The following is a 72089-nucleotide window of genomic DNA, read 5'->3' as shown; positions in this document are numbered from 1 at the left end:
GCTTAACAGTCTCGCTTTCTGTCTGTTTGTGCAGATTTTCTTTTCCCACAGAGAAGCTATTGAAGAAGTTTTTGTCACAGGTCTGGAAGTGGATTTCCCAGAGTTTAAAACAAATAAAGGTATGTGAGAAGCTTTTTAAAAGAGGTCATGAATTGTGTAATCATGTTTCCTTGATCTTGAATTTCAGAGGTAACTCTACACAAACAGTACACAAACTTGACATGTACAGATTTATGGTTTATTTTGCTGGCACACATTCTTATTCTTTAGGTGAATAATTAATAAGTGAAAGTGAATCAGTGAATCTACTGAAATTTTTTTTTTTTGTTAATCTTTAATCACAATCTGAAGTCTTTCTGTAATGTAAATTTGTGATGTAATTTTGATGGCTTCAGCCAATGTGTATTCTTAACCATGCTACTCTTACTGTTAGTTTGCTATGAGGCAATGATAAACAAAAAGAAAGCTCTGCCTCTTATTCATCACAAGTATATAAACATATTGGAATAAAAGTCTCAGGAACTTTTGGTTTATGCTGACTTTAAAGTCTGAGGCGTGTTCACAGTGTGTGTAAACTATTATGGTAAAAATTCAAAAGCTTATTTTTTTATGAAATAATGTTTATACAAATGCTCTTCAGTTAAGAACAGTGATTGAAGTTTGCTTTGCGGTTTGGTTGATATACATATTTTTTATAAACATATTTTTAAATATATTTTATTTTATCCAGATCTAATATAAATGTGATTTCTTTCACAACTGTTGACTTGTGACCTGTATTTATGTGAAGTTTGTGTGCTTTTGATTTAATTTTGTGTCCAACTGACACTTTGCATTTGAAATGCAAATGTTAAAAGTGAGAACATGGCATGCACCATATGTGTGCACCTATAAAATAGTATACCCATATAATAAGTATGATGTGATATATCACAATAAACTATTAAAAACGTTAATAAAAGTCACTATGCAAACTTTTCAAAGTTAAAAGTTGTTGGAAGAAAGATCAAGGTACTTGGATATGTAATGTCACTCAAAATCATAAACAAATTGGGGAAAAAATAACATGAATTCCAAAATACAGAAAAGTGTTAATTTATGGATATTTTTTGCAGAGTGGCATACAACTCTGCCTTCATCTAGAAAGTGGGCGGGGAGTATTTAAGACATGCACACTAAGGCCCAATCCCAATTCTATTTTTTTACCCCTACCCCTTCCCCTTCTCGTTGGCCCTTGAAACAGAGTGTGAAGGGGAAGGGCTTCAAATTTTACCCCTAAGTAATGGGACAACACTACAACACCATCATATGTCATCATGTTCTCTTGCTTTATATGAGATTGACAATCGCGATTGCTGTAGTTATTCCATTTTTTTTTTTTGGTATTTATCTTCAGGAAATTACTGAAGGCAATGATATCAAATTTTCATAACAATATAATGTGGCAGTAAGAAAATAACTGTAAAGTGTATTTTTATCGTGGCCATAATCATTTGTGTAAACACACGAAAACAACATTAATATTAATGTTATACCAGGTACTGTAAAAAGCTCATTCCCAGCCACTAGACTTTTCTGACAGAGTATTGGAGTGTCATCAAGTGACAGATGTGAAAGTATGTTGTGGGACTGCTGTACAGGAGTTATTATTAGTGATTATAGATAGCGAAAATTAGCGGGGTTTTTTATCGTTTTTTTTTTTTCTCGAAGCATGATCGTAAAACACGAACGCCGTTATGAATGTATTAAAACATATGCTTGTTTGTTGTAAAAATTCATAATAATGAGAAAAAATACTAATTTATGCATCTCCTTACTTCCTTGTGCAGCTGTTGTAGATGGTGTATTCTGGGAAATTTGGTTTCAAGTATGGTCCTGAAAAATCTAAGTTTCAAGGGCTATCTAGCCCTACCCCTTAGTCCTATGCCTTCAAGCTAAAGAGAATTGGGACAGTGGAAGGAGAAGGGCTAAGGAGTAGAATTGGGATTGGGCCCTAAACAGCATGCATTTTTTTGCTGTTCATGATAACTTTGACTATTTAACTATGTTAACCAATAAGTTCAGTCATCGGCTTCTAAAGTTTAGGCTAGTAGTTTTTTTTGGTTAATATTCACAGCCCACATTCTTCCTTTAGACACTTCCAAGCAGAAGAAGATGCCACTTGATCTATGCGGGGTTCTCGTCTCCTTTAGCTACTTAAAAGTAAGTGTCACGTATGCTCTCTCTGTTATTTTATAAACATCAAAACATTTATGTGGCATTCTCATGTAGTTGTGTAATAGAAGTTAAGGCCAAAAGTGATAACCAGGGGAGATATTTGAAAAATACATTGTTTTATTGACCATCAAAAATGCGAAACATGTTGTATTGGGAAAAAACAACAACATGAAGTTAGGTTAAGACTTGCATTAAAAAATAAGTACATTATCTTCATATTGTATTGCACAACACTCAAGGTGTTATTGAGGTGGAATGTAGTTAATATTGGAGGTTTTGTGGTATGGGTAGGTTTAATGGTGGTTTAAAGTGTACGGGATGGGGTAACAATATAGTTATAAATGCAATTACAGATGTGATTACTGGGCATGCAGATAATTTTAAGTTCAATGTTAAAACATGCTTGTACATAAGTGCATTGTACCAAATTATTAATATAAATGTATGTACATAGTAGGCTACTTAAAATCAAATGTGATAATGGTTTTTAACTGACAAGTAGAAGGCAAACAGAAATGACAAATTTATACATTGACTACATTATAGTTGATTATTAATAATTAATTTGCTCTCTCTCTCTCTCTCTCTCTCTCTCCCCCCTCTCTCTCTCTCTCTCTCTCTCTCTCTCTCTCTCTCTCTCACTCTCTCTCTCTCTCTATATATATATATATATATATATATATATATATATATATATATATATATATATATATATATATATATATATATATATAAAACCTATATATTACAACAATATAACAATAATTACAAATAATTACAAATAATTACAAGATTAATATGTTATAATAAAGTTTGAAAATATTGATTTTCTTCTCTTGGACATTACCTCTGGCCAGTACTGTATTGTGACTGTTGCTTTTTTCCAGTAAAACACATTCTAGATTTGTTCTAGAGCCAAAAATGAAGTGACCAGTAAATCTAAGTTGACCCCATTTGACCATTCACATTCCTTTAAGGTGTCGCTAAGCAACAGAGAGGTTGAGAAAGGGTTCTCACTCAGAACCACTGGTGCCCAGATTTCAGCAATACCACAAAACAAAACTGAAGGTAAACTGAAACTGATTTGATTGAAACTATATTGCTTATATGTAAACATATTACTTGTATTTAAACATTCACCTTGACAAAACCAATGACAACTTTTTTGTCACATTTTGTAGATCTCAACTGTCTCGCTGTCACTTTCAATGACACAAAGCCAAAGAGCAACACAGTAAGTCTGGCCAACCCTTTTAAACTGAGAAAACTGCATGCTTTGAATTGTTTTATTTTTTCCATGGAAAGAACCAGTCTACAAATAAAATTCATGTTAATTTATGATGCTTGTTTGTCTGCAACTGAGAAAATATAAATTAAGCTTGTTTGCTTATTTCTTTGTATTTGCATTTATTTTCAGGAGATAAAGATCAGAACATGCAATTTCAAACTCAAGACGCCAGAAAAAACAACTTTCAGTGTGTGTTTGGACAAAGACTTTCGAAGAAAATTTATGGATGTTGAAAGGTGAGCAATCAGTGCTTTTTTTATTTTCATGTTAACATTTAGGTACTGCTTCATTTTTTTTTAGCAACTATAACTCCGGTATCCAACTTAAAATTATTCTAATTTTACCATGACCAAGAAATATTTTCTAATGAAACTTCAAAAAATGTTTTATTTATTTATTTATTTATTTATTTGTTTGTTTGTTTGTTTGTTTATTTGTCATTAATAATATCAATAATAATAATAATAAAAATAATAATTGTGATCTAATTGTAGTTCCCCTTCAATGGGAACTCTGACGTGTATCTTCTGACATGAATGGGAGATCGCTAGACGACCAATCACTCTGAAGAGTAAGAAAATGGCTAATGAATGCCAATGAGTTGGCAGAGCTCAGCTCCACAGGTGCTGGTGATAAATCAGTAGTGGAGTATATAACCAGTGCACGTGGAGCGAATGGTTACACTTTCGCATCAGTGCCTCTCACATGAGGCTGAAGAATTCTGTTCAAAGTAGTAATTCCACCAGTGCGGGCGGTGATGTATATAGCAGTGGTCGAACTGGGTTTCTTTCCCATCCCCTGGCGGTTGAAGGAGCAGTTTATACTTAAAGAGCAGAATCTCCTAAGAACAAACAAGATGTCGTTCTGACCGTACGCTTCTGGATGAGGTGGTTTCCTCTCCTCGGATGATGGGCACGAGTATTGCATCACATGTCTGGTGGTCCAGCATGTTGAGGAGGTGCTCGCGGACAGCTCATGCCCTTACTGCAAGGTAACATATGCCAAGCCAGCCTATTCGGCGACACCGTCGGGGACTTTACCCAGGAGTTCTTGGGGGTGAAAGTGCAGTCGAACATGATGGGAGAGGTCATTCATCAGCGGGCTTGGAAAACTGCTCTCCCCATTACTCCATGCACCTTGGCTGCTCCTCGCTAAGGGCATTCACCTGGGGTCACAAGACCTGTTCCACCTTCACAGCCTGGTCAACCAGCCAAGCAGCAGCATCGAGCCCCCAGCTGTTAAGTTTGGTAACAGGACCACAAAGTGATCCTATACTTCTCGCAGAGAAGACCCCCAAACTTGCCAAATTATCGTTGTGTTATGCTTCCTTCGGGATAAGCTGGAACGTAGGCTGTCACCCTACACACTAAAGGTTTACATTGAAGCCATCTCTGCTCACAATGATGTGGTGAATGGCAGCACACTCGGGAAGCGTAATCTAATCATTTGGTTCCTCAGAAACGAGAGGCCAATAAATCCATCCCGCCCCCTCTCATGCCCTCTTGGGATATCTCTGTAGTCCTAGTGGGTCTGCTGAGAGATCTATTCGAACCACTTGATTCAGTATCCTTAAAAATTTTGTCCATGAAGACAGCGCTGCTGGTGATGTTGACATTGATCAAGAGGGTCTGTGATCTGGAGGCATTTTTGGTCAGCGAATTTGGTAAGAATTCGGGCTGCCTACTCTCAAGTTATACTGAGACCCCGGCCAGGCTATGTGCTACGGCCAGGCTAAGGTTCTTTGTGTGGACTGTATGCAGAATGTAAGATCTTCTGAGCCTCTCTTTATCTAATACGGTGGTCAGCAGAAGGGAAGTGCCATATCAAAACAGAGGTTGGCCCATTGGGGAGTTAATGCCATTGCCCTCGCCTATCAGTGCCAGGGCGAGCCGTGACCCTCGGGGGTGAGAGCACACTCAACAAGAAGTGTCGCCTCCTCTTAGGCGTTAGCATGCGGTGGCTTTTTCACAGATATCTGTAGAGCTGCGGGCTGGCCGATGTTCTGTCAATTTGTCCTACCTTGTCAAATTGTCCTACCTCCCATTCAAAAAGTAGGTAGCACATTTTAATGACGCAATATGCTACCCATCAGATTTTGTTACCAGTGTCAATTTTAATGTGAAGTAATGTGATATGAAGCTGCAATATTGCTCTAACCTACCTAACCTCCATCCCCAACCTCAGAACCATTCAAATACAGTGTTGGTAGCATAATCTGATGGGTAGGATAAAATGTCAGGACAGCCGACACCAACATTCGTGAGATTTTATAATCTTCGTATGGAGCCAGTTTCCTCCCAATTACTGGGTAACCCTGGTCAATCGGGATGAAACTAAGTTTGGTGTCAAAAACGGTTGCTGTGCCTTGCTCCCTATCCCGGAGATATGTGTGCTTATTCTGTTCTGCTAAAGCAAATTCCTCTTTTGGCGAACCCTAGAGAGTTCCTCTGAAGCCGCCAACACCTGACTCAGGGGAGGAGCCGGGTTCCTGGCCCAGTATGATGTCTGGTATGCCTGCTTGGTCTAATTGGTGCCAGCTATGGGCAATCCCTGTTGGCGATCCCAGATGTGTAATTCAGCCACAGAGTGTTCCCCCTTCTCAGGCGGACCCTCGTCTTCCCTACCCACTAACCAGTTTATCATATGTAGTGCTCTCTCCGGATAAGGCTAACCCATATGTCCATATTGCCATCAGGTCTCCCCATTTTGGGTAGCAGGTGGCCTTTGCGGCGTGTTCCCCCTTCGGAGACTGGCATGCTTTCCAAACGTACTGTCGTATTTTAAAAATCCCAAGACCACAATTAGCTAGGTAAAAGCACGTTTACGACCTCGAATCTAAATTCATTCTAAATTATTTCCCTATAATGGTAATTTAAAGGCCTTGGGGCATTGGATTGTGCCCTAGGTGATGCTTGTGTGCTCATGCTATGTTTGACAGACTTATAGGCGTGACAGATGTACAGGCGTGACTGCTAAACGTATTGGCATGACAGACTTATGCCAAGTTCAGACTGCATGATTTTCAAAGTAGTCGTGTCACAGATGTTTTCACACTGAATGAATATCTAGGGTCGTGTTTTGTTGCTGCTTTGTTTACACTGCAAGGTGGATCGGCGACAGGGGGTTTGACACTGCATGACTTTAAAATTGGAAGAACCGCCAACAACCATGCCCAAACTACTCACAACCAAACACACACGATAAATGACATGGAAACAACGCAAGGTCACGTAATATTTCTTTTGATATTAACTACATAATGAGAAAGAAGCCTTTTAGTGGGGTAGAAAATGTACTTATTTTTCTCACCTGGGTTTGAAGGGAATTAGCAATTTAACTTAACTTTTTATTTTTTGACCCGGTTGTGGTATTGCTCAGATGACACGTCAAAAAGACATGGGTGTTCGTGCCAAATTTGCACTAGATTTCCTCAATTTCTTGGGTCCAAATAAACTGAAAATGAACGCTTTTAATTTCTCTCCAACATCTCGCTGGCCTGCAGATACCCATACTAGTAGATGCTGCTCTCTCTTTGGCTGTAGGTAATCGCTGATGTTATTTTCAATTAAAACACATTTCACACGCATGATTTTGAATCACCGTCAGATCCAGATATTTAGCATGCCAAATATCTCATGGGTGTTGGCAACTCATCGGCGATTCTCTCGGATCGCATCTTTTATAGTTCATACTGTGTGATTGTTACACACGTGAACGAGCAGCGATTTACCTGTGATTTCCCTGTCGGCGAGTCAAAATCGGGGCTAAAATCATGCAGTCTGAACTCGGCATTAGCTGCTGTGAAATTTTCCACACACTCTCCCATTCACGTCGGAAGACACACGCAAAGAGGAAACGGAGGCGTCTCCAATGCCACAGCAGCTGGATCTCCAGCTTATAGCTGAATGATCAGCTCTTCAGCGGCTAAAGTGTAATGCTCTGCGTGCACTGGTTATATACTCTACTAATGATTAATCCCCAGCACCTGTGGAGCTCATCTCATTGGCCTATTTTATTACTCTTGGAGTGATTGGTTGTCTAGCAATCTCCCATTCGTGTTGGAAGACACACGTCTCCGTTCCCTCTTCAGGGAACTTGGGTTACGTTAGTAACTTAAATGTTTCTTCTTTAAAAAAACACAACCATTTCAATTATACTTGATTTAAAGAATAATAAATATTTTCTTTATGAAGACTGCCCTTTTCATTTATTTTGTATTCAGACTTTGATTCGTGTTGTTTTACATTTTGTAACACAGCATTGAGGTCACTACATGTCGGGACCCTGGATATTACGTTCAAAAATCCTTAAAGTCAAAGTTCATGACAGAAGACGACGCTGACGCTGATGCTGGACTGAGCAAATACATGAGCAAAGGATTGACTCTGCCCATAAACACATTTGCAGGAATAATCGATTAATGAACAAAGATGGAGGATGAAGAGCTTGCGGTGACTGCAAAGGCCAGTTCTTGCTGTTTGTTTTGTGCATTGTGTTTTAAACAGTGCACTGTACAGTTGTGTCTCCGTGTGACACTTCACCAAGCAGGTTTTACTGCATTATGTACTTTTCATTTGTGAATCACAAGTTGATCACTGATACAGGAAGTATTTAATCTTAAACACAGATAATTTACTAACACTAATGCTGGCATGGTATTAAGTTTCTCATAGACTTAAAGAAACACTCAATTTCAGGGGAAATAAGCTCATTTTACAAGTTACCTGGTGTTAAACAATTGAGTTTTACCTGTTTTTAACCTATTCGACCAAATTCCCAGGCACATTTAGGTTACCATGAATCATTGAATTGGATTAGATCATTAGCATCTCATTTCGAGTTTGCGTTATTTTAAAATTTAAAGCATTACTCTTCTGTAGTTACATCATGCACTAAGACTCAGAAAATAAAAAGTTATTAAAATATTTTCTGTCAATATCAAGGAATTGTACTCTCATTCCATTGTAATAATCAATGAACCATGGCTGCAGCAGGCACAATAATATTATGCAGCACATGAAAATTGTCCACAACTAGGTTACCGGGTAACAGCACTGTGTTTGTGCTTTTAATTTTAGTATGGCGTATCTACAGAAGAGTTCTACTTTAAATAGGAATATTATCAGAACTTATATTTTTTTTTCCGAAATGCTAATGGTCTAATCCGATTTAAGTGTTTATGCTAAGCTAAACTAAAAGTGCTCCTGCAACTCCCAGAGATAATCCAATGTATGTAAATATGTTTCTTTTGTATATATTTGTAAAGTATGTTCTGAAATTTCTCTATTTATGCATAGTACACATGTATATATCATTAATAAATATATATATATATATATATATATATATATATATATATATATATATATATACACAAACAAATCTTAGATGTGATTAATCACAATTAACAGCACAAGTTAAAACTCAACTGTTAAACTTTATGTGACTTGTAAAATTAGCCTATTTGCAAAAAAGTGGAGTGTCCTTTAAGAGTTACTTGAATTTGTTTTTACCTTGTTCTCTGTTTTAACAATCAGCCTGTTCCTTAACAGTCTTTTTTTAGGCTTTTCTACCAATAATTGCTATATTTACAGTATGATATGAAGTATATTACAGTATAATCAAGGAATAATGTGCTATGGTTATATGCACACTATATAATGCCATTGAGAAACTGACATTACCATTAACTGACCCCAATGATTTGCACTTCTTTGTTACATATTTTGTTTAATACCTTTGTTTTGTGTGTTTACATTTATATTTGGAGTGCTCAATGAAAATGACATATTTTTATACCTTAAAAAATGAAACGCATATGAAAAAAATTATATTTTTCATACTGTTTGTGACTGTTGTATGTGTAGAACATCACTAATGTTACACAAATGGTTAACAGCTTTGAACGGCTGTGTTGTGCAGTAAGCTGGTCATGTTTCTTTGAAACAGTTATTATTGGTGCCACTATTTTAATCTAACTTCCTCATATGATTATCTGTACAGTTTTGGGTTTATGGGTCCCTTTTCAGTTCTGACCTCACACCAATAACCAGTCTTCTGTTAAAGAACAAATTGATGTGGCTACATATATTGTAAAACTAGCCAATCTTATTCAGTTGTATTGTTATTTTTAATGCCATTATTCATGCCGAAACTTTGCACAGTTGTTAATTTGACCACTGGTTTTGTAAATATTGTGATTTGATTTTGTAAATATCTATGCTAAATAAATGTATTCGTTGTATTATTATCAACTACAATGTGTTGTTGTTGTTCTACAAATGACCGCACGATGTCGCCAATGAGTCAGAAACTGCAGTTGAACCTCTGCCGGCGCGCAATGATGTCTAGATATCCTTTGCCGTAGCTATTTCATCAGCAACGAGAACCGCTGGATCATCTTCATTATTTTACCCTGCTCTCTTGCTAAGCATATCTCAGCTAAGTCAGGATTTGTGCATATATTCGGGTTTATTTATTCATTCATCCGTGGCGCGTGATGGATGAAAAGCGCAGAGCCTCCTGTCAGTACGGATCCCTGGAATGCACGAAATGGAAAACAGATGTGGACCAAACAGGTATCCCTACACCTGGCTGTCACTGTAGCAAAACCTGTCAAAACGTATTGGTGAAAGGTATAGTACACTACAACACACGTGCGTTCTCTTCTTCATTTAGGGTTTGTGCAGATTTAATGCCACAGGTGGAACTTCTGCTCCTGTGGAGATTGAGTTCAGGTAGATGAGGAGGTTGTAACCTGCAGAGATCTGACAAGAGCTGAGTCTCGGAGTTTAGCCATTAGAAACGTATATGCTTTACATTGAGATATTATTCCAGGATCATGTTTTTTAATTTAAATTAAATGCATACTGTAAATGTTTGGAATTTTCTTTGAAAATAGTGGAGCTAAAAGATGAATTGAATGAGGTACTTTGCTGTATATGTGGTGAAAAAATTGTGAATGTTTTAACAATGCAATTCTTTACTGTACGAATGTCCTCAAGTTAGTTGTATTTGTTTGTTTATTTATTAATTCATTCACACCCTAATTTATTTTATTTATTTTTTTATTCATTTATTTTCTGAAAAACTATGTAGTTAAAAACAGTTAAAGGGCATTTCTGGAAGTACCACATATAATTACATTGTAAATATATATTTTACTAGAGTAAATGTTCTAAAATAAAGTGTAATAAAATACACTATTTAAAGTGTAATTATTTATAGTGTAATTATGTGTGATATGTGATAAATATTTAATAGCAAACACAAATTATAGAAACAAAACATGCATTGGAAAATATTCAAACCACATTCTTCTGAACCACATTAGTCTTATAGCTTTCTCAGCCAGTACAGTACATAGATTTGAATGGTTTTTCTATTCACAAAAAATTGTCAGTGTTTCTGTTGGTAATTTGTCAATAATGTAGCCATTTGCCTCACGACAATGTTTTTTGAACATTGTTAGCAAGCATTTGTGATTCAGATTTCCATTTTCATTTTTGATCAGTTCCAGGGGACACGTATTAATGGATTTGATACACAAGATCACAAGCAATTTCATAGATGCAATTAGAATATGAATCTCACATAAATCATGAGCACTTGGCTCAACTCAACACGTGTAGATGTGGTCAAGTTCACACTGGAAAATCAAATAGGGAAAAAGGTGATTTAATTGAATGTGACGTGGTTATTGATGTCAGATGGGCTGATGTGATTATTTGAGAAACTGCTGACCTGTGGGCATTTTTTGCACACAACCATCTCTGGGGTTTAAAGAAAAATAGAGAGAGAGAAAATATCCAGTGAGTGGCAGTTCTGTATACAGTGAGTAAAAATCCATTGCTGATGCTAGAGGTCTGAGGAAAATGACCCGAGCTGAATGAAAGACTACTCAAACAATGACATGCTCCAATCAAATTATGCAGGAGAGCCTCTCTAAACCTTGAAGGAGATGTTGTTGTCTTAAGACCAGTGGTGGAAAGAGTACTGAAGAACCATACTGAAGAATCATACTTGAGTAAAAGTATCTGTTGTATATATTACAGTATATATAATAAAGTATGAGTAAAAAGTAGACCTTTTCAAAAGTACTCAAGAGTAGTGAGTAGTGAGTATTATGCTGTAAAAAGCTGATGCATTTACATGTCATAGTCCCTATATTAATCTGGGGTCCCACAGCGGAATGAACCACCAACTTATCCAGCATATGTTTTACGCTGCAGATGCTCTTCCATTTGATATTTGATTGATTTTAGGTTGTGTTAGAAAGTGACCAAAATTCAACGTCTTGTCAACATCTTAAACCATCATCATACCGACATCAAATACTGACATTTATTCATCAGGTACTGTATGGCAACCAAAATCCAACGTCTAATAGACGTCATAGGGGTAACGTCCATGCAACGTCAAGCTGTAACATCATTAGACATTGATATTTGGTTGATTTCAGGTTGGACGTTGAACATTGATGTCGACCTGAAGTTGAGTTCTGATGTCAACCCTGTTTTTATTTCCAAACAAAATGCAATGTCCCCATGACGTTGGGGTACAATGTCAATCTGAAGTCATGTTGACGTCTTGTGCCTGCTGGGTGTTTCGGCCATTTCGGTCATCATACAGTAAACATCCGTCATTTTCTCATAAGTTACATGCATCTAAACAGTCTCTGGGTCAATGCGTGTAAAGATTTTGGACATCTTCTTGAACACTTTTAATGCTTCCAAACAGTTTGCTGCAATTATAAAGCACCCATGTCGTGCGGTTGTTCAGTATGATGCAATTTACCTTCTATGTGCGATTTGATTGGACAGGAATCACAGGACTGATTTTTCTACTCCCCATAGACAAGAAAAAATAAAGTAGAGACTGCAGGTTGAAGGAAAGTAGTGGAGTAAAAGTACCAATACTGCATTAAAATGTACTCAAGGGAAAGTAAAAGTACACATTTTTGAAAATTACAATTCCTGAGAAAAACTACTCACTTACAGTAGTTACACCACTGCTTGAGACTTTTCTGAAAACCATTTTTTAAAGTTGTTTGTCTTGTCTTTGTCTCAACCAAATTTCTTAGCCCAAGATTAAGAAGACTTTGGATTTTTTAATTTAAAAATTCTTTACATGTGGAAATATCATTGTCTGATTTATTAACTAACCTGTTTATTGTGTTTGAATGTAAAGGTTCTGTTTCAAATGCAATATATGCTTCTAATGCTTCTAATCTGATTAATTTTGTTAAAGTACAGAAGCTACTAGTGCTCTTCAAATGTGCAAAATGTAATCTAAATGAATATAAATAGTGACAAAGTTTAGGATATTAGAGAAAAAAAATACTTGTTTGCTAATAAAATTTTATATTGGATTTTTATTCAATTTTTTTTTTTATTTTATAATATTTTATATAAGCAGACACTATCACAAGAGTAAAGCCTTTTTACAATTGTGAGTCTTAGTATCTGCAGAAATATTCTGAGGGTCATACAAAAACAACTTGAAGGCATGGATTCGACCTGCATTGTACTGTTCAGGTTGGTGATGGAAGTGCAATGGTGTCAAGAATATTTTCTTGGGACATTTTGGGCCCCTTAGAGCCAATTAAGCATTGTTTAACACCACAGTCTACCTGAGAATTGCTGTTGAGCATGTCCATCCCATTATGACCACACTGCACCCATCTTGTAATGGCTGCTTCCCACAGGATAATGTGCTGTCACAAAGCCCAAATCATCTCAGTCTGGTTTCTTCTCAAATGTTGTCCACGGTCAACAAATCTCAATCCAGTAGAGCACTTTTAGGTGCAAGAGGAGAATATACACAAAAAAAAAGTATTTAAAAAAAAAAAAGAAAGTATTTTTTTTTTTTTTGCTCGTTTATTGGGACAACTTAATTTTTTTATGTTCAATCCACATACATTTGTTAAAGTATTAACTTAACTTAATCAATTTGTGTCGGGACAACATTAATGAATTGTGTGGAACCCTGCATTTTTTACAGTGTACACAAAAAAAACTTATTTGTAATGAGCTGAAACAACACTATTCTTGAGCTTATTTGGGGACAATTTAATTGTTCTATGTTCAACCCACTTAAATTTGTTGAGTTAACTTAATCAGTCAGTTTGTGTTGGGACAACGTGAATGAATTGAATGGAAATTTTTTTTTTAACAGTGTAGACTATTTGCAGCAACTGTGCATTGCTTTTATGTCAACATAAATCCCTGAGCACCCACAAACACAGATATCACTGTAAAATGATGGCTTCCACACAATACCTCCATGTTGTCCCAACACAAATTAAGTTAACTTAATCGTTTTTACAAATTTAAGTGAATTGAACATAGAAATCTCAAGAATTGTGTTGATCCAGATCATTTCAAATACGTAGTTTGAACAAGCAGCAAATATATTTTTTGAGTGTACAGTATTCTGACACAGTTTCTGGAACATGACATGACATCATTGCATCAGTCATATCAAAAATTTCCAATCTTTACTCCAGATGTGCGATACTGAAGAAAAATGCTATATAGCATGCTAAACAACGTTATATTTCATATATGACACAGGAATGGAAAGCATTTTTTTTTTTTTTTTTGGAAATTGAGATTTCTACATCACATTATCAAATCTGAATAAGTAAGTTTTCCATTAATGTGTTGTTTGTTAGGATAGGACAATATTTGACATACAAATCTAGAATTTGAGGGTTCTGTTTAGGTTTTTTTTTTTTTTTTTGAAAGTTTTTTCTTCTCCATGGTAGAGTGAGCATGTACACATAATGGTGAGAGCAAGGCACGCAATATCAACATCAATACACTTCACTCAGCATAAGGAAGCCAGTGCAGCACTACAGAGTGCACAGGACCTGCTCCAAAGACCTTTTTTTATATTTTTTTTCTTTTTTTTAAATAGAAGAACTATAGTGACCTGACCGCCTTGGTGAGTTTTTTTAACCATTATTTACAACACATCGCTTATATATTTACGTGGTGATGTGTCTGGTTTATCACATAACTTTAACAAGCAATGCGGTCATCTTTCTCTGAAGCTGCACCACACTTGTGCACTGTTGACTCAGTAGATCTGCCCACAGCACGCCTCCAGGCACTTGGCTTTTTCCAAAGAGAATAGCAAATCTATCTTTGTCTTATAAGTATTTAAAAAACTAAAGACTTTCCAGAGAAACAATGCATGCAGTACTGCTCTACTCAAGGTATTTTATTTTAAACGTATACTTTTTGGTCATTGTTATAGCCAACATATGCTTCGTATTATTTCAAAGGAGTTTGTGGCCTTTTTATATGTTTCACTGTTGCAAAAAGACTGACATTTTAACAATGTAAATAAATAAAATGAATATTACTATCGCTTTGATTCACTGGTATAGTTTTATCACCCTGAAAACATCACGAACAACCAGAAGAACAAAAACTCTTGAAACAGAGTATACAGTTACTTTTTTGCGGTCTAATGTGGCTAGCTAGCTTAGTCATTTTTCAGCATCCATACTAGAATACTTACAGATATTTAGACACAAAATCGTGCTTGCTTTCAGATATGGGTGTTAACGTCACTTATCTGCCTGATGTGGTCAAAAGACTTCCAGACGTGTTCTCATTGCAGGCAAACAAAGGTAATTTTGTTTTATAGTGCATCCGGAAAGTATTCATCGCGCTTCACTTTTTTCCACATTTTTTATGTTACAGCCTTATTTCAAAATGGATTACATTCATTTATTTCCTCACAATTCTACACACAATACCCCATAATGACAATGTAAAAAATTTTTTTTTGAAATTGTAGCAAATTTATAAAAATATTAAAGCTGAAAAGTATTCACAGCCTTTGCTCAATTCTTTGTTGATGCACCTTGGCAGTAGTTACAGCCTCAAGTCTTTTTTAATATGATGCCACAAGCTTGGCACACCTGTCTTTGGGAATGTTTGCCCTTTCCTCTTTGCAGTACCTCTCAAGCTCTGTCAGGATGGGAAACGACGGTGTACAGCCATTTTCTCCAGAGATGTTCAATAGGATTTAGGTCTAGGCTCTAGCCGAGCCACTCAAGGACATTCACCGAGTTGTTGTGAAGCCACTCCATTGATATTTTGGAGGTGTGCTTTGCATCATTGTCCTGCTGGAAGATGAACCGTCGCCCCAGTCTGAGGTCAAGAGCACTCTGAAGCAGGTTTTATTCAGGATGTCTCTGTACATTACTGCATTCATCTTTCCCTCTTTCTTATAGTCTGAGAGTCCTTCAGATGCCTTTTGGCAAATTCCAATGCTAAAGAGTGGCTTCCGTCTGACCACTCTACCAGACAGGCCTGATTGGTGGATTGCTGCACAGATGGTTGTCCTTCTGTAAGGTTCTCCTCTCTCCACAGAAGAGTTCTGGTGGTTCCAAACATCTTCCACTTACGGATGATGGAGGCCACTGTGCGCAATGGAACTTTCAGAGCAGCAGAAATTTTTCTATATCCTTCCCCCGCTTTGTGCCTCAAGACAATCCTGTCTCGGAGGTCTACAGACAATTCCTTTGTCTTCATGCTTGGTTTGTGCTTTGACACTCTGTCAGCCCTGGGACCTTATATAGACAGGTGTATGTCATTTCAAATCATGTCCAATCAACTGAATTTACCACAGGTGAACTCCAATTAAGATGCTGAAACTTCTCAAGAATGATCAGTGGAAACAGAATGTACCTGACCTCAATTTAGAGCTTCACGGCCAAGGCTGTAAATACTTATGTACATGTGATTTTTCAGTTTTTTATTTTTAATAAATTTGCAGAAATTTCAAAAAAATCTTTTTTCACATTGTCATTATAGGGTATTGTGTGTACATTGTTGAGAAAATAAATGAATTTAATCCATTATGGAATAAGGCTGTAACATAAAAAAGTGAAGCACTATGAATACCTTCCGGATGAACTGTATATTCACAACAGTTTTGCAAAACGTTGCAGTATGCATATTGCAGCATGAACATGTGCAATATTTTTATAAAAAGCTTATTTACATCATACAGTCAAAATTATTAGCCCTCCTGTGAATTTTTTTCCTGTTAAAATTTCTCAGAGTATTTCTTGTAATATTTTTTTCTTCTGGAGAAAGTCTTATTTGTTTTATTTTGTCTAGAATAAAAGCATTTTTAATTTTTTTTTTTTCAAAATAATTTAAGGTTAACATAATTAGCCCCCTAAAGCAATATTTTTTTGTGTTTGTCTACTGAACAAACCATTGTTATACAATGACTTGACTAATTACCCTACCCTGCCTAATTAACCAAGTTAAGAATTTAAATTACACTTCAAGCTGAATACAAGTATCTTGAAAAACGTCTAGTAAAATATGATGTACTGTCATCATGGCAAAGATAACAGAAATCAATTATTAGAAATGAGTTATTAAAACTATTATATTTAGAAATGTGTTGAAAAAAATCTCTGTTAAATAGAAATTGGCGAAAAAATATACAGAGGGGCTAATAATTCTGACTTTAACTGGATATGTGCAGGCAGATACAGTGACTAGAAAAAATATTAAGTCACTTTGGTTTGAAAAAACAAAAAAAACAACAACACCAACAACAGCACAACAACTCTTTAATAAAAATGAAATTACTATTTCCTGAATATTGTCATACTTCCTCATCTCACGCACTGAGTGGCCACTCAGCCGAATAAAACTGACAGAACGTATTAACATCAGCCTAGCATAACGGTTTCCATGCCACTCAAGAGAAAGAGACAGTGTACAATGCCACAGGAGACATCACATCAGCACTGACATAACCAATTGCAGGATCAGGGGAAGAGTTATGCTAGGCCTCCTAAACCCTTGCAAGTAATAATTTGTTGTCTGACAGCCGAGGCGGGTAACCTGGACATGCTGCAATTTTCTGCTGCAGCTAAAGCTTTGATTTATTGGTGCAGGAGGAATACGGAGGAAGTCGCTATAAAGAGGTTTCAAGAACCTCTTAAATAAAAGGAAGAAGTTAGTATAGAAGTAAAAAAATTGTAAAAGTTGTAAACTAAAAATGTCCATTAAATGTGATATCGAAAAAAGGCTTAGTGGCTGTTATACACACAGCAAAAATATAAACAACACTTTATTTTTGCTCTCATTTTTTATTAGTGGAAGATTGCTCTCTGTGTATGACAGTGTATGATCGATGTGTATGACAGCATGTTACAGTACCAATATCCAGCAGCTTTACACAAGCAATTGGTCACACCAGATGACTGACCGGCTTTCTATGTTTTGTTGATTATATATACTTGAACTTGAAATAGGTGTAATGATGGTTCAGTTGATCTTAACAGATAATTTTTCAGAAATTGGGCGGCACGTTAGCTCAATGGTTAGCACTGTCGCCTCATAACAAGAAGGTCGCCAGTTGTCATTTCTGTGTGGAGTTTGCATGTTGTCTTTGTGTTCGTGTGGGTTTCCCCCACAGTCCAAAGACATGCGGTATAGACCATTTTGAGGGATTTAAACAATAGTCCTAATGTATTTCCTGTTTTACATTTTTAATTTCCATTGCTTTCAAAAATATACATATTGATAAACAACATTATGCCAGTGTTTTAACATTGAGATATGATTGAATTGCCTCTTGTTACAGTTGTTAGAATAGTTTGACAACAAGAAATGTTCATGGGCCAGTGACGTGACCACATTGAAATGGTCTATAGGTAAATTTAACAAACTAAATTGGCCTTAGTGTACGGGTGTGTGTAAATGAGTGTGAATGTGAGTTTACCAGTACTGGGTTGCGACTGAAAGGGCATCCGCTGCATAAAACATATGCCAGAATAGTTGGTGGTTCTTTCCGCTGTGGCGACCTCTGAAATAGAGATGTAAGAGTGGGTTTTAACCACAGCGTTTCGAACTGTACTTCAGCGGAGCGACTAAAAAGTTACCAGTATGATGATAAAAAAGCTACATTTATAGTCAAACCGACCTTCTGCAATCTTATACCAAAAACGGAAATAAGGGCAGTATTAATAGCTAAAAATGTGGGAGAGCATTGTTATTATATGATTGTATTGTATTACAATATAGAGCAATTAAGTGTTGATGTTAAATCAAAAGTAATTCACAAATACTTGAAAATGAAATGATTTAATGACAATAATTCTCTATGGTTACAACTGAATTAATTACAAATAACTGTATAAAATGATAAAACCTGAAATGATAAAAACATATGATAATAATTGTACCCAGCTTAAATGTAAAATAAAGTTACCAAAGGTAGAAGGAGAGACAGGGGGAGGGAGAGACAAAGAGAGTAAAGGCTGATTTATACTCCTGCGTCAAGCGCACGCGTATGCTACGGCGCAGCCTATGCGTGGTCGCATAGCCCTCTCTGTAGCCGTCGGCGTCGCTGACGTGCAACTCTCAAAAAATGTAACTACACGTAAGGAGCTAGAGCAAAGTTTAACATCTATTTTGTATCTTTCTTGACCATGTGACCAAAGCCCAAATACTGAGACATTCAAACTGACCAATCAACATGTGACCACATCGTATAACCCCCAAATTCCACATACCAGGCCCTGATCTTATCAGCATCTGCCTTTGGAGTCAGTTTGGACTTTTTTTGGTAAAAATAATAAATAAATGCATATAATAATTTAGACTCTTAAAGAGACTAACATGAAGGAAAATGAGTGAATGAATGAATGAATGAATGAATGAATATTCAGAAAGTCTTCACAAGCACTGCTGGTCTTAAGAGAAAGTATGTTGCACAAAATAAAATATTTTTATAATGCAATATAATCTTCATTCATCTCCTCCTGGTCATGATCAGTGTGGTTTCAGTCCAGATCCTCTCGTTTTTCTGTTTTCAGATGCTGATGTGGTATCAATGGCGGACTCTACTATCACAGTTGGCGACATTGAGGGTGAACTGTGTAAGATTGAACGGATAAGAGACATTTTAATTAGGAGGGAATCCGAACTCAGATACATGTGAGTAAACTGTGAATATATGTATACTGTGCACCGTAAAAAAAAAAAGAAGGAAAAAGAAAATATTTCATTGTTGTTACAAATGATGTTACAGGTGATTAACTTAATGTTAAAAGTTAGTTTCTGGTGTTCTTCTACCTTTACCTTTGCATTTAAAATAAAACAAACTATAAATAAGAAAGATTGTTTAGAGAATGTTAAAAGAATTGTTTTCAAGTTATTAGTTTGGGAGCATTTTGAATATTAAACGAAGCAGCACAAGAGAAAACTCTCTGTTCCATGATGTTTGGATTGAGGCTGGTAAAGGAGAAATGAATCAGCAAAGAATAAGCAAAACATAAGAAGGAACAAATCATGCACAACTGTATAGGTTAGAACATGTTTAAATGCAAGGTGCATTTGAACTGGAACCCTGTGTAAATTACAGAGCATGCCATATGAGCTGCTGAGGCCCCGTTTACACTAATACTTTTTAGTTTTAAAATGCATATTTTTTGTTATGGTTATGCCTTTCATCTACACTACCCCAGAGTTTTAGGACCCCGAAAAAGGAGCATTTTGGAAATGCTGAAGAGGCCATTTTGTTTTTAAACTCCTGCTGCTCTGTGCAAGTGTGGAAATTATGAAAATTGGGGCTTTTTCTCAATATCAAGTGCACAAAGGTCCATCTTGCACCCTTTCCTTAAGTTCAAAACTTCTCAAGTTTGATATGGAAAACAAACTCCCGAGAACACGTCGGGTAAGTCTTTAAAGCGAACAGTGTACTTTTTAACGTCATTCACATCACCCTGGCTACGTTGTATCACTATCTTAACAATAAAATGAAAACATGATATAAGGAACTGCCTATTTCATTTTCAGATTAACACCAAAAATGTCAAGGCACCGTGTAACTACATATTTGTATGGCCGTCATCTTCTCTGTATGCATATTTATAGCAAAATAATAAATTAATAATCATTAATGGCTATGATAGTACAATAAGTTTATACAATATAGGAAATAAAGGCAAGCAATCGATGAGATCCAGTGCTAGATCCTAGATGAAATGTCTGACGTACGCTGCTCTCACCTGAGGAGGTGTGCTCAAAGCACCTGCTGACTGCCTGAGGCTCAGACATCCTTATACGCTGTAATGCATGACAGAGTGTGTGTGGTCACGTGATGTGCGTTTTCAGCGGGGTAGTGTAGACAGATCATTTCAGAAATGCTAGGTGAAAACGCCAGTGTGGACGGGATTGTTTTCGTTCTAAAAACTCTGTTTTAAAACTAAAATGTATTGGTGTAAATGGGGCCTGAGTTCTGAATATATTGTAGTCTAGATTTTGCTCTCAAACCTTGAAAGAGAGAATTGCAGTAATCAACTCTCAAGGTAATAACACATAGATGGGCCTTCTAGTAGCAGGGGTGGAAAGGAAAGACCTAATCCTAGCAATATTTCGATGATAAAAGGCTGCTTTAGTAATCATTCTAATGTGTGCCACAAATGTCGATTGACCATTAAATATCACACCTGAAGAGCGGACTTGCAAGACAACAGAATTAGGAAAAAGAATTAAGCATTCTGCAAAGAGAGAAATAAAGTGTTGGAGGTCATTAAAAAATTAAGTAATGTGCTGCTGTATTTAAATGAGCCGTTGCAGCATATAAGCAAATCAGTTACATTCACGCATAAAAACATACTTTTCAGTGTGAAAATGTCAAATTTCAAGAGTATAAAAACGGCCAATGAAATGCCAATGAGTTGGTGGCATCAGTGTGCACAGCTGGCGTCAATGACAATTAGTCATGCTATAAAGACACGGCTAGTGCAAATGCTCGACATCCTTTTCTAGCTGAAGAGACTTTCACGCTCAACAGCTAAGGGACAATCGTTGTGGCGAAGGAAAATAGCATTTCTGTTCCCCCCCTCGGGGAACGAAGGGTTACTTTAGTAACCGTAGCGTTCCCCTTCGGATGGGGAACTCCATGCTATGTGGAAACTTCCACTATGGGGAAATCTATGGAAAACGCCACAATGAAAGAACCTTACCACGTCCCTGGCGAAGGGTGTGCCACGCAGTAGAGTGAGCACACCTGCATCGCCCCGAGACGCAGCCTTCCAACGTGTCCCCTGGCCCTTACTTACCTGTTCAGGTTAGCTATATTTTTCGGGGAGTCGCAGTAAAATAAGGTTTTAAATACGACAGTACGTTGGGAAAGCGCTCAGTCCCGATAGGGAGGATGCTGCGGAGGTCACCTGCTACCCAAAAAAAAAGGGGAGACCTGGTGACACTTGTGGACTAGCCCAGAGAAGGGGAGGTAGGTGGCCATAGCATGCATTGGAGGGCGGAGGTGCACGCAGCACACTGCGTGAGCCTATTGTCTGCATCCAGGAAGAAGGGGACGGGGGGCTTAGAAGGTCCTTGCCTTCATCCTCCACATCACACCCCTCTAGTCGGTCCGGCCGCGGGGCAGGGGGATAAACCATCTCCAGAGCCACGGCCGAAGCAGCCTGGGGAAGCACGGCCACAAAGTCTGCTTCTAGATTCGACGCCGCGCTCATCATGCCGGAAAGAGGGAGCGGGTTCTGATCCTCATCAGACATTGACAAGCCCATCCTCCAAGGATGGTGAGGATGGAAGCGCATTGCAGATCGGGCAGAAAAAAAGTGCCCTGAAGGCTGCGTGTAACTTACTGCGCACTTCCGGGGAGAAGGGGACGGAAGGCTTTGAAGGTCTTGCCTCCTTATATCCTCCACATAACCCCATCTAGTCGGTCCAGCCGCGGGGCTGGGAAAAAACTATTACTAGGCCCACGGGTTCGCATCCTCATCAGACAATGACAGCCCATCCTCCGATGCAGCGATGGACATTTGATCCTCGGTGTCATCAAGTGAGAGAGCAACCATCCAAGGATGGAGCGCTTTTCTTCAACTGAAGCTTAGATGGAGTGCGTAGAGGAGCAAGAGGTCTGCAGCCCAAAGGCGGCGGATTTACTCCCACTGTAACCCTTGAGATCTGCCCGAGTGCCAACCGCAGTAGACACAGGTTAGAGATACCTCAAAGACTCTTTCAGAAGCTTCGTGAAAGGCTCTGAAAGCGAAAAGGATGTCGAGCATTGCACTAGCTGTGTCTTTATAGCATGACTAATTGTTATTGACGCCAGCTGTGCACGCTGACGCTGCCAACTCATTGGCATTTCATGGCCCGTTTTTATACTCTTTCAGGTGATTGGTTTCTGACGAAATCCCATAGTAGAAGTTTCCACATAGCATTGGCGTTCCCCATTCGAAGGGGAACCAAAGCTCACAGGGCTGTGTGCTCTGGACTCCTCTCAAGCGGTGGACTTCAACATTCCAATTGCTTGCTGCCGAACCGTATCATAGACCATTACCATACAGTTGACTTGATTTCAACTCTCCTTGACGCCCACACCAGCGAAGATGCAGCACCACTTCTCGTCTGCTTATCGCCGCTGGCTCCCATTGAAAATGAAGGACTTCCGGCTACTTTAGCGCTCTTACCCGCTTTCGGTGTGAACACACAGTGAGATTGTTATCTATAACTCCTCCCCAAACTATGTGCTGCCCTAAATCTTGCTTTCAGTGGCTGTAGGCCATCAACAAGGTCTTTTTTTCAGTCAGAACTCTTTTCACAAAGCAGGATTTTGAATCATGACAGGTCAAAATATTTTGAATGCCAAATATTTCAAAGGCGTCTGTGATCTCATAGATCTCATCCTTGATAATTCACATTGCATGACTGTCACCATTGTCAAGCACCAATTTGCTTTTGATTTTGGGCAGTTGCTGGCGATTTCACAAAACCTGTCGGCAAGTGAAAATCAAGGCTAAATCGGTGCAGTGTGAACTCTGCATTGGTACTATTAAGTTTCAATGCATCTATTCTTTTATGTTTTGTAGACATTAGCTATGTTTCCATCCAAAGATGCAATTAAATTTCATGCGCATAACTGGAATATCGCAATGAAAAGATGTGTGAGTAAAGCAGCGTCTCTATGCAACGAGTCAAAGAGAACAAAATTATCACTTCCTGACAAAACTGGCGGCAAATAAAAAAACTAAAAACAGAATTTGCTGTAGTAGGAGAAGCTGCGTCAATCTTTCTTCATTTAAGAAATGACTGGCACCTCAGAAGACAATGCCGACATGCAATGAATGCGTGGTGGTGTTTGAAGGCTTCAGACATGGAGCACAGACACTCTTGGCAATTCTGGAGGTAATTAATAATATAATAACACTAATACTGATGTTTTAGAATGACCAAAACAAACATTTCAGATGTTTACAGCGTGCTCTGCCTGCTGGTTTGTCCATTCACGCACATATTTCATGATCACATGATCTCTTTTTTATGCGCAGAATGAATTTGTTCGGTAAAAAATGTTTCCATCAAAGTTCATCAAAGATCTAATAAAAAGTTTATCCAACTATATTCAAATGTATGCACGTTGCCATCAACCGTTCCAATTGATGGCATTTCCATCAACCGTTTTTTTAAGCGCATATTGAAAATGAGTAGATGGAAACGTAAGCTAGCGTGAAAAGAAGACTGTGAGTTCATAAAAATAATACCCTAGACCAAGTTTTCTATAATCTGCCCAGAGGCAAGCATATAGATACTAAATAGTAGGGGCCCCAAAACAGATACACCATACTGACCTTGGTAAATATCTGATTTGGGAAAGGCATGACGTTTGGTCAGTTATGATGACCCATATGTGTTGTTTACCACAACATCTTTTTATATAAGGTAGGACCTGAACCAAACTCAAACTGATCAGGTCTTAAGTCTATGAAGTGAAATAGAATGACATACTGGCCAAATTCTGCACTCAGGTATAACAAGCCAAGATTGTAAAGGCACTAGAGTCAGCTCCTTATGGCAGGGCTGTCTCTGTACTGTGCCTAACCTAAACCTAATCTAAAATGAATGAATTTAATGCCATAATGATAATAATTCAGTTTTGAATAAGGCTGTACCTTTAGCAACAAAAAAGTGTAGTGCTGTGAATACATTTTTGGATATTTTAATAATATTTAGGTAGGTTTTTGTATGTCAGACACTTGTGCGTTCAAAGTCTACCAAACATTATTACTGTTTCTTATGGTCTTCTTTTATTAGTTCACATTTTACACTCATGCATTGACTACATGAATGCAATAATCAATTTTGGTAATTACAAATGGTGTTCAACAGTCAACCCACAAGCTTTGTGCAGTTGAGTAAAGTTGATCTGAGATCTTTATCACCATCACATCTGCAGTCATCCGTCCTTCCTGTTTCCATTACCAAGAGCTACAATCAGCCAGCTGCCCCTCATTAAAATGTAATGCATGCTTTTGATGCTGCCAGAGTGTGTAATGCATGGATATCGGTTTCCTCTCACAGTTATTTGGGGGAAGAGCTTTGCCTATTACAAATCAGTGGTACATTTCTTCCCAAAGGTGTCTGATTAGTGCTCAGCCTCCACTGCCTGTCTCAACTGAACCAGAAAGATACAGAGGGATTCTACTCTAGCTTTGCCACACGCTCACCTTAGTTTGTTTAAAAATGGGATTTAAATGTTTATTTATAGCTAAATTACATGATAATGACAAGACTGTTGACATGAGCAAAAAGGTTTAGGGATTGAAAGCTTTACCTCCCATTCTTGAATTCGCTCGCGGGGCATCATGGGATTAGCATAGCATTCAGGGGATGCGCCACTTCAGAATCTTGCCGGAAGTAGTAAGTCACCCGGTACTTTTCGCATACTGATTTTCGAATTTTATGAATTCGGACATACTGCTTGGCTCGCATACTGATTTTAGTGTACTGTATAGTATGGAAGTATGCGGTTTCGGACGCAGCCATAAACTATGGACAATTTAGCCTACCCAATTCACCTATAGCGCATGTCTTTGGACTGTGGGGGAAAACCAGAGCACCCGAAGGAAATCCACTTGAACATGGGAGAACATGCAAACTCCACACGGAAATCTCAACAGACCCAGCTGAGGCTCGAAGCAGCGACCTTCTCCCTGTATGGCAACAGTGCTAACCACTGCGCCATCGTGCCGCCCCATTTAATATCTTTAATTTAATATTAAGCCTTGAAGGGCAAATACTTCATTTATTTCATGGGCATACAATTCTACAAATATAATTCAATAAATCATATGAAGCATATATACACTAAAGATTACCATATTATTACATAAAAATTAACATCTGCACTGGACAAAATAGTTAGCATTAGTCTTGTATGCTTAACTTGAACAAGAAAAAATATTCAAGCTAAAACATTAAATAAATGTTACGAAAGCAAAAATGTAACTTTCTCAAAACGTCAACATACTGTTACAAGCAGTTTTAATTGTATTTTTAATAATTAGTCTGATTGTATTTCTTGAAAAGTAATGTTTCAATTAATGATCTGTCAAACAGAACCTTATAATTCTAGAAGGAAAATTACTTTTTAGAATTAGAGGGTTCTATCTGTATTTGCCCTGTTTTTTTTTTTTTTTCGTAAGAAAAGTTTGATAATTTACATTTAGAGAGTCTCTTTCATGTTAACATGAAGAGAACCTGTTACACACATATTGTTTGCTATATGCAGGGATGGGCAGTATTTATGATACAAGTATTTAAAATACGTATTTCAAATACAAAATAATATTTTGTAATTTGTATTTTAGGAGGTTTTTGAACATGGGTTAATATTTTTCATCAAAATACTTTAGTGTCTTGTATTTTTGCATTTTTAAAATAGTGTAAAATATTTTGCAAGAAGTCTACATCATAAAAATCATAAAAATGTGGCCTCTGATTGGTGCTTTCTCAGTTATTTGCCTAAACTTGAGATCAGAACAGAAAACTGATTAAGAAGGTGGTCAATGCATGGAGTATGGATGGAAATACACACATAAAGAAAATAACAGACAAATGGCAGGGGTATATTTGGGAACAAGTCCACAATCATTGAAAATAGTACACTGCACAATGCACAATAAGTCCTACATTGGCGATATCTACAATACTGTTTCAAATGCCAATAGTTGATCTGCAGGTGCACTTTATAGTTATTAAAGAGGAATATGTCTGTCTAAAGATGTCAGAGTGGCACAATACAGTATATTAGACACAATATAAATAATACTCCAGTATATACAGACTGGTCAAAAACTCCAGAATCCCGTTACGGCAGCAGCAGGATGTACAGGTGCTGGTCAAATAATTAGAATATTTGAAATGATTTATTTCACTAATTCCATTTAAGAAATGAAACTTGTATAATGTACACATTCATTCCACACAGGCTGATATATTTCAAGTGTTTATTTCTTTTAATTTTTATGATTTTGATGACAACTATTGAAAACCCTAAATTCATTTGCTTAGAAAACTAGAATATTGTGAAAAGGGTCAGTATTGAAGACACCCGGTGCCACACTCTAACTCAGAACACCTAGCCTTAAATGGTTTCTCAGTCTAGTTCTTATTGTTATATTATCTATATTATATTAGAATAAGGTATTCTAATTATATGACCAGCATCTGTATATGAAGAGTTTAAAACTGCAAAAACTGATAGCTCCATTTTTAGAGATATCATGTTTTATGATGTGAATTATAGAAATGACTAAAACTGATTTTAGTAGTTTTCAGAAATCATGTTTTTTTACATTAAGTATTGAAGATTTCAATTGCAAAAACAATCTAAATGTATTTTTATAAAATATATGAGCAAAAACATTTTAAATAACCTCTTTATAGATCACCCGTTTAAAATATAAGACTGTTAAGAGATGGTGTTAATTTTACTAGCTATGCAATGGATGGAAACACAATAAAGAGATATAGTACTATATTTCAGTTCTTTAGCTGCATTAGATGGTTTTTAGTGTGATTAAAGAGTGAATAAAGAGATCATCTTCAAGATAGGACTTTCTGTATGAAATCTGTACAAAATTTATACTGAAATCAAAGATATATGACTACCTCCTCATGTGCAGGAGTAGAGGTGAATGAGTTGGCAGAGAAGCTGACTTAAACTTGCTCAGAGAAATGTTGTTGATGTCAAACATTGTTTACTTCACTAAGTCAGTTTATGGTAAAGGGATTGATCCAATATGAACATTAATATGAGGTTTGCCAAAAAATGCCATGCTCCTTTGAAAAGGTATCTTGTAGCATTTTCAAAATAGAGTATTTTGTAGTTTATTTTGATACATGTAAAGTTAAGGTATTTGGTATTTTATTTTAAAATACATTTCAATTCATTTTTGCCCATCCCTGGCTATATGGAACGCAAAATCTTTGAAGCTCAATATCTCAAAATCATTTAGAGCGCAGATAGAACCTTATACTTCAAAGGTGACTAATTATTAAGATGATAAGATTATGAGTTGATTGTATTTAACTCATTCGGAAAATATCTAAAAATTATTTTAAACCTTGTGAATTATTGCTATTTTTATTGTTGATACAATTTTTGATGTAAAATATCTACAGCAATATGTATCAATACCAGTAAAAGTAGCAATAAAAAACGATTTAATTATTGCAAAGTTTATTATACTAACATATCCTTTTGTTTACACAGGATGGATGATATCCAGTTATGTAAAGAAATTACAAGACTGAAGAAAGAGCTTCAGAAGCTTCTGTCTATCCCAGGTGAGGTGTGAAAACCCTTCTTGTATTACATACAAAATTAAGAAATACTTTTTTAAGCTATAGTTGTTGTTTTTCTATTGAAGTTAGCAGTATAAATATTAAAGAGCTCGTTTATTATTCAGTTGATTATTTCAATTGCAAGAAGGAGCATAACAAGAGATGCACTGCTAATTGAGCCACTCATTTAAGGGCCAACTTTATTTTGCATACATTATTTAAGCTTTCTTTTAGAGTAAGAAGTGGCCTGGTATTGGCAAATAAAATGAAAGCTGTAAAAAAATGAAAATGCATTTTCAGATAATGACAAATCCAATGAAGACAAACAGAAGGAGGAAGAACTTCTAAAACAGATTCATAAATTAGTGGAGGCCAGAGATTTCCTGGTGGACGACGTGGAGTTTGAGCGTCTCAGGTGAGCTAATTTCAGCATGCTGAAAAAAATGATTGAAGCTGACACACAATTCATTTACACCCTTTATTAAATCTCTTATTGAGCTGTTCTGAAGCAGACAGGATTCTGTCTCAGGCCTGAGAAAAAAAAAAAAACATTACTCAACTCTAAGCGCAGAAGTAATAGGATTTTGTTTGTAATGAAGTCAAGGATTCTGCCTCAGCGATTTCAGGAATGAAATGCCTGCAGCATGTGCCATTTGCAGAGTTTACTATTGAAACTGACTTTGAATCAAGGGTTTATGTTTTCCTTGCTTTTAATCATGGAAGTTTATTAACAGTTTAAATGCGGTTGACTTGTTCTTTTCATTTACTGTAAACTAATATTTAATTTTCATATTTCAGTGTTAACAATTATGATCAATATCAGCTCCATATTAAAAAGTGTCCATGCTCCATGTTCAAAATCTACAGTGTTGAGAAAATACTGATTTGCACCAGAAATATTTTTTACTTCACTGCATGGTTGTAAAGGGATAATTCACCTAGAAATGAAAAGTAGTTTTCTTTAATCACCCTCGGGCCATTCTCGAAGTTAAATAATTGCAAACAATTTATATGGGCTGAGTTTAAACAAACTAAGAAAAACATTAAGAACATTACTAAATTTAATTTGTTTGTTTAGTCAGCCTGTTTAAATTGTTTGCAATGACTTGCCTTAAATTTATTTTTAGTAAATCCAATTTTTTCTTTTCTCCAACTGACACAGTTACTTGGTGATTCATAAAATGCAACCTGCTCTTTGTTTTGTCTATCCTTTTGTAATGAAATTTTTTGAATAAATGTTCAGAAAGTCAATTGCAATAAAATTAAAATAGCAAAAATTGTTAGCCTATAAATAAATGTGATGTGAATTGGCTAGACTGCAGGGGTATCCAAACTCTGTCCTGGAGGACCATTGTCCTGGAGAGTTTATTTACACTTGCTTCAAACACAAATCCCAAGAAGTTCTAGTACAATCTAGTATAAGATTGATTAGCTGGTTCAGGTGTGCTTGATTAGGGTTTGAGCTACAGTAAACTCTCCAGGACACTGGCCCTTCAGGACCAAGTTGGACACCCCTGGGCTAGAGTTTGGATATTCAGAGCTCATGCAACATCACCATGATCAAATGCTTTCTTTATTGACAGTTGGTTTTGTTCTGTTTACTTTTTTCAGCATCTGAAATTCACTAAGAGTATATGCCGTAAAGTGAAACTTATATTGATTAGACCTGTATAATGCCATATCTTTCAAACACTTCACTATCCACTTAAATTTAAAAGATTAAAATTGTCTTGCTCACATTTGATTAATTTGCTCTCAAACTAATTTTATTAGAGTTTAGTTAACAATCTTTTGGCTGAAATTGCGGTCCCTTCTTAGTGCACTCAGAGAACATTTAGACCATTCTGAACACAGATGGCTCGTGAAGAAAGGTTAATTATTGTACATTAACATCTTTAATTTTCTGAACATTTGGAAAACATACACATACATCATGGTTCATAATATATTAAAAAAAATGTGGGAAAAAGTGAAGTGCTATGAGTACTTTCCAGATGCACTGTATATATATATATATATATATATATTATAGTATATATATATATATATATATATATATATACTATATATATATATATATATATATATAACACACTACAGTGCATCTAGAAAGTATTCACTTTTTCACATTTTTTATGTTACAGCCTATTCCAAAATGGATTAAATTCATTTATTTCCACAAGATTCTACACACAATACCCCATAATGACAATGTGAAAAAAAAGATTTTTTTAAATTGGTGCAAATTCATTACAAATAAAAAACCTGAAAAATCACATGTACATAAGTATTCACAGTGTTTGCCATGAAGCTCTAAATTGAGCTCAGGTGCATTCTGTTTCCACTGATCATTCTTGAGACGTTCAGCAACCTTATTGGAGTTCACCTGTTGGCAAACCAAGCATAAAGACAAAGGAATTGTCTGTAGACCTCCGAGACAGGAGTTGTCTTGAGGCACAAGGCTGGGGAAGGAATTAACAATAATAAAATATAATTTATTGGAATCTTACACTGTCAAGATTGTGCTGTAGATGCCATCTTCTGGTCAGGCAAGGAAATTGATTTGGCGTGCAAGCTTTCACAATGTATTTTGGGTATTATCTAGATGTGAGTGTACTATACATTGGTTATTCACTCGTTTTGTGGTGCACTGTGGGATAGATTGAGTGCACACCAGAATGTTAACTACAAATGGTTGCCCCCTCAAATAGCACACCATTTAAGTCTATAGGGCCAATTGGATACATTCATTCATTTGGATACATTCATTTCATTCATTAAGCTTACGGAAAATTAGATTAGATTAGGTTAGATTCAACTTTATTGTCATTTCACATGTACAAGTACAAGGCAATGAAATGCAGTTTAAGTCTAACCAGGAGTGCAATAGCAGCAAGTGCAGGAGACAACTGCACTTTATAACTTATACCTGTATCCTGCACTTGCTGCTTTTGCACTCCTGGTTAGACTTAAACTGCATTTCGTTACCTTGTACTTGTACATGTGAAATGACAATAAAGTTGAATTTAATATAATCTAATCTAATTTTCCTTCAGTTTAGTCCTTTATTTATCAGGGGTCACCACAATGGAATTAACCACCAACTTCTCTGGCATATGTTTTACCCATACACTCTCTCATTCGCACACACACTCATACACTACGGCCAGTTTAGTCACCTGTACTGCATGTCTCTGGACTGTGTGGGAAACTGGAGCACCTGGAGGAAACCCACACGAACACAGGGTGAACATGCCAACTGGCATAGCCGAGACTCAAACCAGCAACCTTCTTGTTGTGAGGTCTTGGTCCTACTACTGAGCCACCCTTAATTTTGGTTACAGCTTGAGATGTTTCTTCAACTTGACTGTAGTTCACATGTGGTAAATCCACTTGATTGGAGATAATTGGTAAAGATGCAGATCTGCCTACATAAGGTCCAACAGATAACAGTGCATGTCAAAGCCAATAAGTCCAATTGTCTAGACCTCCGAAAAAAATTGTATCAAGACACAGATCTGAGCAAAAGTACAGAAACATTTCTGCCACATTTTAGATCCCAATGAACACAGTGGCCTCCATTATCCGTAAATATCATAGGTTTGGACCAGAACGGGGACACCTGGCCAAACTGAGTGTTCAGGAGAGAAATGAAGATCCTGATGGTCACTCTGACAGAGCTCTGAGAAGAACTTTCCACAATGCTTCAACAAAGTGTTGAGATTTTAAACAAACTTATTTCACGTTGTCATTATGGGCTATTGTTTGTAGAATGGCAGTATGGTGGCTTAGTGGTTAGCATGATTGCCTCACAATAAGATGGTTTGAGTTCTGGTTAGACCAGGAGGCCTTTCTGTGTGGAGTTTGGATGTTCTCCCTTTGTCATGGGTTTCCTCGGGGTGCTCCAGTTTTCCCCACTGTCCAATGACTTATTAATATGGATAATATAAAATGGCTGTAGTGTGTGAATTGAAGAGTGTGTGTGTGCTTCCGAGCACCAAGGGTTGTACTCTCGGAGCTGGGTTTTGATAGGAAGGGAATCTGATGTTAAAACTTATACCAGAGTAATTGGTGATTCCTTCCGTTGTGGTGACCCTTAATAAAGCAGGGAATAAGCTGAAGGAAACAGTGAGTATTGTAGAATTTTTTGGAAAATAATGAAACAAATTTATTTTGGAATACGTCTGTAACAAATCATGGAAAAAGTGAAGTGCTGTGAATATTTTCAAATACATTGTGTATATATTTTATAACCATGTGTAATGTGTTTTAGGAGAATTTGCCTTCTAAAAGCATTAACATCTGTGCTCTGGGCTCATATCTTGGAATGGTGGATCCATGGTACGAATGCAATGTCTGTAGTCTTGGACAGATGATTCCTGATTTTGCAAGAACGGTATGTCTAAAGACACACAGATATTCAGCATAATAACTATTCTTGGGTAAAACATACAGGGATCTGTTCTTAGCTAAAGATGTCAGTCAGTGTGGAATGAGGAAGTCTGAAAGTTTCTCTTTCAGGTATTTTTTCTCTTCATTTCCTTGTATAAATGCAAAGCTAGCAACCATTCATCGCGAAGAACATCTTCCTCTTGCTATTTTATTTTCCACAGTCATTTTTGTACTAATGTGTTAGGCTGTTTGTTGCATGTGAATTTTTTCAGCACATTTCTAAACATAAAAGTTTTAATAACTCATTTCTAATGACTGATTTATTTTATCTTTGCCATGATGACAGTAAATAATATTTTACTAGATATTTTTTCAAGACACTTCTATACAGCTTAAAGTGACATTTAAAGGCTTAACTAGGTTAATTATGTAGGCAGGTAAGGGTAATTAAGCAAGCTATTGTATAATGATGATTTGTTTGTAGAATGTTGAAAAAGAAATAGCTTAAAGGGGCTAATAATTTTGAATTTAAAAATAGTTTTTTTTTTTTTTATTAAACTGCTTTTATTCTAGCCAAAATAAAACAAATAAGGCTTTCTCCAGAAGAAAAAATATTATCAGACATACTGTGAAAATGCCCTTGCTCTGTTAAACATCATTTGGGATTTATTTTTATTTTTTTAAAAAGCAGTAATAAAAAGGGGCTAATACTTCTGACTTCAACTGTATATGCCATTAAGTATACTTTAATACACAGTACTTTTAAATTTAGTAGTCTACTCATTACTTAAACAATATACTTTAAATAATTAGTACATTTCAATGTAATATTTGGGCATTTGTTTATATCTAAACTTAAATTAAATGATAAGGGTATTTATGGTTACAATATATATTGAATAAGAACTTTTAAAGTAGTACATCCTAATATGTGATTACATCATTACCTGATTTTGCTCTAAAATATGGCTAAACTGAGAAAAGTTTATGATAAACTGAAAAACTTAAAAAAATTAAATATTTTTATATTTACATATTCATAATGATAAAGTTGGAACTTGGTTCATTTAATTTACTTGAAATGTGGTACTGAATAACAGTTACTGTAATAACTGAATTTGTGTGTTATGATATATGCAACATTACAAAATTACCAAAAAATACTTTCAGCAAAAAATTATTAAAATATAATGGTATTAAATATGTTTGTGTTAAACATAAGTCTATATTGTCTTATATTTCATTAATGTCTATTATCTGTATGTTCTTTCTTTCTTTCTTTCTTTCTTTCTTTCTTTCTTTCTTTCTTATACAAGAATATTCAGACATTGCTCCCTATAATGACGTTAAAACTTTAGATTATAACTTTAAATGCTTTTTACATTAAACTTTAAATGCTAATGACTCTTCCTTTTTCAACCTTCCAGTCAAGCATTGGTAAATCACAAGAGCCTGACCTTTTCTTAGCTGACATCATCCATACTATGTGCGTATGGGACAGCAGCCAGTGTACTTCAACATTTACTACATCAAGGTGAGAATCAATGACCTTTTGTAAGGTTTTACATAGTAAGCCTTTCATCGTGAAATGAGAATGAGACGTAATTTAGTCATCTACATTTTTCTTAAATGATTGTCTGAGTCTGAGACTTGCAATACATTCAACACATTTGTCATTCAAAATGAAAAGCTGTGTGAAAAATGAGTCACTGTTTTGCTCACAAGTAAAAATAACAACAGTTGAATGGACCACACAACACCTTAGCTTAACAGTCTCGCTTTCTGTCTGTTTGTGCAGATTTTCTTTTCCCACAGAGAAGCTATTGAAGAAGTTTTTGTCACAGGTCTGGAAGTGGATTTCCCAGAGTTTAAAACAAATAAAGGTATGTGTGAGAAGCTTTTTAAAAGAGGTCATGAATTGTGTAATCATGTTTCCTTGATCTTGAATTTCAGAGGTAACTCTACACAAACAGTACACAAACTTGACATGTACAGATTTATGGTTTATTTTGCTGGCACACTTCTTATTCTTTAGGTGAATAATTAATAAGTGAAAGTGAATCAGTGAATCTACTGAAATTTTTTTTTTTTGTTAATCTTTAATCACAATCTGAAGTCTTTCTGTAATGTAAATTTGTGATGTAATTTTGATGGCTTCAGCCAATGTGTATTCTTAACCATGCTACTCTTACTGTTAGTTTGCTATGAGGCAATGATAAACAAAAAGAAAGCTCTGCCTCTTATTCATCACAAGTATATAAACATATTGGAATAAAAGTCTCAGGAACTTTTGGTTTATGCTGACTTTAAAGTCTGAGGCGTGTTCACAGTGTGTGTAAACTATTATGGTAAAAATTCAAAAGCTTATTTTTTTATGAAATAATGTTTATACAAATGCTCTTCAGTTAAGAACAGTGATTGAAGTTTGCTTTGCGGTTTGGTTGATATACATATTTTTTATAAACATATTTTTAAATATATTTTATTTTATCCAGATCTAATATAAATGTGATTTCTTTCACAACTGTTGACTTGTGACCTGTATTTATGTGAAGTTTGTGTGCTTTTGATTTAATTTTGTGTCCAACTGACACTTTGCATTTGAAATGCAAATGTTAAAAGTGAGAACATGGCATGCACCATATGTGTGCACCTATAAAATAGTATACCCATATAATAAGTATGATGTGATATATCACAATAAACTATTAAAAACGTTAATAAAAGTCACTATGCAAACTTTTCAAAGTTAAAAGTTGTTGGAAGAAAGATCAAGGTACTTGGATATGTAATGTCACTCAAAATCATAAACAAATTGGGGAAAAAATAACATGAATTCCAAAATACAGAAAAGTGTTAATTTATGGATATTTTTTGCAGAGTGGCATACAACTCTGCCTTCATCTAGAAAGTGGGCGGGGAGTATTTAAGACATGCACACTAAGGCCCAATCCCAATTCTATTTTTTTACCCCTACCCCTTCCCCTTCTCGTTGGCCCTTGAAACAGAGTGTGAAGGGGAAGGGCTTCAAATTTTACCCCTAAGTAATGGGACAACACTACAACACCATCATATGTCATCATGTTCTCTTGCTTTATATGAGATTGACAATCGCGATTGCTGTAGTTATTCCATTTTTTTTTTTTGGTATTTATCTTCAGGAAATTACTGAAGGCAATGATATCAAATTTTCATAACAATATAATGTGGCAGTAAGAAAATAACTGTAAAGTGTATTTTATCGTGGCCATAATCATTTGTGTAAACACACGAAAACAACATTAATATTAATGTTATACCAGGTACTGTAAAAAGCTCATTCCCAGCCACTAGACTTTTCTGACAGAGTATTGGAGTGTCATCAAGTGACAGATGTGAAAGTATGTTGTGGGACTGCTGTACAGGAGTTATTATTAGTGATTATAGATAGCGAAAATTAGCGGGGTTTTTTATCGTTTTTTTTTTTTCTCGAAGCATGATCGTAAAACACGAACGCCGTTATGAATGTATTAAACATATGCTTGTTTGTTGTAAAAATTCATAATAATGAGAAAAAATACTAATTTATGCATCTCCTTACTTCCTTGTGCAGCTGTTGTAGATGGTGTATTCTGGGAAATTTGGTTTCAAGTATGGTCCTGAAAAATCTAAGTTTCAAGGGCTATCTAGCCCTACCCCTTAGTCCTATGCCTTCAAGCTAAAGAGAATTGGGACAGTGGAAGGAGAAGGGCTAAGGAGTAGAATTGGGATTGGGCCCTAAACAGCATGCATTTTTTTGCTGTTCATGATAACTTTGACTATTTAACTATGTTAACCAATAAGTTCAGTCATCGGCTTCTAAAGTTTAGGCTAGTATTTTTTGGTTAATATTCACAGCCCACATTCTTCCTTAGACACTTCCAAGCAGAAGAAGATGCCACTTGATCTATGCGGGGTTCTCGTCTCCTTTAGCTACTTAAAAGTAAGTGTCACGTATGCTCTCTCTGTTATTTTATAAACATCAAAACATTTATGTGGCATTCTCATGTAGTTGTGTAATAGAAGTTAAGGCCAAAAGTGATAACCAGGGGAGATATTTGAAAAATACATTGTTTTATTGACCATCAAAAAATGCGAAACATGTTGTATTGGGAAAAAACAACAACATGAAGTTAGGTTAAGACTTGCATAAAAAATAAGTACATTATCTTCATATTGTATTGCACAACACTCAGGTGTTATTGAGGTGGAATGTAGTTAATATTGGAGGTTTTGTGGTATGGGTAGGTTAATGGTGGTTTAAAAGTGGTACGGGATGGGGTAACAATATAGTTATAAATGCATTACAGATGTGATTACTGGGCATGCAGATAATTTTAAGTTCAATGTTAAAACATGCTTGTACATAAGTGCATTGTACCAAATTATTAATATAAATGTATGTACATAGTAGGCTACTTAAAATCAAATGTGATAATGGTTTTTAACTGACAAGTAGAAGGCAAACAGAAATGACAAATTTACTACATTGACTACATTATAGTTGATTATTAATAATTAATTTGCTCTCTCTCTCTCTCTCTCTCTCTCCCCCCTCTCTCTCTCTCTCTCTCTCTCTCTCTCTCTCTCTCTCTCACTCTCTCTCTCTCTCTATAGATATATATATATATATATATATATTATATATATATATATATATATATATATATATATATATATATATATATATAAAACCTATATATTACACAATATAACAATAATTACAAATAATTACAAATAATTACAAGATTAATATGTTATAATAAAGTTTGAAAATATTGATTTTCTTCTCTGGACATTACCTCTGGCCAGTACTGTATTGTGACTGTTTGCTTTTTTCCAGTAAAACACATTCTAGATTTGTTCTAGAGCCAAAAATGAAGTGACCAGTAAATCTAAGTTGACCCCATTTGACCATTCACATTCCTTTAAGGTGTCGCTAAGCAACAGAGAGGTTGAGAAAGGGTTCTCACTCAGAACCACTGGTGCCCAGATTTCAGCAATACCACAAAACAAAACTGAAGGTAAACTGAAACTGATTTGATTGAAACTATATTGCTTATATGTAAACATATTACTTGTATTTAAACATTCACCTTGACAAAACCAATGACAACTTTTTTGTCACATTTTGTAGATCTCAACTGTCTCGCTGTCACTTTCAATGACACAAAGCCAAAGAGCAACACAGTAAGTCTGGCCAACCCTTTTAAACTGAGAAAACTGCATGCTTTGAATTGTTTTATTTTTTCCATGGAAAGAACCAGTCTACAAATAAAATTCATGTTAATTTATGATGCTTGTTTGTCTGCAACTGAGAAAATATAAATTAAGCTTGTTTGCTTATTTCTTTGTATTTGCATTTATTTCAGGAGATAAAGATCAGAACATGCAATTTCAAACTCAAGACGCCAGAAAAAACAACTTTCAGTGTGTGTTTGGACAAAGACTTTCGAAGAAAATTTATGGATGTTGAAAGGTGAGCAATCAGTGCTTTTTTTATTTTCATGTTAACATTTAGGTACTGCTTCATTTTTTTTTAGCAACTATAACTCCGGTATCCAACTTAAAATTATTCTAATTTTACCATGACCAAGAAATATTTTCTAATGAAACTTCAAAAAATGTTTTATTTATTTATTTATTTATTTATTTGTTTGTTTGTTTGTTTGTTTATTTGTCATTAATAATATCAATAATAATAATAATAAAAATAATAATTGTGATCTAATTGTAGTTCCCCTTCAATGGGAACTCTGACGTGTATCTTCTGACATGAATGGGAGATCGCTAGACGACCAATCACTCTGAAGAGTAAGAAAATGGCTAATGAATGCCAATGAGTTGGCAGAGCTCAGCTCCACAGGTGCTGGTGATAAATCAGTAGTGGAGTATATAACCAGTGCACGTGGAGCGAATGGTTACACTTTCGCATCAGTGCCTCTCACATGAGGCTGAAGAATTCTGTTCAAAGTAGTAATTCCACCAGTGCGGGCGGTGATGTATATAGCAGTGGTCGAACTGGGTTTCTTTCCCATCCCCTGGCGGTTGAAGGAGCAGTTTATACTTAAAGAGCAGAATCTCCTAAGAACAAACAAGATGTCGTTCTGACCGTACGCTTCTGGATGAGGTGGTTTCCTCTCCTCGGATGATGGGCACGAGTATTGCATCACATGTCTGGTGGTCCAGCATGTTGAGGAGGTGCTCGCGGACAGCTCATGCCCTTACTGCAAGGTAACATATGCCAAGCCAGCCTATTCGGCGACACCGTCGGGGACTTTACCCAGGAGTTCTTGGGGGTGAAAGTGCAGTCGAACATGATGGGAGAGGTCATTCATCAGCGGGCTTGGAAAACTGCTCTCCCCATTACTCCATGCACCTTGGCTGCTCCTCGCTAAGGGCATTCACCTGGGGTCACAAGACCTGTTCCACCTTCACAGCCTGGTCAACCAGCCAAGCAGCAGCATCGAGCCCCCAGCTGTTAAGTTTGGTAACAGGACCACAAAGTGATCCTATACTTCTCGCAGAGAAGACCCCCAAACTTGCCAAATTATCGTTGTGTTATGCTTCCTTCGGGATAAGCTGGAACGTAGGCTGTCACCCTACACACTAAAGGTTTACATTGAAGCCATCTCTGCTCACAATGATGTGGTGAATGGCAGCACACTCGGGAAGCGTAATCTAATCATTTGGTTCCTCAGAAACGAGAGGCCAATAAATCCATCCCGCCCCCTCTCATGCCCTCTTGGGATATCTCTGTAGTCCTAGTGGGTCTGCTGAGAGATCTATTCGAACCACTTGATTCAGTATCCTTAAAAATTTTGTCCATGAAGACAGCGCTGCTGGTGATGTTGACATTGATCAAGAGGGTCTGTGATCTGGAGGCATTTTTGGTCAGCGAATTTGGTAAGAATTCGGGCTGCCTACTCTCAAGTTATACTGAGACCCCGGCCAGGCTATGTGCTACGGCCAGGCTAAGGTTCTTTGTGTGGACTGTATGCAGAATGTAAGATCTTCTGAGCCTCTCTTTATCTAATACGGTGGTCAGCAGAAGGGAAGTGCCATATCAAAACAGAGGTTGGCCCATTGGGGAGTTAATGCCATTGCCCTCGCCTATCAGTGCCAGGGCGAGCCGTGACCCTCGGGGTGAGAGCACACTCAACAAGAAGTGTCGCCTCCTCTTAGGCGTTAGCATGCGGTGGCTTTTTCACAGATATCTGTAGAGCTGCGGGCTGGCCGATGTTCTGTCAATTTGTCCTACCTTGTCAAATTGTCCTACCTCCCATTCAAAAAGTAGGTAGCACATTTTAATGACGCAATATGCTACCCATCAGATTTGTTACCAGTGTCAATTTTAATGTGAAGTAATGTGATATGAAGCTGCAATATTGCTCTAACCTACCTAACCTCCATCCCCAACCTCAGAACCATTCAAATACAGTGTTGGTAGCATAATCTGATGGGTAGGATAAAATGTCAGGACAGCCGACACCAACATTCGTGAGATTTTATAATCTTCGTATGGAGCCAGTTTCCTCCCAATTACTGGGTAACCCTGGTCAATCGGGATGAAACTAAGTTTGGTGTCAAAAACGGTTGCTGTGCCTTGCTCCCTATCCCGGAGATATGTGTGCTTATTCTGTTCTGCTAAAGCAAATTCCTCTTTTGGCGAACCCTAGAGAGTTCCTCTGAAGCCGCCAACACCTGACTCAGGGGAGGAGCCGGGTTCCTGGCCCAGTATGATGTCTGGTATGCCTGCTTGGTCTAATTGGTGCCAGCTATGGGCAATCCCTGTTGGCGATCCCAGATGTGTAATTCAGCCACAGAGTGTTCCCCCTTCTCAGGCGGACCCTCGTCTTCCCTACCCACTAACCAGTTTATCATATGTAGTGCTCTCTCCGGATAAGGCTAACCCATATGTCCATATTGCCATCAGGTCTCCCCATTTTGGGTAGCAGGTGGCCTTTGCGGCGTGTTCCCCCTTCGGAGACTGGCATGCTTTCCAAACGTACTGTCGTATTTTAAAAATCCCAAGACCACAATTAGCTAGGTAAAAGCACGTTTACGACCTCGAATCTAAATTCATTCTAAATTATTTCCCTATAATGGTAATTTAAAGGCCTGGGGCATTGGATTGTGCCCTAGGTGATGCTTGTGTGCTCATGCTATGTTTGACAGACTTATAGGCGTGACAGATGTACAGGCGTGACTGCTAAACGTATTGGCATGACAGACTTATGCCAAGTTCAGACTGCATGATTTTCAAAGTAGTCGTGTCACAGATGTTTTCACACTGAATGAATATCTAGGGTCGTGTTTTGTTGCTGCTTTGTTTACACTGCAAGGTGGATCGGCGACAGGGGGTTTGACACTGCATGACTTTAAAATTGGAAGAACCGCCAACAACCATGCCCAAACTACTCACAACCAAACACACACGATAAATGACATGGAAACAACGCAAGGTCACGTAATATTTCTTTTGATATTAACTACATAATGAGAAAGAAGCCTTTTAGTGGGGTAGAAAATGTACTTATTTTTCTCACCTGGGTTTGAAGGGAATTAGCAATTTAACTTAACTTTTTATTTTTTGACCCGGTTGTGGTATTGCTCAGATGACACGTCAAAAAGACATGGGTGTTCGTGCCAAATTTGCACTAGATTTCCTCAATTTCTTGGGTCCAAATAAACTGAAAATGAACGCTTTTAATTTCTCTCCAACATCTCGCTGGCCTGCAGATACCCATACTAGTAGATGCTGCTCTCTCTTTGGCTGTAGGTAATCGCTGATGTTATTTTCAATTAAAACACATTTCACACGCATGATTTTGAATCACCGTCAGATCCAGATATTTAGCATGCCAAATATCTCATGGGTGTTGGCAACTCATCGGCGATTCTCTCGGATCGCATCTTTTATAGTTCATACTGTGTGATTGTTACACACGTGAACGAGCAGCGATTTACCTGTGATTTCCCTGTCGGCGAGTCAAAATCGGGGCTAAAATCATGCAGTCTGAACTCGGCATTAGCTGCTGTGAAATTTTCCACACACTCTCCCATTCACGTCGGAAGACACACGCAAAGAGGAAACGGAGGCGTCTCCAATGCCACAGCAGCTGGATCTCCAGCTTATAGCTGAATGATCAGCTCTTCAGCGGCTAAAGTGTAATGCTCTGCGTGCACTGGTTATATACTCTACTAATGATTAATCCCCAGCACCTGTGGAGCTCATCTCATTGGCCTATTTTATTACTCTTGGAGTGATTGGTTGTCTAGCAATCTCCCATTCGTGTTGGAAGACACACGTCTCCGTTCCCTCTTCAGGGAACTTGGGTTACGTTAGTAACTTAAATGTTTCTTCTTTAAAAAAACACAACCATTTCAATTATACTTGATTTAAAGAATAATAAATATTTTCTTTATGAAGACTGCCCTTTTCATTTATTTTGTATTCAGACTTTGATTCGTGTTGTTTTACATTTTGTAACACAGCATTGAGGTCACTACATGTCGGGACCCTGGATATTACGTTCAAAAATCCTTAAAGTCAAAGTTCATGACAGAAGACGACGCTGACGCTGATGCTGGACTGAGCAAATACATGAGCAAAGGATTGACTCTGCCCATAAACACATTTGCAGGAATAATCGATTAATGAACAAAGATGGAGGATGAAGAGCTTGCGGTGACTGCAAAGGCCAGTTCTTGCTGTTTGTTTTGTGCATTGTGTTTTAAACAGTGCACTGTACAGTTGTGTCTCCGTGTGACACTTCACCAAGCAGGTTTTACTGCATTATGTACTTTTCATTTGTGAATCACAAGTTGATCACTGATACAGGAAGTATTTAATCTTAAACACAGATAATTTACTAACACTAATGCTGGCATGGTATTAAGTTTCTCATAGACTTAAAGAAACACTCAATTTCAGGGGAATAAGCTCATTTTACAAGTTACCTGGTGTTAAACAATTGAGTTTTACCTGTTTTTAACCTATTCGACCAAATTCCCAGGCACATTTAGGTTACCATGAATCATTGAATTGGATTAGATCATTAGCATCTCATTTCGAGTTTGCGTTATTTTAAAATTTAAAGCATTACTCTTCTGTAGTTACATCATGCACTAAGACTCAGAAAATAAAAAGTTATTAAAATATTTTCTGTCAATATCAAGGAATTGTACTCTCATTCCATTGTAATAATCAATGAACCATGGCTGCAGCAGGCACAATAATATTATGCAGCACATGAAAATTGTCCACAACTAGGTTACCGGGTAACAGCACTGTGTTTGTGCTTTTAATTTTAGTATGGCGTATCTACAGAAGAGTTCTACTTTAAATAGGAATATTATCAGAACTTATATTTTTTTTTCCGAAATGCTAATGGTCTAATCCGATTTAAGTGTTTATGCTAAGCTAAACTAAAAGTGCTCCTGCAACTCCCAGAGATAATCCAATGTATGTAAATATGTTTCTTTTGTATATATTTGTAAAGTATGTTCTGAAATTTCTCTATTTATGCATAGTACACATGTATATATCATTAATAAATATATATATATATATATATATATATATATATATATATATATATATATATACACAAACAAATCTTAGATGTGATTAATCACAATTAACAGCACAAGTTAAAACTCAACTGTTAAACTTTATGTGACTTGTAAAATTAGCCTATTTGCAAAAAAGTGGAGTGTCCTTTAAGAGTTACTTGAATTTGTTTTTACCTTGTTCTCTGTTTTAACAATCAGCCTGTTCCTTAACAGTCTTTTTTTAGGCTTTTCTACCAATAATTGCTATATTTACAGTATGATATGAAGTATATTACAGTATAATCAAGGAATAATGTGCTATGGTTATATGCACACTATATAATGCCATTGAGAAACTGACATTACCATTAACTGACCCCAATGATTTGCACTTCTTTGTTACATATTTTGTTTAATACCTTTGTTTTGTGTGTTTACATTTATATTTGGAGTGCTCAATGAAAATGACATATTTTTATACCTTAAAAATGAAACGCATATGAAAAAATTATATTTTTCATACTGTTTGTGACTGTTGTATGTGTAGAACATCACTAATGTTACACAAATGGTTAACAGCTTTGAACGGCTGTGTTGTGCAGTAAGCTGGTCATGTTTCTTTGAAACAGTTATTATTGGTGCCACTATTTTAATCTAACTTCCTCATATGATTATCTGTACAGTTTTGGGTTTATGGGTCCCTTTTCAGTTCTGACCTCACACCAATAACCAGTCTTCTGTTAAAGAACAAATTGATGTGGCTACATATATTGTAAAACTAGCCAATCTTATTCAGTTGTATTGTTATTTTTAATGCCATTATTCATGCCGAAACTTTGCACAGTTGTTAATTTGACCACTGGTTTTGTAAATATTGTGATTTGATTTTGTAAATATCTATGCTAAATAAATGTATTCGTTGTATTATTATCAACTACAATGTGTTGTTGTTGTTCTACAAATGACCGCACGATGTCGCCAATGAGTCAGAAACTGCAGTTGAACCTCTGCCGGCGCGCAATGATGTCTAGATATCCTTTGCCGTAGCTATTTCATCAGCAACGAGAACCGCTGGATCATCTTCATTATTTTACCCTGCTCTCTTGCTAAGCATATCTCAGCTAAGTCAGGATTTGTGCATATATTCGGGTTTATTTATTCATTCATCCGTGGCGCGTGATGGATGAAAAGCGCAGAGCCTCCTGTCAGTACGGATCCCTGGAATGCACGAAATGGAAAACAGATGTGGACCAAACAGGTATCCCTACACCTGGCTGTCACTGTAGCAAAACCTGTCAAAACGTATTGGTGAAAGGTATAGTACACTACAACACACGTGCGTTCTCTTCTTCATTTAGGGTTTGTGCAGATTTAATGCCACAGGTGGAACTTCTGCTCCTGTGGAGATTGAGTTCAGGTAGATGAGGAGGTTGTAACCTGCAGAGATCTGACAAGAGCTGAGTCTCGGAGTTTAGCCATTAGAAACGTATATGCTTTACATTGAGATATTATTCCAGGATCATGTTTTTTAATTTAAATTAAATGCATACTGTAAATGTTTGGAATTTTCTTTGAAAATAGTGGAGCTAAAAGATGAATTGAATGAGGTACTTTGCTGTATATGTGGTGAAAAAATTGTGAATGTTTTAACAATGCAATTCTTTACTGTACGAATGTCCTCAAGTTAGTTGTATTTGTTTGTTTATTTATTAATTCATTCACACCCTAATTTATTTTATTTATTTTTTTATTCATTTATTTTCTGAAAAACTATGTAGTTAAAAACAGTTAAAGGGCATTTCTGGAAGTACCACATATAATTACATTGTAAATATATATTTTACTAGAGTAAATGTTCTAAAATAAAGTGTAATAAAATACACTATTTAAAGTGTAATTATTTATAGTGTAATTATGTGTGATATGTGATAAATATTTAATAGCAAACACAAATTATAGAAACAAAACATGCATTGGAAAATATTCAAACCACATTCTTCTGAACCACATTAGTCTTATAGCTTTCTCAGCCAGTACAGTACATAGATTTGAATGGTTTTTCTATTCACAAAAAATTGTCAGTGTTTCTGTTGGTAATTTGTCAATAATGTAGCCATTTGCCTCACGACAATGTTTTTTGAACATTGTTAGCAAGCATTTGTGATTCAGATTTCCATTTTCATTTTTGATCAGTTCCAGGGGACACGTATTAATGGATTTGATACACAAGATCACAAGCAATTTCATAGATGCAATTAGAATATGAATCTCACATAAATCATGAGCACTTGGCTCAACTCAACACGTGTAGATGTGGTCAAGTTCACACTGGAAAATCAAATAGGGAAAAAGGTGATTTAATTGAATGTGACGTGGTTATTGATGTCAGATGGGCTGATGTGATTATTTGAGAAACTGCTGACCTGTGGGCATTTTTGCACACAACCATCTCTGGGGTTTAAAGAAAAATAGAGAGAGAGAAAATATCCAGTGAGTGGCAGTTCTGTATACAGTGAGTAAAAATCCATTGCTGATGCTAGAGGTCTGAGGAAAATGACCCGAGCTGAATGAAAGACTACTCAAACAATGACATGCTCCAATCAAATTATGCAGGAGAGCCTCTCTAAACCTTGAAGGAGATGTTGTTGTCTTAAGACCAGTGGTGGAAAGAGTACTGAAGAACCATACTGAAGAATCATACTTGAGTAAAAGTATCTGTTGTATATATTACAGTATATATAATAAAGTATGAGTAAAAAGTAGACCTTTTCAAAAGTACTCAAGAGTAGTGAGTAGTGAGTATTATGCTGTAAAAAGCTGATGCATTTACATGTCATAGTCCCTATATTAATCTGGGGTCCCACAGCGGAATGAACCACCAACTTATCCAGCATATGTTTTACGCTGCAGATGCTCTTCCATTTGATATTTGATTGATTTTAGGTTGTGTTAGAAAGTGACCAAAATTCAACGTCTTGTCAACATCTTAAACCATCATCATACCGACATCAAATACTGACATTTATTCATCAGGTACTGTATGGCAACCAAAATCCAACGTCTAATAGACGTCATAGGGGTAACGTCCATGCAACGTCAAGCTGTAACATCATTAGACATTGATATTTGGTTGATTTCAGGTTGGACGTTGAACATTGATGTCGACCTGAAGTTGAGTTCTGATGTCAACCCTGTTTTTATTTCCAAACAAAATGCAATGTCCCCATGACGTTGGGGTACAATGTCAATCTGAAGTCATGTTGACGTCTTGTGCCTGCTGGGTGTTTCGGCCATTTCGGTCATCATACAGTAAACATCCGTCATTTTCTCATAAGTTACATGCATCTAAACAGTCTCTGGGTCAATGCGTGTAAAGATTTTGGACATCTTCTTGAACACTTTTAATGCTTCCAAACAGTTTGCTGCAATTATAAAGCACCCATGTCGTGCGGTTGTTCAGTATGATGCAATTTACCTTCTATGTGCGATTTGATTGGACAGGAATCACAGGACTGATTTTTCTACTCCCCATAGACAAGAAAAAATAAAGTAGAGACTGCAGGTTGAAGGAAAGTAGTGGAGTAAAAGTACCAATACTGCATTAAAATGTACTCAAGGGAAAGTAAAAGTACACATTTTTGAAAATTACAATTCCTGAGAAAAACTACTCACTTACAGTAGTTACACCACTGCTTGAGACTTTTCTGAAAACCATTTTTTAAAGTTGTTTGTCTTGTCTTTGTCTCAACCAAATTTCTTAGCCCAAGATTAAGAAGACTTTGGATTTTTTAATTTAAAAATTCTTTACATGTGGAAATATCATTGTCTGATTTATTAACTAACCTGTTTATTGTGTTTGAATGTAAAGGTTCTGTTTCAAATGCAATATATGCTTCTAATGCTTCTAATCTGATTAATTTTGTTAAAGTACAGAAGCTACTAGTGCTCTTCAAATGTGCAAAATGTAATCTAAATGAATATAAATAGTGACAAAGTTTAGGATATTAGAGAAAAAAAATACTTGTTTGCTAATAAAATTTTATATTGGATTTTTATTCAATTTTTTTTTTTATTTTATAATATTTTATATAAGCAGACACTATCACAAGAGTAAAGCCTTTTTACAATTGTGAGTCTTAGTATCTGCAGAAATATTCTGAGGGTCATACAAAAACAACTTGAAGGCATGGATTCGACCTGCATTGTACTGTTCAGGTTGGTGATGGAAGTGCAATGGTGTCAAGAATATTTTCTTGGGACATTTTGGGCCCCTTAGAGCCAATTAAGCATTGTTTAACACCACAGTCTACCTGAGAATTGCTGTTGAGCATGTCCATCCCATTATGACCACACTGCACCCATCTTGTAATGGCTGCTTCCCACAGGATAATGTGCTGTCACAAAGCCCAAATCATCTCAGTCTGGTTTCTTCTCAAATGTTGTCCACGGTCAACAAATCTCAATCCAGTAGAGCACTTTTAGGTGCAAGAGGAGAATATACACAAAAAAAAAGTATTTAAAAAAAAAAAAGAAAGTATTTTTTTTTTTTTGCTCGTTTATTGGGACAACTTAATTTTTTTTATGTTCAATCCACATACATTTGTTAAAGTATTAACTTAACTTAATCAATTTGTGTCGGGACAACATTAATGAATTGTGTGGAACCCTGCATTTTTTACAGTGTACACAAAAAAAACTTATTTGTAATGAGCTGAAACAACACTATTCTTGAGCTTATTTGGGGACAATTTAATTGTTCTATGTTCAACCCACTTAAATTTGTTGAGTTAACTTAATCAGTCAGTTTGTGTTGGGACAACGTGAATGAATTGAATGGAAATTTTTTTTTTAACAGTGTAGACTATTTGCAGCAACTGTGCATTGCTTTTATGTCAACATAAATCCCTGAGCACCCACAAACACAGATATCACTGTAAAAATGATGGCTTCCACACAATACCTCCATGTTGTCCCAACACAAATTAAGTTAACTTAATCGTTTTTACAAATTTAAGTGAATTGAACATAGAAATCTCAAGAATTGTGTTGATCCAGATCATTTCAAATACGTAGTTTGAACAAGCAGCAAATATATTTTTGAGTGTACAGTATTCTGACACAGTTTCTGGAACATGACATGACATCATTGCATCAGTCATATCAAAAATTTCCAATCTTTACTCCAGATGTGCGATACTGAAGAAAAATGCTATATAGCATGCTAAACAACGTTATATTTCATATATGACACAGGAATGGAAAGCATTTTTTTTTTTTTTTTTGGAAATTGAGATTTCTACATCACATTATCAAATCTGAATAAGTAAGTTTTCCATTAATGTGTTGTTTGTTAGGATAGGACAATATTTGACATACAAATCTAGAATTTGAGGGTTCTGTTTAGGTTTTTTTTTTTTTTTTGAAAGTTTTTTCTTCTCCATGGTAGAGTGAGCATGTACACATAATGGTGAGAGCAAGGCACGCAATATCAACATCAATACACTTCACTCAGCATAAGGAAGCCAGTGCAGCACTACAGAGTGCACAGGACCTGCTCCAAAGACCTTTTTTTATATTTTTTTTCTTTTTTTTAAATAGAAGAACTATAGTGACCTGACCGCCTTGGTGAGTTTTTTTAACCATTATTTACAACACATCGCTTATATATTTACGTGGTGATGTGTCTGGTTTATCACATAACTTTAACAAGCAATGCGGTCATCTTTCTCTGAAGCTGCACCACACTTGTGCACTGTTGACTCAGTAGATCTGCCCACAGCACGCCTCCAGGCACTTGGCTTTTTCCAAAGAGAATAGCAAATCTATCTTTGTCTTATAAGTATTTAAAAAACTAAAGACTTTCCAGAGAAACAATGCATGCAGTACTGCTCTACTCAAGGTATTTTATTTTAAACGTATACTTTTTGGTCATTGTTATAGCCAACATATGCTTCGTATTATTTCAAAGGAGTTTGTGGCCTTTTTATATGTTTCACTGTTGCAAAAAGACTGACATTTTTAACAATGTAAATAAATAAAATGAATATTACTATCGCTTTGATTCACTGGTATAGTTTTATCACCCTGAAAACATCACGAACAACCAGAAGAACAAAAACTCTTGAAACAGAGTATACAGTTACTTTTTTGCGGTCTAATGTGGCTAGCTAGCTTAGTCATTTTTCAGCATCCATACTAGAATACTTACAGATATTTAGACACAAAATCGTGCTTGCTTTCAGATATGGGTGTTAACGTCACTTATCTGCCTGATGTGGTCAAAAGACTTCCAGACGTGTTCTCATTGCAGGCAAACAAAGGTAATTTTGTTTTATAGTGCATCCGGAAAGTATTCATCGCGCTTCACTTTTTTCCACATTTTTTATGTTACAGCCTTATTTCAAAATGGATTACATTCATTTATTTCCTCACAATTCTACACACAATACCCCATAATGACAATGTAAAAAATTTTTTTTTGAAATTGTAGCAAATTTATAAAAAATATTAAAGCTGAAAAGTATTCACAGCCTTTGCTCAATTCTTTGTTGATGCACCTTTGGCAGTAGTTACAGCCTCAAGTCTTTTTTAATATGATGCCACAAGCTTGGCACACCTGTCTTTGGGAATGTTTGCCCTTTCCTCTTTGCAGTACCTCTCAAGCTCTGTCAGGATGGGAAACGACGGTGTACAGCCATTTTCTCCAGAGATGTTCAATAGGATTTAGGTCTAGGCTCTAGCCGAGCCACTCAAGGACATTCACCGAGTTGTTGTGAAGCCACTCCATTGATATTTTGGAGGTGTGCTTTGCATCATTGTCCTGCTGGAAGATGAACCGTCGCCCCAGTCTGAGGTCAAGAGCACTCTGAAGCAGGTTTTATTCAGGATGTCTCTGTACATTACTGCATTCATCTTTCCCTCTTTCTTATAGTCTGAGAGTCCTTCAGATGCCTTTTGGCAAATTCCAATGCTAAAGAGTGGCTTCCGTCTGACCACTCTACCAGACAGGCCTGATTGGTGGATTGCTGCACAGATGGTTGTCCTTCTGTAAGGTTCTCCTCTCTCCACAGAAGAGTTCTGGTGGTTCCAAACATCTTCCACTTACGGATGATGGAGGCCACTGTGCGCAATGGAACTTTCAGAGCAGCAGAAATTTTTCTATATCCTTCCCCCGCTTTGTGCCTCAAGACAATCCTGTCTCGGAGGTCTACAGACAATTCCTTTGTCTTCATGCTTGGTTTGTGCTTTGACACTCTGTCAGCCCTGGGACCTTATATAGACAGGTGTATGTCATTTCAAATCATGTCCAATCAACTGAATTTACCACAGGTGAACTCCAATTAAGATGCTGAAACTTCTCAAGAATGATCAGTGGAAACAGAATGTACCTGACCTCAATTTAGAGCTTCACGGCCAAGGCTGTAAATACTTATGTACATGTGATTTTTCAGTTTTTTTATTTTTAATAAATTTGCAGAAATTTCAAAAAAATCTTTTTTCACATTGTCATTATAGGGTATTGTGTGTACATTGTTGAGAAAATAAATGAATTTAATCCATTATGGAATAAGGCTGTAACATAAAAAAGTGAAGCACTATGAATACCTTCCGGATGAACTGTATATTCACAACAGTTTTGCAAAACGTTGCAGTATGCATATTGCAGCATGAACATGTGCAATATTTTTATAAAAAGCTTATTTACATCATACAGTCAAAATTATTAGCCCTCCTGTGAATTTTTTTCCTGTTAAAATTTCTCAGAGTATTTCTTGTAATATTTTTTTCTTCTGGAGAAAGTCTTATTTGTTTTATTTTGTCTAGAATAAAAGCATTTTTAATTTTTTTTTTTTCAAAATAATTTTAAGGTTAACATAATTAGCCCCCTAAAGCAATATTTTTTTGTGTTTGTCTACTGAACAAACCATTGTTATACAATGACTTGACTAATTACCCTACCCTGCCTAATTAACCAAGTTAAGAATTTAAATTACACTTCAAGCTGAATACAAGTATCTTGAAAAACGTCTAGTAAAATATGATGTACTGTCATCATGGCAAAGATAACAGAAATCAATTATTAGAAATGAGTTATTAAAACTATTATATTTAGAAATGTGTTGAAAAAAATCTCTGTTAAATAGAAATTGGCGAAAAAATATACAGAGGGGCTAATAATTCTGACTTTAACTGGATATGTGCAGGCAGATACAGTGACTAGAAAAAATATTAAGTCACTTTGGTTTGAAAAAACAAAAAAAACAACAACACCAACAACAGCACAACAACTCTTTAATAAAAATGAAATTACTATTTTCCTGAATATTGTCATACTTCCTCATCTCACGCACTGAGTGGCCACTCAGCCGAATAAAACTGACAGAACGTATTAACATCAGCCTAGCATAACGGTTTCCATGCCACTCAAGAGAAAGAGACAGTGTACAATGCCACAGGAGACATCACATCAGCACTGACATAACCAATTGCAGGATCAGGGGAAGAGTTATGCTAGGCCTCCTAAACCCTTGCAAGTAATAATTTGTTGTCTGACAGCCGAGGCGGGTAACCTGGACATGCTGCAATTTTCTGCTGCAGCTAAAGCTTTGATTTATTGGTGCAGGAGGAATACGGAGGAAGTCGCTATAAAGAGGTTTCAAGAACCTCTTAAATAAAAGGAAGAAGTTAGTATAGAAGTAAAAAAATTGTAAAAGTTGTAAACTAAAAATGTCCATTAAATGTGATATCGAAAAAAGGCTTAGTGGCTGTTATACACACAGCAAAAATATAAACAACACTTTATTTTTGCTCTCATTTTTTATTAGTGGAAGATTGCTCTCTGTGTATGACAGTGTATGATCGATGTGTATGACAGCATGTTACAGTACCAATATCCAGCAGCTTTACACAAGCAATTGGTCACACCAGATGACTGACCGGCTTTCTATGTTTTTGTTGATTATATATACTTGAACTTGAAATAGGTGTAATGATGGTTCAGTTGATCTTAACAGATAATTTTTCAGAAATTGGGCGGCACGTTAGCTCAATGGTTAGCACTGTCGCCTCATAACAAGAAGGTCGCCAGTTGTCATTTCTGTGTGGAGTTTGCATGTTGTCTTTGTGTTCGTGTGGGTTTCCCCCACAGTCCAAAGACATGCGGTATAGACCATTTTGAGGGATTTAAACAATAGTCCTAATGTATTTCCTGTTTTACATTTTTAATTTCCATTGCTTTCAAAAATATACATATTGATAAACAACATTATGCCAGTGTTTTAACATTGAGATATGATTGAATTGCCTCTTGTTACAGTTGTTAGAATAGTTTGACAACAAGAAATGTTCATGGGCCAGTGACGTGACCACATTGAAATGGTCTATAGGTAAATTTAACAAACTAAATTGGCCTTAGTGTACGGGTGTGTGTAAATGAGTGTGAATGTGAGTTTACCAGTACTGGGTTGCGACTGAAAGGGCATCCGCTGCATAAAACATATGCCAGAATAGTTGGTGGTTCTTTCCGCTGTGGCGACCTCTGAAATAGAGATGTAAGAGTGGGTTTTAACCACAGCGTTTCGAACTGTACTTCAGCGGAGCGACTAAAAAGTTACCAGTATGATGATAAAAAAGCTACATTTATAGTCAAACCGACCTTCTGCAATCTTATACCAAAAACGGAAATAAGGGCAGTATTAATAGCTAAAAATGTGGGAGAGCATTGTTATTATATGATTGTATTGTATTACAATATAGAGCAATTAAGTGTTGATGTTAAATCAAAAGTAATTCACAAATACTTGAAAATGAAATGATTTAATGACAATAATTCTCTATGGTTACAACTGAATTAATTACAAATAACTGTATAAAATGATAAAACCTGAAATGATAAAAACATATGATAATAATTGTACCCAGCTTAAATGTAAAATAAAGTTACCAAAGGTAGAAGGAGAGACAGGGGGAGGGAGAGACAAAGAGAGTAAAGGCTGATTTATACTCCTGCGTCAAGCGCACGCGTATGCTACGGCGCAGCCTATGCGTGGTCGCATAGCCCTCTCTGTAGCCGTCGGCGTCGCTGACGTGCAACTCTCAAAAAATGTAACTACACGTAAGGAGCTAGAGCAAAGTTTAACATCTATTTTGTATCTTTCTTGACCATGTGACCAAAGCCCAAATACTGAGACATTCAAACTGACCAATCAACATGTGACCACATCGTATAACCCCCAAATTCCACATACCAGGCCCTGATCTTATCAGCATCTGCCTTTGGAGTCAGTTTGGACTTTTTTTGGTAAAAATAATAAATAAATGCATATAATAATTTAGACTCTTAAAGAGACTAACATGAAGGAAAATGAGTGAATGAATGAATGAATGAATGAATGAATATTTCAGAAAGTCTTCACAAGCACTGCTGGTCTTAAGAGAAAGTATGTTGCACAAAATAAAATATTTTTTATAATGCAATATAATCTTCATTCATCTCCTCCTGGTCATGATCAGTGTGGTTTCAGTCCAGATCCTCTCGTTTTTCTGTTTTCAGATGCTGATGTGGTATCAATGGCGGACTCTACTATCACAGTTGGCGACATTGAGGGTGAACTGTGTAAGATTGAACGGATAAGAGACATTTTAATTAGGAGGGAATCCGAACTCAGATACATGTGAGTAAACTGTGAATATATGTATACTGTGCACCGTAAAAAAAAAAAGAAGGAAAAAGAAAATATTTCATTGTTGTTACAAATGATGTTACAGGTGATTAACTTAATGTTAAAAGTTAGTTTCTGGTGTTCTTCTACCTTTACCTTTGCATTTAAAATAAAACAAACTATAAATAAGAAAGATTGTTTAGAGAATGTTAAAAGAATTGTTTTCAAGTTATTAGTTTGGGAGCATTTTGAATATTAAACGAAGCAGCACAAGAGAAAACTCTCTGTTCCATGATGTTTGGATTGAGGCTGGTAAAGGAGAAATGAATCAGCAAAGAATAAGCAAAACATAAGAAGGAACCAAATCATGCACAACTGTATAGGTTAGAACATGTTTAAATGCAAGGTGCATTTGAACTGGAACCCTGTGTAAATTACAGAGCATGCCATATGAGCTGCTGAGGCCCCGTTTACACTAATACTTTTTAGTTTTAAAATGCATATTTTTTGTTATGGTTATGCCTTTCATCTACACTACCCCAGAGTTTTAGGACCCCGAAAAAGGAGCATTTTGGAAATGCTGAAGAGGCCATTTTGTTTTTAAACTCCTGCTGCTCTGTGCAAGTGTGGAAATTATGAAAATTGGGGCTTTTTCTCAATATCAAGTGCACAAAGGTCCATCTTGCACCCTTTCCTTAAGTTCAAACTTCTCAAGTTTGATATGGAAAACAAACTCCCGAGAACACGTCGGGTAAGTCTTTAAAGCGAACAGTGTACTTTTTAACGTCATTCACATCACCCTGGCTACGTTGTATCACTATCTTAACAATAAAATGAAAACATGATATAAGGAACTGCCTATTTTCATTTTCAGATTAACACCAAAAATGTCAAGGCACCGTGTAACTACATATTTGTATGGCCGTCATCTTCTCTGTATGCATATTTATAGCAAAATAATAAATTAATAATCATTAATGGCTATTGATAGTACAATAAGTTTATACAATATAGGAAATAAAGGCAAGCAATCGATGAGATCCAGTGCTAGATCCTAGATGAAATGTCTGACGTACGCTGCTCTCACCTGAGGAGGTGTGCTCAAAGCACCTGCTGACTGCCTGAGGCTCAGACATCCTTATACGCTGTAATGCATGACAGAGTGTGTGTGGTCACGTGATGTGCGTTTTCAGCGGGGTAGTGTAGACAGATCATTTCAGAAATGCTAGGTGAAAACGCCAGTGTGGACGTGGATTGTTTTCGTTCTAAAACTCTGTTTTAAAACTAAAATGTATTGGTGTAAATGGGGCCTGAGTTCTGAATATATTGTAGTCTAGATTTTGCTCTCAAACCTTGAAAGAGAGAATTGCAGTAATCAACTCTCAAGGTAATTAACACATAGATGGGCCTTCTAGTAGCAGGGGTGGAAAGGAAAGACCTAATCCTAGCAATATTTCGATGATAAAAGGCTGCTTTAGTAATCATTCTAATGTGTGCCACAAATGTCGATTGACCATTAAATATCACACCTGAAGAGCGGACTTGCAAGACAACAGAATTAGGAAAAAGAATTAAGCATTCTGCAAAGAGAGAAATAAAGTGTTGGAGGTCATTAAAAAATTAAGTAATGTGCTGCTGTATTTAAATGAGCCGTTGCAGCATATAAGCAAATCAGTTACATTCACGCATAAAAACATACTTTTCAGTGTGAAAATGTCAAATTTCAAAGAGTATAAAAACGGCCAATGAAATGCCAATGAGTTGGTGGCATCAGTGTGCACAGCTGGCGTCAATGACAATTAGTCATGCTATAAAGACACGGCTAGTGCAATGCTCGACATCCTTTTCTAGCTGAAGAGACTTTCACGCTCAACAGCTAAGGGACAATCGTTGTGGCGAAGGAAAATAGCATTTCTGTTCCCCCCCTCGGGGAACGAAGGGTTACTTTAGTAACCGTAGCGTTCCCCTTCGGATGGGGAACTCCAATGCTATGTGGAAACTTCCACTATGGGGAAATCTATGGAAAACGCCACAATGAAAGAACCTTACCACGTCCCTGGCGAAGGGTGTGCCACGCAGTAGAGTGAGCACACCTGCATCGCCCCGAGACGCAGCCTTCCAACGTGTCCCCTGGCCCTTACTTACCTGTTCAGGTTTAGCTATATTTTTCGGGGAGTCGCAGTAAAATAAGGTTTTAAATACGACAGTACGTTGGGAAAGCGCTCAGTCCCGATAGGGAGGATGCTGCGGAGGTCACCTGCTACCCAAAAAAAAGGGGAGACCTGGTGACAACTTGTGGACTAGCCCAGAGAAGGGGAGTAGGTGGCCATAGCATGCATTGTGAGGGCGGAGGTGCACGCAGCACACTGCGTGAGCCTATTGTATGCATCCAGGAAGAAGGGGACGGGGAGGCTTAGAAGGTCTTGCCTTCATCCTCCACATCACACCCCTCTAGTCGGTCCGGCCGCGGGGCAGGGGGATAAACCATCTCCAGAGCCACGGCCGAAGCAGCCTGGGGAAGCACGGCCACAAAGTCTGCTTCTAGATTCGACGCCGCGCTCATCATGCCGGAAAGAGGGAGCGGGTTCTGATCCTCATCAGACATTGACAGCCCATCCTCCAAGGATGGTGAGGATGGAAGCGCATGCAGATCGGGCAGAAAAAAAGTGCCCTGAAGGCTGCGTGAACTTACTGCGCACTTCCGGGGAGAAGGGGACGGAAGGCTTTGAAGGTCTTGCCTCCTTATATCCTCCACATAACACCCATCTAGTCGGTCCAGCCGCGGGGCTGGGGAAAAAACTATTACTAGGCCCACGGGTTCGCATCCTCATCAGACAATGACAGCCCATCCTCCGATGCAGCGATGGACATTTGATCCTCGGTGTCATCAAGTGAGAGAGCAACCATCCAAGGATGGAGCGCTTTTCTTCAACTGAAGCTTAGATGGAGTGCGTAGAGGAGCAAGAGGTCTGCAGCCCAAAGGCGGCGGATTTACTCCCACTGTAACCCTTGAGATCTGCCCGAGTGCCAACCGCAGTAGACACAGGTTAGAGATACCCTCAAAGACTCTTTCAGAAGCTTCGTGAAAGGCTCTGAAAGCGAAAAGGATGTCGAGCATTGCACTAGCTGTGTCTTTATAGCATGACTAATTGTTATTGACGCCAGCTGTGCACGCTGACGCTGCCAACTCATTGGCATTTCATTGGCCCGTTTTTATACTCTTTCAGGTGATTGGTTTCTGACGAAATCCCATAGTAGAAGTTTCCACATAGCATTGGCGTTCCCCATTCGAAGGGGAACCAAAGCTCACAGGGCTGTGTGCTCTGGACTCCTCTCAAGCGGTGGACTTCAACATTCCAATTGCTTGCTGCCGAACCGTATCATAGACCATTACCATAAAGTTGACTTGATTTCAACTCTCCTTGACGCCCACACCAGCGAAGATGCAGCACCACTTCTCGTCTGCTTATCGCCGCTGGCTCCCATTGAAAATGAAGGACTTCCGGCTACTTTAGCGCTCTTACCGCTTTCGGTGTGAACACACAGTGAGATTGTTATCTATAACTCCTCCCCAAACTATGTGCTGCCCTAAATCTTGCTTTCAGTGGCTGTAGGCCATCAACAAGGTCTTTTTTTCAGTCAGAACTCTTTTCACAAAGCAGGATTTTGAATCATGACAGGTCAAAATATTTTGAATGCCAAATATTTCAAAGGCGTCTGTGATCTCATAGATCTCATCCTTGATAATTCACATTGCATGACTGTCACCATTGTCAAGCACCAATTTGCTTTTGATTTTGGGCAGTTGCTGGCGATTTCACAAAACCTGTCGGCAAGTGAAAATCAAGGCTAAAATCGTGCAGTGTGAACTCTGCATTGGTACTATTAAGTTTCAATGCATCTATTCTTTTATGTTTTGTAGACATTAGCTATGTTTCCATCCAAAGATGCAAATTAAATTCATGCGCATAACTGGAATATCGCATGAAAAGATGTGTGAGTAAAGCAGCGTCTCTATGCAACGAGTCAAAGAGAACAAAATTATCACTTCCTGACAAACTGGCGGCAAATAAAAAAACTAAAAACAGAATTTGCTGTAGTAGGAGAAGCTGCGTCAATCTTTTCTTCATTTAAGAAATGACTGGCACCTCAGAAGACAATGCCGACATGCAATGAATGCGTGGTGGTGTTTGAAGGCTTCAGACATGGAGCACAGACACTCTTGGCAATTCTGGAGGTAATTAATAATATAATAACACTAATACTGATGTTTTAGAATGACCAAAACAACATTTCAGATGTTTTACAGCGTGCTCTGCCTGCTGGTTTGTCCATTCACGCACATATTTTCATGATCACATGATCTCTTTTTTATGCGCAGAATGGAATTTGTTCGGTAAAAATGTTTCCATCAAAGTTCATCAAAGATCTAATAAAAAGTTTATCCAACTATATTCAAAATGTATGCACGTTTCCATCAACCGTTCCAATTGATGGCATTTCCATCAACCGTTTTTTTAAGCGCATATTGAAAATGAGTAGATGGAAACGTAGCTAGCGTGAAAAGAAGACTGTGAGTTCATAAAAATAATACCCTAGACCAAGTTTTCTAATAATCTGCCCAAGAGGAAGCATATAGATACTAAATAGTAGGGGCCCCAAAACAGATACACCATACTGACCTTGGTAAATATCTGATTTGGGAAAGGCATGACGTTTGGTCAGTTATGATGACCCATATGTGTTGTTTACCACAACATCTTTTTATATAAGGTAGGACCTGAACCAAACTCAAACTGATCAGGTCTTAAGTCTATGAAGTGAAATAGAATGACATACTGTGCCAAATTCTGCACTCAGGTATAACAAGCCAAGATTGTAAAGGCACTAGAGTCAGCTCCTTATGGCAGGGCTGTCTCTGTACTGTGCCCTAACCTAAACCTAATCTAAAATGAATGAATTTAATGCCATAATGATAATAATTCAGTTTTGAATAAGGCTGTACTTTAGCAACAAAAAAGTGTAGTGCTGTGAATACATTTTTGGATATTTTATAAATATTTAGGTAGGTTTTTGTATGTCAGACACTTGTGCGTTCAAAGTCTACCAAACATTATTACTGTTTCTTATGGTCTTCTTTTATTAGTTCACATTTTTACACTCATGCATTGACTACATGAATGCAATAATCAATTTTGGTAATTACAAATGGTGTTCAACAGTCAAACCCACAAGCTTTGTGCAGTTGAGTAAAGTTGATCTGAGATCTTTATCACCATCACATCTGCAGTCATCCGTCCTTCCTGTTTCCATTACCAAGAGCTACAATCAGCCAGCTGCCCCTCATTAAAATGTTAATGCATTGCTTTTGATGCTGCCAGAGTGTGTAATGCATGGATATCGGTTTCCTCTCACAGTTATTTGGGGAAGAGCTTTGCCTATTACAAAATCAGTGGGACATTTCTTCCCAAAGGTGTCTGATTAGTGCTCAGCCTCCACTGCCTGTCTCAACTGAACCAGAAAGATACAGAGGGATTCTACTCTAGCTTTGCCACACGCTCACTTAGTTTGTTTAAAATGGGATTTAAATGTTTATTTATAGCTAAATTACATGATAATGACAAGACTGTTGACATGAGCAAAAAGGTTTAGGGATTGAAAGCTTTACTCCCATTCTTGAATTCGCTCGCGGGGCATCATGGGATAGCATAGCATTCAGGGGATGCGCACTTCAGAATCTTGCCGGAAGTAGTAAGTCACCCGGGTACTTTTCGCATACTGATTTTCGAATTTTATGAATTCGGACATACTGCTTGGCTCGCATACTGATTTTAGTGTACTGTATAGTATGGAAGTATGCGGTTTCGGACGCAGCCATAAACTATGGACAATTTAGCCTACCCAATTCACCTATAGCGCATGTCTTTGGACTGTGGGGGAAACCAGAGCACCCGAAGGAAATCCACTTGAACATGGGGAGAACATGCAAACTCCACACGGAAATCTCAACAGACCCAGCTGAGGCTCGAAGCAGCGACCTTCTCCCTGTATGGCAACAGTGCTACCCACTGCGCCATCGTGCCGCCCCATTTAATATCTTTAAATTTAATATTAAGCCTTGAAGGGCAAATACTTCATTTATTTCATGGGGCATACAATTCTACAAATATAATTCAATAAATCATATGAAGCATATAATACACTAAAGATTACCATATTATTTACATAAAATTAACATCTGCACTGGACAAAATAGTTAGCATTAGTCTTGTATGCTTAACTTGAACAAGAAAAAATATTCAAGCTAAAACATTAAATAAATGTTACAGAAAGCAAAAATGTAACTTTCTCAAACGTCAACATACTGTTACAGCAGTTTTAATTTTATTTTTTAATAATTAGTCTGATTGTATTTCTTGAAAAGTAATGTTTCAATTAATGATCTGTCAAACAGAACCTTATAATTCTAGAAGGAAAATTACTTTTTAGAATTAGAGGGTTCTATCTGTATTTGCCCTGTTTTTTTTTTTTTTTTCGTAAGAAAAGTTTGATAATTTACATTTAGAGTCTCTTTCATGTTAACATGAAGAGAACTGTTACACACATATTGTTTGCTATATGCAGGGATGGGCAGTATTTATGATACAAGTATTTAAAATACGTATTTCAAATACAAAATAATATTTTGTAATTTGTATTTTAGGAGGTTTTTGAACATGGGTTAATATTTTTCATCAAAATACTTTAGTGTCTTGTATTTTTGCATTTTTAAAATAGTGTAAAATATTTTGCAAGAAGTCTACATCATAAAAATCATAAAAATGTGGCCTCTGATTGGTGCTTTCTCAGTTATTTGCCTAAACTTGAGATCAGAACAGAAAACTGATTAAGAAGGTGGTCAATGCATGGAGTATGGATGGAAATATACACACATAAAGAAAATAACAGACAAATGGCAGGGGTATATTTGGGAACAAGTCCACAATCATTGAAAATAGTACACTGCACAATGCACAATAAGTCCTACATTGGCGATATCTACAATACTGTTTCAAATGCCAATAGTTGATCTGCAGGTGCACTTTATAGTTATTAAAGAGGAAATATGTCTGTCTAAAGATGTCAGAGTGGCACAATACAGTATATTAGACACAAATATTAAATAATACTCCAGTATATACAGACTGGTCAAAAACTCCAGAATCCCGTTACGGCAGCAGCAGGATGTACAGGTGCTGGTCAAATAATTAGAATATTTGAAATGATTTATTTCACTAATTCCATTTAAGAAATGAAACTTGTATAATGTACACATTCATTCCACACAGGCTGATATATTTCAAGTGTTTATTTCTTTTAATTTTTATGATTTTGATGACAACTATTGAAAACCCTAAATTCATTTGCTTAGAAAACTAGAATATTGTGAAAAGGGTCAGTATTGAAGACACCCGGTGCCACACTCTAACTCAGAACACCTAGCCTTAAATGGTTTCTCAGTCTAGTTCTATATTATTGTTATATTATCTATATTATATTAGAATAAGGTATTCTAATTATATGACCAGCATCTGTATATGAAGAGTTTAAAACTGCAAAAACTGATAGCTCCATTTTTAGAGATATCATGTTTTATGATGTGAATTATAGAAATGACTAAAACTGATTTTAGTAGTTTTCAGAAATCATGTTTTTTTACATTAAGTATTGAAGATTTCAATTGCAAAAACAATCTAAATGTATTTTTATAAAATATATGAGCAAAAACATTTTAAATAACCTCTTTATAGATCACCCGTTTAAAATATAAGACTGTTAAGAGATGGTGTTAATTTTACTAGCTATGCAATGGATGGAAACACAATAAAGAGATATAGTACTATATTTCAGTTCTTTAGCTGCATTAGATGGTTTTTAGTGTGATTAAAGAGTGAATAAAGAGATCATCTTCAAGATAGGACTTTCTGTATGAAATCTGTACAAAATTTATACTGAAATCAAAGATATATGACTACCTCCTCATGTGCAGGAGTAGAGGTGAATGAGTTGGCAGAGAAGCTGACTTAAACTTGCTCAGAGAAATGTTGTTGATGTCAAACATTGTTTACTTCACTAAGTCAGTTTATGGTAAAGGGATTGATCCAATATGAACATTAATATGAGGTTTGCCAAAAAATGCCATGCTCCTTTGAAAAGGTATCTTGTAGCATTTTCAAAATAGAGTATTTTGTAGTTTATTTTGATACATGTAAAGTTAAGGTATTTGGTATTTTATTTTAAAATACATTTCAATTCATTTTTGCCCATCCCTGGCTATATGGAACGCAAAATCTTTGAAGCTCAATATCTCAAAATCATTTAGAGCGCAGATAGAACCTTATACTTCAAAGGTGACTAATTATTAAGATGATAAGATTATGAGTTGATTGTATTTAACTCATTCGGAAAATATCTAAAAATTATTTTAAACCTTGTGAATTATTGCTATTTTTATTGTTGATACAATTTTTGATGTAAAATATCTACAGCAATATGTATCAATACCAGTAAAAGTAGCAATAAAAAACGATTTAATTATTGCAAAGTTTATTATACTAACATATCCTTTTGTTTACACAGGATGGATGATATCCAGTTATGTAAAGAAATTACAAGACTGAAGAAAGAGCTTCAGAAGCTTCTGTCTATCCCAGGTGAGGTGTGAAAACCCTTCTTGTATTACATACAAAATTAAGAAATACTTTTTTAAGCTATAGTTGTTGTTTTTCTATTGAAGTTAGCAGTATAAATATTAAAGAGCTCGTTTATTATTCAGTTGATTATTTCAATTGCAAGAAGGAGCATAACAAGAGATGCACTGCTAATTGAGCCACTCATTTAAGGGCCAACTTTATTTTGCATACATTATTTAAGCTTTCTTTTAGAGTAAGAAGTGGCCTGGTATTGGCAAATAAAATGAAAGCTGTAAAAAAATGAAAATGCATTTTCAGATAATGACAAATCCAATGAAGACAAACAGAAGGAGGAAGAACTTCTAAAACAGATTCATAAATTAGTGGAGGCCAGAGATTTCCTGGTGGACGACGTGGAGTTTGAGCGTCTCAGGTGAGCTAATTTCAGCATGCTGAAAAAAATGATTGAAGCTGACACACAATTCATTTACACCCTTTATTAAATCTCTTATTGAGCTGTTCTGAAGCAGACAGGATTCTGTCTCAGGCCTGAGAAAAAAAAAAAAAACATTACTCAACTCTAAGCGCAGAAGTAATAGGATTTTGTTTGTAATGAAGTCAAGGATTCTGCCTCAGCGATTTCAGGAATGAAATGCCTGCAGCATGTGCCATTTGCAGAGTTTACTATTGAAACTGACTTTGAATCAAGGGTTTATGTTTTCCTTGCTTTTAATCATGGAAGTTTATTAACAGTTTAAATGCGGTTGACTTGTTCTTTTCATTTACTGTAAACTAATATTTAATTTTCATATTTCAGTGTTAACAATTATGATCAATATCAGCTCCATATTAAAAAGTGTCCATGCTCCATGTTCAAAATCTACAGTGTTGAGAAAATACTGATTTGCACCAGAAATATTTTTTACTTCACTGCATGGTTGTAAAGGGATAATTCACCTAGAAATGAAAAGTAGTTTTCTTTAATCACCCTCGGGCCATTCTCGAAGTTAAATAATTGCAAACAATTTATATGGGCTGAGTTTAAACAAACTAAGAAAAACATTAAGAACATTACTAAATTTAATTTGTTTGTTTAGTCAGCCTGTTTAAATTGTTTGCAATGACTTGCCTTAAATTTATTTTTAGTAAATCCAATTTTTTCTTTTCTCCAACTGACACAGTTACTTGGTGATTCATAAAATGCAACCTGCTCTTTGTTTTGTCTATCCTTTTGTAATGAAATTTTTTGAATAAATGTTCAGAAAGTCAATTGCAATAAAATTAAAATAGCAAAAATTGTTAGCCTATAAATAAATGTGATGTGAATTGGCTAGACTGCAGGGGTATCCAAACTCTGTCCTGGAGGACCAGTGTCCTGGAGAGTTTATTTACAACTTGCTTCAACACAAATCCCAAGAAGTTTCTAGTACATCTAGTATAAGCTTGATTAGCTGGTTCAGGTGTGCTTGATTAGGGTTTGAGCTACAGTAAACTCTCCAGGACACTGGCCCTTCAGGACCAAGTTTGGACACCCCTGGGCTAGAGTTTGGATATTCAGAGCTCATGCAAACATCACCATGATCAAATGCTTTCTTTATTGACAGTTGGTTTGTTCTGTTTACTTTTTTCAGCATCTGAATATTCACTAAGAGTATATGCCGTAAAGTGAAACTTTATATTGATTAGACCTGTATAATGCCATATCTTTCAAACACTTCACTATCCACTTTAAATTTAAAAGATTAAAATTGTCTTGCTCACATTTGATTTAATTTGCTCTCAAACTAATTTTTATTAGAGTTTAGTTTAACAATCTTTTGGCTGAAATTGCGGTCCCTTCTTAGTGCACTCAGAGAACATTTATACCATTCTGAACACAGATGGCTCGTGAAGAAAGGTTTAATTATTTACATTAACATCTGTTAATTTTCTGAACATTTGGAAAACATACACATACATCATGGTTCATAATATATTAAAAAAATGTGGGAAAAAGTGAAGTGCTATGAGTACTTTCCAGATGCACTGTATATATATATATATATATATATATATATATATATATATATATATATATATATATATATATATATATATATATATATATATATATACACACACAGTGCATCTAGAAAGTATTCACTTTTTCCACATTTTTTATGTTACAGCCTTATTCCAAAATGGATTAAATTCATTTATTTCCACAAGATTCTACACACAATACCCCATAATGACAATGTGAAAAAAAAGATTTTTTTAAATTGGTGCAAATTTATTAAAAATAAAAAACCTGAAAAATCACATGTACATAAGTATTCACAGTCTTTGCCATGAAGCTCTAAATTGAACTCAGGTACATTCTGTTTCCACTGATCATTCTTGAGATGTTTCAGCAACCTTATTGGAGTTCACCTGTGGCAAACCAAGCATAAAGACAAAGGAATTGTCTGTAGACCTCCGAGACAGGATTGTCTTGAGGCACAAGGCTGGGGAAGGATACAGAAAAATTTATGCTGCCCTGAAAGTTCCAATGAGCACAGTGGCTTTCATCGTAAGTGGAAGATGTTTGGAACCACCAGGACTCTCCCTAGAGCTGGCCGGCCATCTAAGCTGAGTGATCGGGTAGAAGGGCCTTAGTCAGGGAGGTGATCAGTAACTCGAGGCCTGTGGAGAGAACATCTCTGGAGAGATTTGAAAATGGCTGTACACCGTTGCTTCCCATTCAACCTGGTAGAGCTTAAGAGGTACTGCAAAGAGGAATTCCCAAAGACAGGTGTGCCAAGCTTGTGGCATCGTATTCAAAAAGACTTGAGGCTGTAATTGCTGCCAAAGGTGCATCAACAAAGTATTGAGCAAATCTATAGGAATATGGATTTATTATAGAAATTTATTATATACACCATATGTTGTGGATTTTATCTAAAGAAGTTGTTACTCCACCCCCAAAATGGAAGTAACATGGTTCAGACTATGGATCTCCAACAGAATTTGGGAAACACTTGTCACTACATAGTCTATAGCCCATATTACAACTAAACAAACCTGAATGATTTAAACTGAGCTAATGATGAGCTAAACTGTGATTTCTATACTGACATTTACCAACAGCTTCCACCTTTAATTCAGAATTTTAATCCTATGTCACAAGAACAGCATTCAGACCTCTACTCAGGACCACAGATTCTATAACATAATCTTTTTAAATGTTGTAGTGAAAAAAAAGTCACCTTTTGGATGGCCTGAGAGTAAGTAAATTAACAGAAAAGTTACATTTTTGGGTGAACTATTCCTGTAAAACACAGTGCAAATATTGTAACATGTTATAAACCATGAACAAATAACGAAAGAGAAATGCATAATGCATAAGTGTGTATGTTACATTTTTAGACAGATTTCTTACATGTTACATTTTAAGACAGTAATAATACCAAACCTTGAGCAAACTGAAGGACACGAAGACCATGCATTGACAGAGAATGACACAGTCAAGCGTCCCATCACCATAGTTACCTCTGCTCTGCAGGGAACGGGAGGAAGACAAAGAAATGGCTGAGTTTCTGAAGTCCAAATTACCAAAAAGCTTTCAATCCAAGAGTAAGTGATTATTTAATGTTTGGCTTAATAATATTCAGTGTAAATGTTTTGCAGAGAATATGCTTAATCTGTTTCAATGACCTAGCACATTACTATGACATAGATTGGTAAATAATGCACTAAATAAAATACATAAAAAAACTCCTCAACTTCCAGCCTTTACTAGTAAACTGAGGCAGCTTTGCTCAAATCAAAAATAGTACATTTAGTAAAACATTGATTTTGAAATTGCCATTGATAAAATACAGAATAACTATGAAAGTTAGCTAGTTTGTTAACATTGCCTTAAGTGCTGAACACAATCAATAACAATTAAATAAGTCCTACATCAAATACATATCAATTAAAACATAAGGCAAACCCCTCAACATTAAAAAGTCTCAAATGCTAAAGAACAAAGGTGCCGTTTCAGAAGCTTTTTAAAAATAAATAAATTTGGAGCGTGTCTAATGTGGGGTGGAAGCTTGTTCTAGAGTTTTGGGGCGATAAAAACCTGATCCCGACTTTGCTTACACTTGGGACCTTGGTACAGGAATAATAAACTGATCAAAAGACCTTGGTGACCTACCAGGATTATATACATGTAGGATATCTGATAAGTAAGGTGGTGCCAGACCATTTAAGGATTTTTAAACAAAAAATTATAATTTAAAATCAACCTGTGACCTAACAGGCAGCCGGCCCAGAGAGGAAAGAACTGGGGACATGTGCTCATGCTTGCGAGTCCCGGTGAGAAATCTCGCAGACGCATTTTGGACTAATTGCAATCTATTCAGGGCATTTTGACTAATACCCACATACAAAGAGTTGCAATAGTCAAGTTCCCCAAAATAAAAGAGTGAATCACCTTCTAAAGGGCATTAAAACAGAGAAGTGACTATAGGTTGTAAATGGAAAAAAAAATGGATTTAACAACTGAATTTACATGTTTGTTAAATTTTAGATCACTCTCAAACTGAAACCCTGGGTTTCTAACAAAAGGTTTTTGATAAGTTGATAGCTCACCAAAATCTAATAGTTCCAGAGGGGCAGGATGCCCAAACCAGACCAGCTGTTTTTTTTTCTCATAGAACTTTTAAAATTAGTGGTTTCCAAACTAGACCCTGGTCAGTATGCCTGTAAAATTGTTGTCTACTTCAGACTACAAGATTGGTATTGTCAGTTACGACTGTCACTCTGTCAGATTTAGCAATTCCTGGTCTGTCATGGGTATCGAACACTACAATTTGCTTTATATCAATCATTCATTGCATGATATCTACGACATAAATTCTGCCATCAAGAAGGGGCATATATTACAGTTTCTTTCTATTGAAACTTTCTATTTCTATTTCCCACATACGAACTGGAACACAACAATCTGACTGTTTGCCGTTGGGCTTCGCTGGTCAATCGGTCAACGTCTGTCCAGCTAGTTGGTTTGGTGTGTTCCATACGTTGCATCTCATCCGGTTAAGGTTGAAGCTTGTTGATCCAATTCAGCGTGTAGAGTCTTGGGTAGTTGCCTGAAGAGAACGCTCTGACTAGTTATTCACCAACGAATAAGAGTGCAAATGTGACAGTAACGTGAGGTTGAGACGGAACCAGATGTGAGCCAACATGAGGTGACAACACAGTTGGGTTTAAAAATTTAAATGTTAATTTTCACAAACATAGCATTGATTGTCATGCACTATGACACACTACACAAGAAGAAACAATTAAGCAATTTCCAATTTTTCATTCAAGCAAGGAGAAATCATGTTATCTGAACAAGGCTTAAGACAACACAAATTCAGGTTTTGAACTCCCAACTAACATGCTGATGAGTTGAATCAGGTGTGTTTTATCTAGAGAGACATACAAAATGTGCACAGTTTAAAGTACTCTAGGGTCTGGACTTGGAAGCCACTGCAATAAAGCACCAATAAAACACTTTTACTGCATTTACACATTTAGATTCTGCTGTTTTACCAGCTTCCTTGGCTGCTGCCTCTGGACTGCTCTTCATTTATCTGTCTATTGTGGACAATCTAATACTCATAAAAATTTACACGTCCATTTGGCAAAACACTGAGACAAAGTAGAACAATGTCACATATGCATTAGGCAAAGAAAACGACGATAATATAAATATGTGGATTAATAAGAAAGAATGTGGAGAAATGTACAGTTTACAAAATAAGAAGCATTGTAAATTCTACTGTTTAAAGAGTCATAGAAAAAAACAAGTTCCACAAAAAGTTTACACAAATAGTTTAAGCTGCTATTTAAAACAATTTTCAACAATGATCAGAAAAAGTTTGAGAACCAGATTTTAATCATGTAAATAGAAAACTGCTATTTAAAATTTAAGCTTGATACTTGTTTTTACTTCCTTTTGATCTACTAATTCCAACTTAGGTGAAAAAGACATAATAAAAATAGTAATAATAATGATAATAATAATAATAATAATGATAATATTATTATTTTATTAGGGGTCACCACAGCAGAATAAGCTGGCATATATATATATACACAACCTGACAAAAGTCTTGCTGTTGATCCCAGTTGTAAGAGCAACAAATAATAACTTGACTTCTAGTTGATCATTTGGAAAAGTGGCAGAAGGGAGATTTTTCCAATGAATCATCTGCTGAACTACATCCCAATCATCACAAATACTGCAGAAGACCTATTGGAACCAGCATGGACCCAAGATTCTCAAAGAAATCAGTCAAGTTTGGTGAAGGAAAAATCATGGTTTGGGGTTACATTCAGTATGGGGGCGTGCGAGAGATCTGCAGAGTGGATGGCAACATCAACAGCCTGAGATATCAAGACATTTGTGCTGCCCAATACATTACAAACCACAGCAGAGGGCAAATTCTTCAGCAGGATAGCACTCCTTCTCATACTTCAGCCTCCACATCAAAGTTCCTGAAAGCAAAGAAGGTCAGAGTGCTCCAGGATTGGCCAGCCCAGTGACCAAACATGAACATTAACATGTCTGGGGTAAGATGAATGACAAGGCATTAAAGATGAATCTGAAGAATCTTGATGAACTCTGGGAGTCCTGCAAGAACGCTTTCTTTTCCATTCCAGATGACTTTATTAAAAAGTTATTTGAGTCATTGCAGAGATGTATGGATGCAGTCCTCCAAGCTCATGGGAGTCTCACACAATATTGATTATTTTTCCGCTGCACCATGACTTATACGGTACATTATTACTGTTAAGTGACAAGACTTTTGTCTAGGCAAATTCAGATCTTACTGTGCTATTAAAATATTTAAAAATCAAGGCATGATCATATTTTATTTTGGTAAAATAAGCATAATCTAGATGCCTTTGCCTTTCATATGTCACTTCTGATACCAAATGATCAACTCGGTCAAGTTATCATTTGTTGTTCTTAAAATTTGAATAGGCGACAAGACTTTTATCAGGTATTGTTTATAACAATACAATTCCAGGTGCCAGTTTTTCAATCAACAGACAATTAAAACTAACTACATATGTTCCTGCTTGACAAAAAAAATAGCTTACTTGATAAATAGATCCAAATGAGAACCTCATTTAAACAAATTGCTATTATAAACGGTAATGGCAGGGGCGGAAATTCTATTACTATCCTCCTCATCAAGAATAGAATGTGAATAAAAGCTAAATCTGTTACTTGCTGCAAATCATTATATCTCTGTGTGTAAAATGAAACCATTTTCTGTTAAACTCTTCAATGTAGATGTTCCTCGCAGTGGGAGGAGACTCGCCAGAGACCCACAGAGTTCTACTCCCTTTGTAACCAAGACAGGCCTCACTTTGCTGAAGGAGTGTTGTGGATTCACCTGCTCTATAATGTAAAAGACACATTTTCAGCAGTAACAGCAGGAAGGAACACAACGCAGTTCTGGAGCCTTGGATGAAGATGACCTTTTAATGACACCAGGAGACTCAAAGAGCATGGTGTGATCCAAATCTGGAGGTTTCTGAAAGACAAAGCTACTGTATCAGTTTGTATGCTAAAGAATAACAGGTTTCTTTCTTTGTGTCTATCTTCTTTCAGTTTATTTTTCTTCCTTTAAACATCATATATATATTTTTTTTCATTCTTCTTTCATAGATCCTGTTTCACTGTATTACGGAGAACATTTTGTGCTCTCTCCAGAGTTCTGCTGTCAACTGCTCAGTTGGCTTGCTGTCATTTCTTGCACTTATTTTTTTCCTCATGAGACATTGCTTTAGCGGTGCAGTACCTATGAGATTATAATCTGTAAATGTTTAAGTTTCAGTAGATTCCATACAGACTGCTGATTCTTAGTCAGCCCAGGTTTATTTAGAAATGTGTCTGTGAAAATAAATTGCTTTATGCCTGTTTCATGACAAATAAAATGTAGCACTAAAATCGTGGTAATTTTTATGAAAGGGTTTAGCTTGAGTAATTTTTTAGCAGTTTTATCACGAGAACAATTCTATTTAGTAATGCAAGATTAATGGTTTATTCTCTTTTTAAAATAAAATAACACAATGCCACCTACTGTACACCAATTCATAACCCTAAGTTATACTGTTAGCAAGCACAAACATGACAAAAACATGAATTAAATTGCTGAATCACCTAAGTCATAAATCTTTAAAGGTGACATTGGATTTACATTAGTATTTGTGTGTGTGTGTGTGTGTGTGTGTGTGTGTGTGTGTGTGTGTGTGTGTGTGTGTGTGTGTGTGTGTGTGTTTGTGTGTGTGTGTGTGTGTGCATGCATTATTCAATCATCATCATCAGTGCAAAAGCAAAACACACAAGAAATGTATTTATACTTTGTTTGTAGGTTCAGCTTTTTTTGTGACAGCCTGTGACAGCAGAAAGCACACACTGCATGTTTTCTTTATTTGTTAACTGTAAATTAGGGCTGGACAATTAATCAAACAAAAATAGCAAATGCGATTGGTCATCGTCATGCACATCTTGTCAGGAGAGCACAGTTGAATGTTCAGTAGTAAAATTCCTCCGAAGGCCAGAGGGTGCTCTCCTTTAGAAATTCCAAACACAAAGAAGCCTAGGAAATACACATAGCTTTACATGAAAAGCATGTTTTATAGGCTGTTTTTCAATATATGTTCTTCAGCAATTTTGTATCCTTGTATTCTCGTGTAACGTCATCATCAACTGGAGAACAGAGGACACAAGGACAGAAGTTCTTGGACGTGTTTTTGATATCAAGGATCGAATCGAAGTCATTGTTGCTGAGTAAAATAGGTGAAAAACACAGCATTTTATATAGATTTATTATTAAAGTTCAGAGATATAACTTGTTTCTCTTAGCAGTTTTCTTAAATGAGACGGTGAAAATTAACATTAACATGAAAATCTTATTAAAGGTTTAAACACATTAAAGGTGTTTATTTGCTGAAATTCGTAGTAAAGAGCACCTACTTTACCTTTTTTTCAAGATTTAAGATAAGTCTTGTGTGTCTGCAGAATGGTCTGTAAAATGTCAGCTCAAATAACCCAACAGATTATTTATTAAACCTTTCAGATTATTGGATATTTGAGCTGTTATGACATTGTAGCTGTTTTTGTTGCTTGTGTCTTTAATGCAAATGAGCTGCTTCTCCCTGCCCACCCTTCCCACGTGCATGTCTGAGACGTTGAGATTGCTCAGATGCGTGTAGCCTTCATGCAGATAAACAGCACAGTGACAGACAAGAATTAAGCAGATCTCGCTTCCTACAGTAAGAAGTTTCCCAATGGTTATTTGATATATTTCAATCACATTTTAGCTTTGCACTGTTTTTGCAAGGCAAATGTGACAGCATACACGTTAATATCCACTGCTGTATGGACATCCATTATGTTAATGTACAAAATAAACCTGATTTAAGTCCACAAACCGGGATTGAAGCAACTTCTTTTATAATTGTACTGACATGCGACTGTGGTGATGAATTACGTAGCAATTATACTGTCTTTTCTTTATTATAAACATGCACTGTTTTAAAAACGTTTTAAACTTGTAAAACTCATTCTTGAGGTTAAGCAGATGATCACAGAGAGCTGAACAGACCTTTAAATCACAGTTGC

The 72089-nt window shown here is 36.4% G+C and overlaps 4 protein-coding genes across 5 annotated transcripts in view; all 4 read left to right on the top strand.

Annotated features, from left to right (window-relative positions):
* Positions 1 to 8804, top strand: part of LOC130230687 (phosphoinositide 3-kinase regulatory subunit 6-like) — a 29488-nt gene extending 20684 nt beyond the window's left edge. Inside the window, exons 15-20 of the mRNA XM_056459827.1 lie at positions 35 to 119; positions 2135 to 2202; positions 3195 to 3285; positions 3399 to 3451; positions 3635 to 3741; positions 7764 to 8804. Of these exons, the coding sequence (XP_056315802.1) occupies positions 35 to 119; positions 2135 to 2202; positions 3195 to 3285; positions 3399 to 3451; positions 3635 to 3741; positions 7764 to 7926 (567 nt within the window). The 3' untranslated portion in view covers positions 7927 to 8804. The remainder of the gene's footprint in view (positions 1 to 34; positions 120 to 2134; positions 2203 to 3194; positions 3286 to 3398; positions 3452 to 3634; positions 3742 to 7763) is intronic.
* Positions 8805 to 9869: 1065 nt separating this feature from the next.
* On the top strand, positions 9870 to 28571 carry LOC130230091 (bMERB domain-containing protein 1-like). Of its 2 annotated transcripts, none has more exons than XM_056459042.1 (4): positions 9870 to 10083; positions 19371 to 19491; positions 28082 to 28155; positions 28453 to 28571. In XM_056459042.1, exons 1-4 carry the CDS (start codon positions 10005 to 10007, stop codon positions 28569 to 28571), a joined length of 393 nt encoding a protein of 130 aa, XP_056315017.1. In that variant the 5' UTR covers positions 9870 to 10004. The 2 variants fall into 2 exon arrangements, with proteins under 2 accessions (XP_056315017.1, XP_056315016.1); XM_056459041.1 differs by having other exon boundaries at positions 9870 to 10140.
* Positions 28572 to 34028: 5457 nt separating this feature from the next.
* Positions 34029 to 42498, top strand: LOC130230090 (phosphoinositide 3-kinase regulatory subunit 6-like). Its single transcript, XM_056459040.1, has 7 exons — positions 34029 to 34078; positions 34343 to 34427; positions 36438 to 36505; positions 37496 to 37586; positions 37700 to 37752; positions 37935 to 38041; positions 42061 to 42498. Exons 1-7 carry the CDS (start codon positions 34037 to 34039, stop codon positions 42221 to 42223), a joined length of 609 nt encoding a protein of 202 aa, XP_056315015.1. The 5' UTR covers positions 34029 to 34036; the 3' UTR covers positions 42224 to 42498.
* Positions 42499 to 44163: 1665 nt separating this feature from the next.
* Positions 44164 to 70690, top strand: pik3r6a (phosphoinositide-3-kinase, regulatory subunit 6a). Its single transcript, XM_056459038.1, has 6 exons — positions 44164 to 44377; positions 53672 to 53792; positions 62400 to 62473; positions 62771 to 62885; positions 65976 to 66046; positions 69753 to 70690. The coding sequence occupies exons 1-6, from the start codon at positions 44299 to 44301 to the stop codon at positions 69869 to 69871; spliced, it is 579 nt and encodes a 192-aa protein (XP_056315013.1). The 5' UTR covers positions 44164 to 44298; the 3' UTR covers positions 69872 to 70690.
* Positions 70691 to 72089: the final 1399 nt, after the last annotated feature.

Source organism: Danio aesculapii, chromosome 6 (assembly GCF_903798145.1).
Source record: "Danio aesculapii chromosome 6, fDanAes4.1, whole genome shotgun sequence".
Taxonomy (NCBI): domain Eukaryota; kingdom Metazoa; phylum Chordata; class Actinopteri; order Cypriniformes; family Danionidae; genus Danio; species Danio aesculapii.
The sequence above is the reverse complement of the archived record's forward strand: the minus strand, read 5'-3'. Positions and strand labels throughout refer to the sequence as shown.

Coding starts and splice junctions, on each gene's coding strand:
- LOC130230091 (XM_056459041.1), top strand. CDS start 10,005: ATGGATGAAAAGCGCAGAGCCTCCTGTCAGTACGGATCCCTGGAATGC. Junction 10,141..19,370: donor TCAAAACGTATTGGTGAAAG/GTATAGTACACT, acceptor TTCTGTTTTCAG/ATGCTGATGTGGTATCAATG. Junction 28,156..28,452: donor GAAGCTTCTGTCTATCCCAG/GTGAGGTGTGAA, acceptor ATGCATTTTCAG/ATAATGACAAATCCAATGAA.
- LOC130230090 (XM_056459040.1), top strand. CDS start 34,037: ATGGGACAGCAGCCAGTGTACTTCAACATTTACTACATCAAG. Junction 34,428..36,437: donor AGAGTTTAAAACAAATAAAG/GTATGTGTGAGA, acceptor ATTCTTCCTTAG/ACACTTCCAAGCAGAAGAAG. Junction 36,506..37,495: donor TCTCCTTTAGCTACTTAAAA/GTAAGTGTCACG, acceptor CATTCCTTTAAG/GTGTCGCTAAGCAACAGAGA.
- pik3r6a (XM_056459038.1), top strand. CDS start 44,299: ATGGATGAAAAGCGCAGAGCCTCCTGTCAGTACGGATCCCTGGAATGC. Junction 53,793..62,399: donor GAATCCGAACTCAGATACAT/GTGAGTAAACTG, acceptor TTGTTTACACAG/GATGGATGATATCCAGTTAT. Junction 62,474..62,770: donor GAAGCTTCTGTCTATCCCAG/GTGAGGTGTGAA, acceptor ATGCATTTTCAG/ATAATGACAAATCCAATGAA.